Consider the following 68,074-nt stretch of genomic DNA (forward strand, 5'->3'; position numbering starts at 1 on the left):
ACCACTTGCTGAACGTTTTATCCTAGAGCTCTGGGCTAATCTGTTACCTGAGCCTCTCTGAAATTTTCTGGAGAATTCAGTATGTGGCAGTTGGCCTCATAGGGCTTGTCTCCCTTTATTCTGTGTGTATGAGGACCTCCTATTTCCTCAGAGCTCAGAATCCAGGAAGGAGAGAGCCCCCTGCTCAGCCAACCACGTGACGACATGCTGTGGATGGGTAGGTGCTGCCCCCTGGTGGCGCTAGGATGCCATGCTCCAGACCAAAAGGGGCCATCAATTCCAGGACCTCAGGTTCTCTTTCCCATCTGGGACTCAGCTTGCTCTCTCCCTTTTCCATTGCTCCAAGACCTTGATAACCAACAGTTTTCAGCAAGACCACAAAGCAGTCACAGTTGGAAATTCTCAATTCCACAAACTTCTTTCCCTTCATTACCACCTTTTCTCCACTTTCATTCCCGGCATGCTCAGGTTTCTTCTGGCTATCTGGAAATGACATCCATCTGGGAGCCAGTTCATGCTTAAGTGTCAGCCACAGTGTGTTTTCCTCAGTAGGAGTAAAGGTATGGTAAATAAAAAGAAAAGAGAGCAGTGTTTGATCCCAGGGTGGCCTGGATGGGGGGGTGTTGGCTCTGGAATGGCCCCTCAAATAAGGCACTTCCTCTCCTAGGGCTGAGGCTGATCCAGAAGGCTTGAAAGCCTGACATCAAAGCTATTTACACTTCCGGATTTCCTACTTGGTGCAGGACTCAACCACTTTGGGATGACATGAACCACCCAGTCTCCTCTCCATTTTTTTCTTTGGACTCTGCTTGTTTTGAGGGGCTCCAGACCTAGCAACAGGCCCGTGGGTTCCAAGCCAAGGGCCTAACCATTGCTATTCACATATCTCCATTTTGGTATTCCAGCTCCAGCCAAGGACTGACCCCTCTTCCCTCAGATACAGGTCAAGGAGCCAGCATCCTCTCCCAGCCTTCCCTGCTTCCCAGACTGGTTAATTGAATTGCTTTATCAGCCATCGTCACTGAGGCAGAGGGTGATAGAGCTTTTCCCCTTGTGGAGGGAGAGTAGGGCGGACGAGTGGAGGCTGAAACCTCCTCTGTGCTTATCACTTCACTTTATCCTGCCTCCCATCCCCACCCCCAAGCAGCCTGCAGAGACTTTCGGGCTCCAAATCAAATTCTGATAGCCTTCCCAGGAGGGATCTGGGAAGTACCTAGACATTAAGACAGTCCACCAGGCCTTGCAGAGGTCAACTGGAAGGGCTCTGCACAAGGGCTGAAGACAGGGCTGGGTTGCAGTGAAAATCCTAATGAAGGTGTATCTGGGGCCCCAGGGGAATTCCAAAGATGGCCTTTTGGTGGCCCAGCTCTTAAAGGGAAAGGACCAGAAGGGTGTAGACTGCAAGCTCAGGCCTAGCCAGGACTGAGAGTATCATAAACCATGAACTTGGAGTCAGAAGGCTGGAAGGGACCTGGGTGTCAACTCACAGGCATTTTCTCCTTGAGAGATTCCAGGCCTGAGGAGCAGCAGTGATTGCTGGCAGAGAGCGCTGGGTCTGGGGTTGCGCCAAGGGTCAAGAAGGACCTGGGGTCCATGTGGCTTCTGCAGGCAGAACAGTGTCCATGGGAAGCACAGGATCGGGGCAGCTAAGTGGACCCCCAGAGCCCTCCTGGCTCAAGGATGCTGAGGTAGAGACCTAGCCTGGGGGTGGACAGCGAGAGTGCCCGTGCACACACAGGAGCTCAGGGCCCAGCTGGTAAGACTCCTTGGCACTCAGCGCTTCTCCATCTAGAAGAGTACAGATTATTCCCAGTTGGGCCGAATTCCAGCAAAACTGGTTTATTCCATTAGTGTATTCATTAGTCCTGATGGGCCCGATCCCCTCTAGCAGGGTCTTGGGGAAAGTAATGCGGTGTCTGGAGAGGCAGAAAAAACTTTGGCTCCTCTTGGATGCTCATGAAGCCTAGGGGTCCTTCCCTGCTTGGTCAGCTCTGGGAAGAGCAGATAGACCTAGAAGGCAGCCAGCTCTGACCCAGGGAGCCAAGGGCGGAGGGGCACCATGGCTCACATGGAGTAATCCTAATAAAGGCTGGGTGCTTGCTGAGTGACAGACATGGTCTTCTCCCCATTTCACAGGGTTTCTTCCCACTATGTAAGTAAATGCAGGAGAGTCCCTAGCACAGGTGAATATAACAGGGACAGGACATGCCAAGTCAGATTATTATTGCTTCTAAAAAGCAGGGACCCTGCCTGATCCTTCTTTGTATATACTCAGTGCTTAGCACAGTCCCAGGTGCTCATAAACATTTGGTTTATGTTTGAAGGATGGAATTAAAGAGGCAGTGGGATGAGGGTAGGAGAGGCCGGAGCCCTCCCTGTCAGCTTCTTGCTATCCTGGAGGGTGCACTGGATTGGAAGAAACCCAGTTTGGCCTGTTTTGCCCCCACTTGACTGACACTCGGGTCCCTTTCAGCCCTTTGACTCTAACTCCATGGTTCATGAGGCTCTGATTTCCGGGCTCTGAATTCTCTGATTGCTGGGCCTCCATTTCCCTGACTGTTCTATGAGAAAGTTGGGCCAGATCAGCACTAAGGTTCATATTCTGGTTACTATTGCTGTAAAACAAATTACCCAGATTTCATGGTGTAAATCCAACAAGCTTTGTATTTTGCTCATGATTTTATGGGTCAGGAGTTAGGAAAGACTGTTAGACAGCCCTTGCTTAGAGTTCCTCATACAGCCTCAAGCAGATGTGTCAGTCAGGGCTGCAGACATCTGAAGCTCAGCTGGGCTGGATGTTCACCAAGGTGCGTCCATGTGGCTGGCAGTTGATGCTGGCTGTTGGCTGGGAGCTTGGCTGAAGCTGTCAACAGAACACCTGCAAACACATGTCCTCTCTGGCACAGGCTGGTCTCAGGATAGTTGCACTTCTTAGAAGGTGGCTGGGTTTCCCCAGAACTCCCAGTGGGAGTGGCATAACCTATTCTAATCTAGATTCAGAAATCATGTAACATCACTTACACCATATTCTATTGGTCAAAGGAAGCCTTTGCCCACCAGATTCCAGGGGTGGATCATGGACTCCATTCCCTTGAAGTGTTAAAGAATTTGAGGCCTTAAAAAAAAAAAAAGTGCCACCACATGCCTATGGTCTGTAGAAGCCTGCTCCTTCTGTCCAAGGCCCTGGGGGTGGGGCTGGGTGAGGCTCTATGGCTGGTTATGGTTGTTGGGGGGGTAGGAAGGTGTGTGGGACTGGTGAGACCTCCACACTTTGATATTCCCTTTCCTTCAAATGATGCCTTCTCTCCCCTCCTTCCTTGGTTTCTTTGAGTTTTAGGCTGAGATTGACCTTTCTGAATAGCTCTGGGAAAATGACTCACTGCAAGGGTGACGGGGGCCCTGGAAGGAAGCAGGCGCATGAATGTACTCTGGTCGCAAGAAGAAAGGAAGCTAATATTTAATGAACTCCGATTCTATTCCAGTGTAGAAAGAATTCTATACCGGATTCCAGCAGGTTTACTACAAGGACTTCATTTTTCCTTCCCAATGTCTCTGTGAGGAAGGGATTTTGTTCTCCTCCTTTTAGAAAGTGGAGGTTTAGAGGGTTCGGGGACTTGCCTCACGTGGCAGGGTTGACGGTAGAGCCATGACTCAAACCTACCTCATGCCACCGGCCTGGGCAAACATGCGGCGAAAGAAGTTGTCTCCCATGTCCCCTGCCCGCATGCCCTTCTCTTCCTCCCTGTCTGCTCCCAGGGCAGGGCCCAAGCTTAACCATTCACCTCCCTGTGAGGACTCACTTGTTTGTGCCCCACTCAGATGCCAGTGACTGAAGATCTCCGCATCCTGCACTAGGCCACGAATCCTTTGGTTCCCCTCCCATCAACCGGCGAGGTCTGTATGCCCTTCCACTAACTCGGGGCAGATACTGTGGCCACAGAGGACAGCTGAAGCGACCCTGTGCCATTTTCCAGGCCCAGGCCTTCAGAATTGGCAGCTCCCACCTCCTGTCTCTTGAAATGGTCTCTGGGTAACCTGAGCCATCGCAGACAAGTCTGGCCACCCGGGTGTGAACTGTGCTGTGGAGTCTCGTTGTCTGGGGCATGCGTGAGCTTAGCCTGCCAACCGTCCTCACTGAGGCGCCAGTCACTTGAATGAATGTGAGTGAGCCTGCCTTGGGCCCTCTGGACCAGCTCATCTGCTAGTTGAATACCACTGAGCAACCTCAGTTGCCACCAGAAGAGCCACACAGATAAGCCCTGCCTGAATTCCTCACCCAAAAAAACCACACGATATAATAAAATGGTTGTTTCAAGCCACTGAGCTTTGGAGTAAATTGATACATAACAACATGTTATCTCATTCAATCCATTCGTTATTACCTATCTTACAGACTAAAATTAAAGCTCAGAGAGGTTAAATAACTTGCTCTAGTTATTCTCTCAGGAAGCAGAAGGTCTAGTTGGCATTTGAACTTGAACTTGGGAAGTCTGACTGCAACTCCCTAAAACTCAAGTATTTGTGATACTGCTTCTTAGTGAATCAATGTGTCCTTTAGGGTAGGCATTTCAACCCCAAACATTACTTCCAAACAAAGAATTGAATTAATTTTCAAGGAGTGATATTTTTAGCACCAACACATTCCCCTGTTTGAGAGATTTGGAGATGGTGGGTGGGAGAGGAGGGGCTCCCTTCTCCAAACTCAGAACAGTGGGTGCGTATTTATTTATCTTTGTATATTCATAGCTGGCACAGAGTCTGTTCATGGTGGACACTTAATAAATGATTGCTCAAGAACAAATTAGCCCACCAAGGAATGAGAGATGGAGTTGGAGAAACGTTAAGTGGACTAAGAGCTGGAGAGCGATGTTGTTATGCCATCTGGTGGCTGTTCTTGGAACAACACTTTCTTCTCTGTGGCAGGAAAAGGAAATGGAAGGCTCCTTGGGGGACCTAGGCTGTGTCAGGGATCAGGCAGCCTCATTCTAGACTGGAGTGGGGTGCTGTGGGGTGGGGCTTCCCCCAGGAGCCACACTTTTTGCTTCTTCCAATGTCTGTGCTCCTTGAGAGTGAGCAAAATAGTGCTTCCCCTACCCCCTCAGCTCATTCTGTTCTTCAGAGCTGAGCATTCAGTAGATGCTCATAATACTTGAGATTGAACTTTGAGAAAACAAGCAATGTACAGTCTCATATTTCATCTCTACCTTCTAATGAAGTTTGCGAAAGAGCTAGCTACCTTGAAGAGATGAGCCATTCCCTCGGAATTTACACCACGGCCTGCTTCTGGAGAACTCTCCAGTCCCCTGCTGCCCCTACCTGACTCCCAGGCCTCCGGACCTTCCCACCCCAGCCCTCCCCACCTCCGCCCTGGCAGAACTGACCGGCTTTCTTCCCAGCAGTAAAGCAGGGCAAGAATTTCCCCTTTGACACCTTGTACACAGACAAGGAACTCCATCAGATGGAGCCTCATTTCCCTCACTTGGAAAAACCTGGACAACGGTACACCTCTGAGCTGTTACTCTGTGATCACAGGAGGTTAGACGTGTGAACTACTTGGAATCCATAAGGCCTGCTGCCAGGGTATGTGCTGTCAACCATTCTGGATAATTCCTAGGGAAATAAATGCATGCCCTTCCTCATGCCCCTGGCTCCTCAAGTGGACAGCCAGGCAGCTTCCAGACTCCCACAGTGGTCCTCGCCCACCCCCCCAACCCAGGCATTCACCCCAAAGCTGTCCTCAGGATCTGTGACCTCCCCCACCCCCCTCCCTGATCCCGGAGCAGGTCAGAAAGGCGAGGGGTTTGGTAAGAACAGACACTTTATTGTACACCATGTGGGGAGCAGAGAGGAAGGAGGGGCTTCAGGGGTGACAATGCCTCATCCCCTCCCCTGGCTGAGTGTCCTTGACCCAGGGCTCTGACCAGTGTGGGACATGTGGACTGGAATCACTCTGAACTTAAGCCAGACTGAAAGGGCTGCTGGCCGTGTGTGCTTGGGTCTGCACAAAGCAGTGCCTGCGATGAGAAGGGACTCTGGGCCTCCTTCTCTACTCCAGTCACTAGGCTCCAGTGAAGGGGCAGCAGGCCCGTTTCGGGGCCAGGTGGGGGCTCAGGGTGTCAAACGTGTCCCAGCCTGTATTCCGGTGGCAAGGGAGGCGGGTAGTGCAGCTGAGAAGGGCAGAGGGCAGCCCCCTGCCTGTAACACTGCAGGCCTGCTCGGGCCCGGGACCATGCCGGTTCTGACCCCCAGCCTCACATCCTATAGGCTGACTTGAGAGGTCTCTTCCTGGCATTAGGAAAGCAGCAGTCCCCACGGACTTATTGCTCAAGGGCACAAGTCAGTCCGGTGGGCATCAACCTGTGTGCCCACCCATCCACCCCACATGGGTCTCACTCAGGCTTCAGGCTGCCTCAGCGGAGGGGGCTCCCTGAGCAAGAAGCTGGTGACGGGGGCTGGGGGCCAGGCAGAGGTGGGACCAGGGACCAGGGACTCCTTCAGGGACACCCCTGCCCGCCCCACCCCGCCATGCGCAGGAGTCTGCCCGTTCCCTGTGGGCGCTGCATGGACAGCACCGAAGGAGCCTCCTGGGGACTCTGTGCAGGAACCCAGGGGCCCGGCCTCTCTGGCCACCTCCTGCTCCTCCAGAGAATGTAGGGCTGGCTCTTACCTGTCAGATGCCCCACTTACTCCTGACCCCACTGGGCCCGCCCACTCCCAGCTCCCCTGAGAGTGAGCACAGAGGTGTGTGTGTCAGAAACACGGAGGAGGGGCAGGAGTCTTCTCTGAGCACTGTCAGGGATGTCTCAAGGGCAAACGCAGGACAGAGGCGCTCTGAGATGATGCCCCCTTGGGGCCTCAGCATCTTCAGAAACCCAGCACTTTCCCCGGGGATGAAGAGCTTGTGACGCCAGTGGGCACAGCCAGAAGTCTGGCTGGAAAATAAATGTGCAGGCTTCTCCCACCCCTTAAGACCCCTCATTTCCTGTTTCTGGCAAGCCTGATGGTGTGAAGGCAGTAAGTCACCAGCAAGAGACATATGCTTTTCTCACAGGCTTCCCACAAGACTCTACCCTGAGGCCTTGCCTAACGTAGCTGAGAGGAGGAGGCAGCATGGTCTTCAGGAACGTGAACACTAGGAGTCATAGAGCAGCACCCTACGCACACCCACATATGTGCACACACACACATACACACACACACACACACACCAAGCTTCGGGCCTCATGTCTAATGGCAGAGACGCAACAGGATGGGCCCAGCCTACGGCAGCAGCTATAAGCACTACCAAGCCCACAGGACCAAGCAGACGGCCCCAGCTCAGCCACCCTGTCACAGGCTGGCACGATAGGGCCTGGTCCAGCCACACGCTACAAAATTAAAAATATATCAAATATACAATGAAAATAGATCTGTACAGCACTGAGGATGAAAATAGTCCACCAGCCACAGTATAATATTGGGTTTGTCATTTAACAGCATTTACACCCACATGTACAGATTGAATATACAATAGAAATAGAATATATAGAAGAGTATATATAGTAGTGTCTCTCCTGGGGCCTTGCTTTTCCTGTTGCTATTTCTGCTCGGGGTTAGGCACAGGGCCAGGTAGGAGGTGCTGTCAGGTGAGGGGGTGCCTAAGGCGGGATGTTGTGCCCCCAAAGCTCATGTCTTTGTGTAGATGTGGATCCCCCCTCCCCTCATACTCTCAGGAAGGACAGGTGGGGCTGAGAGGGCTAGAAATGGGAGCATGTGTGGGGAAGGGATGAGGAAGAGAGATGGCAAGTGGACCCCAAGTGGGATGGGGGAAGCCGATCTGGGGCTACTGTGCCCCTGCCAGTGCTGAGAGCACTCAGAGGCACAAGAGTGACTCAGGCCAAGCACCATGGCCTGTCCCTGCCGTGCGCACCACAGCTCTCAGAGATGGAGGTCTGCTGTCCCAGCCAGTCCCTCCCTCTGTCCCTTCTCTCCCTCCTTCCATCCATCCATCCTTGCATCCTTTCATCAGTCCATTCATCACTCTGCACACTTCTGACCTCCAATCAGATCCTAATCCTCTTAACCTACACTCTGAGGACAGCCCTATCCTGGGGGAGTGAAGGTAAGCGTGGGTGGGGATGCTTCAAGGCTGGGACCCAGGACAGAGTCCAGGCCCTTGCCCTGGGCAGCTTCCGTGTCCCCAGCGCTGCATGCGGCCCTCCCTGCCACTGACCAGGCAGCCTGGGAAAGGCTTCTGAGGTGTCCACACACGCCGGGTAGCTGTGCTTATCCAAGGAGAGTGGCGGTGGCCCGGAGGGACAGTGAAGTTACCACTTTCTCTGGGTGTGAGCCCCTGAACTCCAGGGACCCCTGTTCCAGGAGAGAAGCTGCCACTAGCAAGAGAGTCAGGCCCTGGGCGAGAGGGGAGGGGTGTGCTTCACAATTGTGCTCCAGATCATCTGAATTGTGCTGTGAACCATCAGGTGTGCCCTGGAAACCTCTCCTCTCCGAGGGCATAGGCAGAGGCACCACTCTGGGCTCCAGGACAGGGGTGGGAGGGCAGGCAGGCTCAGCCCTAAGGGAGGTGGGAATGGTTCTGGGGCCAACCATCGCCCTCTCAGGCAGGATGTGGGAGCACTCCCCACACCCCCCAGGCAAGGCCGAGGACACTGGAGGGTCCATCTTGAGCTGGGTGCTAAGGTGCCAAGGAGCCCCCTCATCTCACCACGTCTGCTGCCATGGTTCATGCTCAAACCAGAGGAAGCTATCTGCCTCACCAAACCAAGCTTGGGGATTTCTGCAGACTCCATCCCCAAGTCAGAGTCCTGAGTCCTGGCACCTCTGTCCCATCACTAACCTTCAGTCGGGCATCTCTGGGACAGGACACCCTGCCTAACCCGTCCCGATGCCTCTCGCCAGAGCCACAACCTGGCAGCACAGACCTAAGGGGCTCCGAGACCTAAGAGCTGCAGGTACCAGGAGGAGCGGGAAGGAGGAACGAACTCCAGAGTAGCCACTTGGAGACTCCCCTGTGCCAGGAATCGGGACTGCTGGGTGGTTCCAGTTACTCAGCTGCAATTTGGTAAGACGATCTCGGAAGGTTAGCTGGGTTGGGGGCTTAGTTCGGGGGACAGAGCTTCTCCCAACCCCCACTCAGATCTACGGAGCAGAAGTCGGCTGGGACAGGGGTGGGGGATGAGGCAGGGCAGAGCCCCACTCCTTGGGCCTTGGGCCTGGCCTGGAAGGAGAGGCCAGATAGGGACACGTGGGCTGGCTGGGCGTGTGTGTGTGTGTGTGGCGGGGAGTGAGGCGGGCAGGGCAGGGCAGTGGTCACAGCTCCGACTCAGGGGTGCCGGCCAGGAGGTAGCCGCTTCCGTAGCGTCCATTGGGGTTGCCGCTGGTCTCTAAGGGTGATGTGCTGCCAGGCCCTAGATAGGAGCGGTGAGTGGGCATGGGGGAGGGCGCCTCACTGGGCACCTTGCTGAGGATGAAGCGGGTCTCGTCGTTCTCCTCCAGGTTGGAGATGTCCTTCATCATGCGGCCCTTCTTGTAGGACACGGAGAGGGTGTTGGAGCCGTCGGAGAGCAGGTGGAAGTGCCGCAGGACGAATACCACGGGGATGGGCAGGACGGCCACGACAATGAGCGTGATCAGGATGGCCATGGCCCAGTTGGGGAAATACAGGTAGCGCTCAGCAGCCTAGGGGCGCACACAGGTGAGCCCTGCTGCCTGCCTCGCTCTGCAGCAGCCTCACCCTCTCAGACTCCTCCTGCCCACTCCCATCCCTCCCCCACTGCCCAGGCACTGGCAGAGCTGGGGTCATCAGGCACTGATCCTCAGGTCCGCTGGTCCCCTTGGCTAAGGGCTGAGGCTCCCCAGATCTCAGTTTCTACACTTGTATAAAGCTGGGCTGGTCACAGAGTCATCCGCAGGGAGGGGAAACATGGCTTAGAAAGACTGGACAAGTGCATTCACCTTTCTGCCTATTTTCCCATTTGTGTGATAGCAATAAAACCACCTCTCTCTTTGGGTTGTTGAAAAGGTTACAGATCAGATGTGCAGAGCCCCGAGTGGGGCCTGACACCAAGTAGTTGCCCTGTAAGGGTTCATCTCTATTACTTGTTGTATTAAAGGCCTGGGAAGATGCCACCCCAGATCCCTGGGGTTTCGGGCCCCCGCTCTCACCTCCTCCCTGATCCAGGCGCTGTAGCCCGGGGGCGTGACCCCAAGCTGGATGATGCTGGCCGTGGTGAGCACAGCCATGCACAGCGGAGACACGAACTTCCACATGTAGAAGTAGAAGCGGTAGGGCTGGAAGCCCAGCATCTCCGTCAGTTCCTGCATGAACCTGCCAGGAGCAGCAGAGAGTGCAGAAGTCGGCACCCCCGCAGCACTTGCCCAATGCCCCGACTCCTCCTCCAAAGCCTTCACTCACCAGTCCCTTCTGTCCAGGCTCTTCCATTCTTCACATTCAGTACATTATTCTGTGGCCCTGCTGGCCTCTGAAAAGCCTCTGCTGACCTCCTCTAGCTTACTCTGACTATGTCACATCACATCTCACGCAGGGAAAGGGTACAGGCCACAGGACACGCCCTGGGCGCGTGGATAGGCTCCAGAGGGCTTTCCTGGGCACCCAACCCCACTCACACTGACCTGGCTCGAGACTCCCCCTGCTGGAAGGGAGGTAGAAGTGCCTGTCCCTGGCGTCCAAAGGCAGAAGGGGTTTCTAACCATTGGGCCTATGGCTGGAATTCGGGAGACTGGCAAACTATGTACATGAATGGCATTTAAAAAATCATCTTTACCTCAGTAACACCTAACTGAAATCTTGTGTTTCTTTCTATTACAAGTGCAAGCAATGACAGCAGTATTATCAAGTACCCATGAGGCTGTAAGGAATTGATTAAATCGCAGATGTTTTATCACATTACAATTGAGATACCTATAAACATCATTTATGCTCATCACTACTTAGAAATTACCATTGTTATTAGACCCGCAGCTAGATCTTGTAACTTAATGCAGTAAGAATAAAGCACACATGTATTACTGTATCACAGATTTAAAATATTATTTTGCTAATATTCAGTATAAATTTTAGGGGTTCTCTGGCGGCTCAGGGGTTAAGAATCCGCCTGCCAATGCAGGAAACACGAGTTCGGTCCCTGGTCCGGGAAGATCCCACATGTCTCAGGGCAACTAAGCCCATGCAACACAACTACTAAGCCTGTGCTCTAGAGCCTGAGAACCACAACCACTGAGCCTGCATGCCTAGGGCCCATGCTCTGCCACAAAAGAAGCCGCTGCAATGAGAAACCCATGCACCACAACTAGAGAGTGGTCCTCACTCCAGCCCAGTGGCCTTGGGCAATCGCGTCCTCTCTCTGAGACTTGGTTTCCCTGAATGATCTGTAGGGGGCACTTTCTGGCTAACATTCTAACTCTGTGACCTCCTGCCTAAATCACAAGCAGCCCTGGAAACACAGCACTCTCCGGGGAGTCATGAGGGGACAGACCTCTCCTCCTGTTCCCTACCTCTCCCCACGCCCCCTCCCCCTTACTTCTTGGTCCCATAGATCCAGGCCACCGCGACATTCTCGAGGATGACGATGACGGTGAGCGGCAGGGTAGCCGAGTAGTCATCAAACATGGTGACGAAATAGTTTCCGGAGCGCTGGACGAACAACAGCCCCACGAAGAATGCAAAGACACAGCAGCCCACTACAGAGAGCCGGGAGGCCAGTGTGGGGGCAAAGGTGCAGGGTGGGTAGGGCCTGGGGTGTCTTCAGGGCTCCCAGGTTCCTCCCATCCCAGCCCTCTCCCAAGCAGGCCTGCAGCTCACCCTCCAGAAGGCCCAGCCCTGCATGGAGTGGGGGAGGGGGTCCAGATGCCCAGGTTCTGAGCTCCCACTCTACTAGGTGGGGAGCACCCTGGAGCTGGGAGCGATCAGGATGAAACAGGATGCAAGGTTGACAAGGAGGGAGGCCATCCTGCCCAGACACCTCAGCAGGCCCTTGGGGAGAGGGGTGAGTGAACCAAGAAAGAGGCCTATCTCCCAGCCCAGGTTTGACACAGATTCCCAAATAGCCTTCTCCTTCTGGCTCTGAAGTGTTCTTCTTGAGGTGGTTCCAGCTGCATCCCGGGTTAAGCTTTCTAAGTATGGAGTCATGAATAACCCAGTGGGAACCCAATCTTTCTAAAGTCAGAGCCGCCACCTGACCGCTTCCCCCGCCCTCCTGGGGCAGCCCACAAGGCCAGTGGGGACCGCTGGGAGGGGTTACCTGTGAACATCTCCTTGGGCACCTTGAAAGTGTCGATGATGGGTGTGGTGATGCCCGCCATGGTGCCGATCATACTGCCCAGGCCCAGGTTGATGAGCATCAGGAAGAACATGACAGACCAGAATGGGGAGGCGGGGAAGTGCGTCATGGCCTCGGTGAACGCAATGAAGGCCAGGCCTGTACCCTGTACAGACTGGGGGGGGGCGGGGGGGCGGAGGGTGGGGTTCAGTGGGGGCCGTGCCCCCCTGGGAGCCTCCTGCTTCCTCCTCTCTGCCCTTGGAGCTTTAGGAGTAACGGTTCCCTCTTTCCCAGTGATCTCTGCCCGCCACCTAAATTCTCTTGTTTCTGGCCAGTGGGTCTCAAACTTGAGTGGGCATCAGAATACACCCCAGGGAGTAAAACACTAATTCAGCACTTCACTGTGAGACCTGGAATCTACGCATTGTCCAAGGACCCCCGGCGATTCACATGAAGATGCTCTCTTTTAGAAACAGCCAGCTCAAGACTCTCCTCTGAGCAGTGCAGCCACCCCCAGCTCTGAATACCAGACCTTACCGTAGTGGTCTCAGCCTTTGCTGCCCAATGGACCCACATTGGAGCCTTTAAAAAACACTGATGCCTGAGTCTCTCCCCAAGGACAATGATCTGCTTGGCTTAGGGGTAAAGCTGGACATTAAGGTTTTATAAAGCCCCCAGGGGACTCTGATGGGCAGCCAAGGTAGAGAACCATTGCTGCAACGCTGGGGCCCCTGCTCGTGGGGAACTGACCACACACTGTCCACTGACATCACTTCTGTGCTCTCCTCGTAATGTCAGGGTTCGGTCAGGGAACACCCACCCCAACTGTGTGAGAGTAGCTCTTGTCATTTGGTTGTTATCAAGATTGTATTATATTAAAAAGAATCCTACTTCTATCCAGAGAACCAGGCCCCATCTGTGAGAATGGGGCAGGGTCTCAAGGAAGGGGACCAGCCTTTATACTGTCTGTTATCTGGGGAAGAAACCAGGGCAGGGGAGCCCAGACAGGGCCTTTTAGCTCTTGGTCACATGGGAAGAGGTCACAGGGGACTCAGTCCCTGAGCATTAGGTTGGTGCCAGTAGAATGCAGCTAACTTTTAAACTGTTCATGGGGTTCTTGATGTTTGAACAAACTCCAGGAGATAGTGAAGGACAGGGAAGCCTGGCGTGCTGCAGGCCTGGTTGCAAAGAGTCAGATGTGACTGAGCAATTGAACAATGACTTTTTAACAAGCAGGGGAAGCTTCACCATCCCTGGCTCCATGGAGATGGGCAGGGTTGGCAGAGGCTGACAGACGGGAGCTGGCGCAGCCCCCAGTGAGCCCTGGCATGAGCTGGATCCCAGAACCCCATGGCATGTCTGTCTCCTGTTACCCCTCCTCACAGAACAGTCACTTTGAAAGTCTCGGCTGTGCAAACGGGGACAGAAGCAGAGTGTCTAAGCTTGGGCCTGCTTGTCAATGAAGGGCAGCATATCCCTGCCCTCCCCAGGGGCTAAAGGTCATTGTGGCCATGGGCGTGGGGCAGGGGCAGAAGCATCAAGACTTGAACCCTGGCTCCCCAACTTCCTAGCTGTGAGATCTCGAGCGGGGTCCCAACGTAAAGGCTGCTCGCCTGTAAAACAGGAGACAGCGTTAACACTCAGCTCACAGCGCTGTCATGAGGGCCCGGAGGGGCAGGCAGCAAAGGGCAGACGCTAACGTAAACACTCACATCCTGTGTGCCACGTCTAAGGCACAGTTCCCAGTGTGTTACACATGGCAGTGATGGGTGCACAGCAAACCATTCAGGACACGGGAGAGCTGTCCCGTTCCCTGTGATTTTGGGGATGTGTGTGTCTGTCTTGTCTTCTTGGTGAAACTCAGCCTGCCTCAGGGCAGGGGTTTTGGCCAGTACCTTTCTCTCTGGGCACATAGTAGATCCTCACTCGTCAAGCAAAAGAAGGAGTCACTGGTGGCTTTCTGCACCCAAGCTCCAGGCACCCATAGCCTATCTCTGGGCTCTGCACTCCCACATCTGCCTTCCTGCCTGTCCTGGAAGGACAGCCTCCCCCATACCTTATCTAGCTCATCCTCCAGAAGGCAAGGATCGAGGCCCAGGGCTGAGAAATGGTCCTCCTTCACGGTCTTGATGACCTTGTACATCTCTGCATAGTCCTTGGTGGTGAGGTGGGAGAAGTTGACGTGGGGAGGGATGAGGGCCCGGCTCAGGACGTCATTGTTGAGGTACCCCAGGATTTTCTCAGCATTCCTGGAGCACAAAAGAGAGAGCAAAGTAAAAACATTTAAAAAAAAAAAAAAAAGTGCAGGTAAAAAGGCAGGACTGGGCTCCAACCAGGGTACCTCGCAGACACCCAGGGAGGTCACTGAAGACCATGGTCCCAGACACCTCTGAAAATGGCCCTGTGGTCCAGGGCTGAGGACAGAGAGCTGCTCTGACCTCCATCCCCCAGCCCGGGTGGAGGGGGGATCTCCCAGGGGAAGGCAGACTGGAGCAGAGAGGACGGGAGGAGAGGTGCCACCTACTCGACCACACACTTCTCGTTCATGATGTTGGCCTTGAAGCCCAGCACAGCGAACACCACGAGGGTGGCCAGCACCGAGGTGAAGAAGTTGATGAAGGACACCAGGGCAGCATCAAAGTGGCAGTTGTTGTCCTGCTTGTTGTAGCTGGAGAAGGCTATGACGCCCCCAAAGCCCAGCCCCAGGGCGAAGAAGACCTGTGTGGCTGCCTCCCGCCACACCTGGGGGTCCAACATCTTGTCCAGCTGCCGCAGGGGAGAGGGAGCCATGGCAGGGCGAAGAAAAGAGACACAGAGATGTCGGCGTTAGCGAATGCCCTGGCAGCCCAGTGATCAGGACTCGGCACTTCCACTGCCGTGGCCTGGCTTCCGTTCCTGACGGGGGAACTAAGATCCCACAAGCAGCGTGGGGCAGCCAGAAAAAAAAAAAAAAAAAAAGAAAGAGCTTTATTCACCTGCAGTAGCATTTCACCACAACCCCTCTCCTCAGCCTCACAGAGGCAGCGTGGCACAGTGGTAAAGAACTGTGGTTGTGTGACCTCGGGCAACTCCCCTGACCCCCTGAGCCTCAGGTTCCCCACAGGTAAAACACAGAAAACAAGAGTATCAGGAATCTAAAAAAATACAATGAACTGGTGAATATTACAAAAAAGAAACAGACTCACAGATACAGAAAACAAAGTAGTGGTTACCACTGGGAAGAAGGAGGTGGGGAGAGGCAACACACGAGTAGGGGATGAAGAGGTACAAACTATTAGGTTTCAAATAAACTGCAAGGATATATTGTACCTCACAGGGAACACAGCCATTGTTTTATAATAACTATAAATGGAGTATAACCTTTAAACATTGTGAATTACTATATTGTACTCTTGTAAATTTAATAATATTATACGAAAACTATGTGTGTGCATGTGTGTGTGTGTGCCCATGTGTGCGTTCAGTCATGTCCAGCTCTTTGTGACCCCATGGACTGTAGCCTGCCAGGCTCCTCTGTCCATGGAATTTTCCAGGCAAGAATACTGGAGCAGGTGACCATTTCCTCCTCCAGGGGATCTTCCTGACCCAGGATTGAACCCACATCTCTTGCATCTTCTGCATTGGCAGGCAGATTCTTAACCACTGCGCCGTCTGGGAAGTCTATGCATCAACTATACTTTTAAAAAAAAATAGTATCAACTTCAGATGATTGCTGGGAGGCCTAGGTAAGATAAAATAAATGCCGTGTGCTTAATAAAGATAAAATAAATGCTGTGTGCTTAAATAGTAAGATCCAAGTTAATTTTAACTGGTATCACTGCTTACCATGGAGCTATCATATCAAGGAACACCTTCAAGGCTATCAGCAATGATGTGTAGGGCAAACTCTAGGGAGTGTCATTCACTTAGAGTACAGTGTGAGTGTTGCCTCCTGGAGCCAGGCAGCATGTAGCCTGCACAATAGGACAAGACAAGTAAGAACACCATCTCCCTGATACCTCCTCCACTTCCAACCATGAAAAAGACACCAACTTCTCCCTCGTGCTCACCCAAACTCCCTTTTCCAAAAAAGAAAAAGACCTAAAGCTCATCTGCACATGCCCTCGATCACAGAAGAACCACTCCCTCAGCTCACCCAACTTGAAGCATAGAACTCAGACACTTCTTAGAGAAGGGACCCCTTGCCGGACCCTCCATGTGTCCTCAGACGTGAGAGGAGCCAGGAACTCCTCAGCATCGAGAGGGCACAGGGTAACTTCCAAACGCTTTTCATGTCTGTTTTCCTTTTACTGTTTGTTCCTCAAGGCATGGACTAGGGCTTGGGCCCAGCGTAGGATTTTAGAGTCAGACAGACCCAGATCTAAGTCTGACTCCCTCTTGAAACTGTTGAGAAGGCTTAGGCAAGTGACAGTGCCTGTTTTATGAGCTTCTGTTTTCTCAGCTGAAAAATGGGAATAATAATAAAGTCTTCCTCCCAAAAGGCCAAAGAATGTTCTACCATACAACTGCACTCATTTCACATGCTACCAAGGTAATGCTCAAAATCCTTCAAGTTAGGCTTTAATAGTACATGAACCAAGAACTTCCAGATGTACAAGCTGGATTTTAAAAAGGCAGAGGAACCAGAGACCAAATTGCCAACATCTGTGGGATCATAGAAAAAGCAAGGGAATTCCACAAAAACATCTACTTCTGCTTCATTACCATGCTACAGCTTTTGACTGTGTTGATCACAACAAACTGTGGAAAGTTCTTAAAAAGATGGGAATACCAGATCACCTTACCTGTCTCCTGAGAAACACATATCCAGGTCACAAAGCAACAGTCAGAATGAGACATGAAACAACAGACTGGCTCAAAGTTGGGAAAGGAGTATGTCAAGGCTATATATTATCACCTGCTATTTAACTTATGCAGAGTACATCATGTGAAATGCCAGGCTGGATGAATCATAAGCTGGAATCAAGACTGCTGGGAGAAATATCAAGAACCTCAGATATGCAGGTGATACCACTCTCCTGGCAGAAAGCAAAGAGGAACTAAAGACCCTCTTGATGAGGGTGAAAGAGGAGAGTGAAAAAGCTGGCTTAAAACTCAACATTCAAAAAACAAAGATCATGGCATCTGGTCTTATCACTTCATTGCAAATAGATGGGGGAAAAGTGGAAACAATGGCAGATTTTATTTTCCTGGGCTCCAAAATCACTGTGGACGATGACTGCAGCCATGAAATTAAAACACACTTGCTCCTTGGAAGAAAAGGTATGACAAACCTAGACAGCATGTTAAAAAGCAGAGACAATCACTTTGCTGACAAAGGTCCATATAGCCAAAGCTATGATTTTTCAATTAAGCATGTACGGACATGAGAGTTAGACCATAAAGAAGGCCAAGTGCCAAAGAACTGATGCTTTTGAACTGTGGTATTGAAGAAGACTCTTGAGAGTCCCTTGGACAGCAAGAAGACCAAACCAGTCAGTCCTAAAGAAAATCAAACCTGAATATTCGTTGGAAGGACTGATGCTGAAGCTGAAGCTCCAATATTTTGGCCACCTGATGTGAAGAGATGACTCAATGGAAAAGACCCTGATGCTGGGAAAGAATGAAGGCAGGAAGAAAAGGGGATGACAGAGGATGAGATGGTTGGATGGCATCACCGACTCAATGGACACGAATTTGAGCAAGCTCCAGGACACAGTGAAGGACAGGGAAGCCTGGCCTGCTGCAGTCCATAGGGTTGCAGAGTTGGGCACGACTTAGTGACTGAACAACAACTCCCTCCCAAAGTGATTGTGAAGATCAAATGTACAGTCTCAAGCAGTGCCTTGTGCAAAGGATCATTTAATCCTGACAAGATGCCTCTGACCAAGTCAGGCCAGGGGTGGGCTTTTGGTTTTTGCGAGTATTTGGGGGATATTTTTTGATGGAGGGGAAGGAATTGTTATTCATATTTGGAAAGAGTAAACTAAGAACAAAGATGAAATAACTCACTCAAAGTACTGGAGCCAGCCCACTGAGACTCAGGAGTAACTAAATACAGATTGTCTGACACTAGGCAGTGCCATCCTCCCAGCTCCATCTTCTGACACAGCTGGCCTGCAGCTATACTCCTCTGACCACTTTCCCCTTGGACCTCTGCTGCTGAGGTTGACCAAAGTGACTTCACTCCAGACAGATGAGGAAGGCAAGGAGCGAACTAGGAAATCTGCCTCTCCTGTGGGGACGGCCCCGCATGGTCCTGAGCCGGCTGCCCCTTTCTGCATGTCTGTGAGGGAGTCTGTTCCTTGTGCACACAGTAAAGTGATGGGCTTGGGTTCTTCCAGCTCTGATATTTCAGCCCTAACACTGAGGGCAGAAGCTCAGCATCGCAGCAGCTTCCCAGGCATGTCTGAGCACCAGGAGTCCCTCCCCAGCTGAGAAGGTGGTGGCATGCTTGGAGGCCAGCAGAATGATGGGCTCAGGGAGGAGGAGGAAGAGGCAGAGGAGGAAGGTGACAGTAGAGCCTTCTGGGTTCGGGTCCTGTACACAGGTGGAGGCCCAGGAGCACTGCCTTACTGGCTAGTATTCAAATTCCAGGGAGATTACAGTCCCCCATCCTGTGCAGAAGAGGTAAAGCCATCTTTGGCCCACCGAGAAAGCCCAGAGTGCAGACCTTAAGTAGCCAAAAGCCCCTCGGCACACGTAAGGAGGTGACATCCTCCCACCCCCTCTCTCTCGCTGTACTCTCAACAGCTATAGCTGGGGGCTCCCTGTGGATACGACAGGCAGCCACTCACTCAGCAAACCCTGTGGACCTGGTCCACAGCAGGTAAGCTCCCAGCTCTCGTGGAGCTGACGTTCTAGTTGGAGAGACGGACATTGGTCAGACAAGCCCATAAACAGATGCTAAGTTCCTAAAGTGACAAGGGCTGAGAAAGCCAAGTACCTAATTCTAGGAAAGCGTGTGATGGGGGATTTGAGTTAAGTCAGGGAAGGCTTCCAGAGGAAGAGACCTTTTAACTAATTTATTCTTGGTTGCACTGGGTCTTCATTGCTGCACTTGGGCTTTCTCGGATTGCAGCGGGGGGGGGGGGGGGGGGGGTTACTCTTTGTGGCAGTGCACAGGCTTTCTCAATGTGTAGCTTCTCTTGGGTGAAGCATGGGCTCTAGGTGCACAGGCCTCAGCAGTTGCAGCATGCAGGCTCAGTAGCTGTGGCACGTGGTGGCATGTGGAATCTACCCAGACCAGGGATTGAACCCGTGTCTCCTGCATTGGCAGACAGATTCTTATCCACTGTGCCACAGGGAGTCCAGGAGGGGATGTTTGAGCTGCCCTCACTACCAGGAGGGAAGAGCACTCAGACAGAGGGTACAGGGTGTGCAGAGGCCCTGGGGGGGAAAGGAAGGACACCCTTTTCACACGGGGTGTGTGAAAGGAGGGAAGTGGGGGAGGCCAGCCTGATTGGAGTGCTGAGGACAAGGCGGGAGTGGAACAGGAGAGGCTGGGAGAGTCAGAGGAGTCTGAGCAAAGGAACGTGAGGATCCTGTCTTGATCCTAAAAAAGCACTTAACAGGGAAAGCAGTAAGGGGTGTGAAAGAGGAGGGAAACAATCAGGTGGGCATTTCTAAAAGAAGCCAGTGAATGCAGCAGACCTGCAAGGACCCAGGCGGGAGATAATGGTGGCATTGTCTGGGGTCAGCGAGGCACAGAAGGAGAGGCTATAGCAGGAAAAATCAAGCCTACTCTAGCGACGGACTGCCGATGAGGGGCGCTGGAGGGAGAGATGCCAGGGTGACGGCCACATCTCTGGCCTGCAGACCCTAGTGGGTGGAGATGGAAACAGTGGAAGAGGGGCAGGACGCGATGGAGTCTGAACAGGGAAGATCCAAACATCCCTTCTAGAAATGTTGAGTTTAACGTGTCCTTAAGATCTCTACAAGGAGATATCAAGCCAGCAGTCAGACAAACCAGTCTGGAGCTTCGAGGGGAGCACAGAGCTGGAGGTATGATGTGTGAGGAGCAGATGGACCAGCAGGGACTGCAGCTGAGGCTGTGGGTAAAGCGAGAAGAGGCAAGAGCCTGGGGCCAAGTCAAGGTTTGCAAGTTTAAAACAGGAAAGAGGGGACGTCCCTGGTCCAGGAGTTAGGAGTTACCCGCCAGTGCAGGGGACACGGGTTCAATCCCTGGTCTGGGAAGATCCCACATGACGCAGGGCAACTAAACCTGTGTGCCACAACTACTGAGCCCGTGTTCCAGAGCCTGTGCTCTGTAACGGGAGAAGCCACCGCTACGAGAAGCCCACGCACCGCAACTAGGGAGTAGCCCCTGCTCACCGCAACTAGTGTAGCCAAAAAAACAAGCAGGGAAGAAGCTCAGACAAGGGAAGGAGAGGAGCAGCAGCAGTGGAGGCAGGAGGAAAAGCAACAGAGGATCGTGGAGGCCGTGGGGAGAAAGCCCAGCAGAGAGCAGGGGGGCCCGTGCCACGAAGTGGAAGATGCCATGGCCACGGGAGCATGGGTGCGGTGGAGATGTTCAGGGAGTCATGAGGCCAGAAGACAAGCAGGAATGAGGAGAGCTGAGAAACAGAGGGGAAGAAAAGGTGGACACTCGGTGGGGAAGCTAGGCTGGGAATGAAAGGGCAGTAGCGGGGGAAGGCTAAGAAATCACTGGAGGATAGCTTTTAGATGTGTTGTTTCGTTTTTGTTTTTAATGCAGGGACTTGACAGCTGATGGGGAGCAGGGGATCTAGAGGAGAGAAGGGGAGCTGTCATCCACAGGAGACGAGGGAAGGAGGACAGCGTGGGGCAGCTGTGGATAAGCTTGTATATCCCGCTTCTGTCTCTGTCATCTAAGGGAGTTACTGTCTTGGTGGCCCCTGTTTTTCCCATAAAGCAGGAGGCCAAATCGTCTGTTGGGGGTGAGGTGTGCTGGGAAGAGAGGTCAGAAGGTTCAGACAGCGGAAGCAGTTTAAAATGTTCACCATGGAACCCGGGAGAGAAAGATGGCCAGAGAAAGGGCACAGGGTCATCCCACACTGTGAGGGCCTGCCCTGCTTGCGGGGTCATCTTCTTCACAAAGGTAATACAGACCTGCATCTTCTCATCTAAAAACCTTAAGGCCACACTGGTTTGGGAAATCAGGCTTTGTTTCTAATTTTATTTTAGAAGGGTAATATGGTGTGTATATCACATAATCGCATGACACCCCCTGTAGGGTCTGGGGCAGCACCCTTAATCAGATACATTTGTATCTCTGAAGCAGAATATGAAAATTCACACCAAGTGAATAAAGACTATAAATAGCCTCGCATCTGTTCAGGTCATTTACTGCCAAATGAGTTATGGGAGAAAGAATAAACATTTTTTCTGTATTTCAGGGCAATTTGGATTTTGGCATTGTGAGTAAAGACACAGGGACCTATACATGCTCCTAACAGAAATTTGGAGATTATTTTTAAAATAAAATAATCATAGTCTCAGTGGGAAAGAGCTTGGGTACCTCCCTTCTCCTGCATGGCTTTTTTTTTTTTAATGATCCTCTCAGTCTGACTCTTTGCAACGCCATGGACTATAGTCTGCCAAGCTTCTCCATCCATGGGATTCTTCAGGCAAGGATACTGGAGTGGGTAGCCACTCCCTTCTCCAGGGGATCCTCCTGACCCAGCGTCTGAACCTGGGTCTCCTGCATCACAGGCAGATTTTTTATCATCTAAGACACCAGGGAAGCCCGGTGGGTGGATTACCTATGCTCAGAAGGCATGCCGTCTAAGTTCATGGGTGTCAGTCATGACTGTCCTATCAAGCTGCTTGAGCCTCAGGCTAGAAACCAAGACGGAATGGGAGGGCTCTGGGTAGTTCAGAAAGTTCCAACCAGGAAAGAGCACACAATTTTGTAAGACAGGACCAGTTGAGACAGACACAGTTCTGGTCATGTCATTTGCATGTTGAAGTATCTTTGACAGTTCCCCGTTATCTGCTGGGGTTTTCCTGGTGGCTCATTGGGTGAAGAATCCACCTGCAATGCAGGAGATGTGGGAGATGAGGGTTCGATCGCTGGATCAGGAAGATCCCCTGGAGGAGGGCAAGGCAACCCGGTCCAGTATTCTAGCCTGAAAAATCCCACAGACAGAGGAGCCTGGCGGGCTACAGTCCATGGAGTCACAAAGAGAGGGACACGACCAAGCAACTGAGCGGCAGCACTGTCTGCTGGAAAACCTGTTTCCATCCTATGTTCTGAAACTGCGAACTACTCTTCAAAAGCATCATGACCTTATAGTCTGGTCTTTGCCCAGGCTGTTTCCTCTGCCTGGAATTCCCTTGCACCTATTCAGTTTCTGGTGAACACCCATTTCTTTCTCAAAACCCAGTACGAATATCACCTGCTCTTTAAGCTTTTCCTGACTGCCTCTGGCAGAGCTAGTTGTGGTCCCCGGGCTCTCACAGCTCGTGTCAACAGCCCCATGACAGGTTTATGTGCCTGTCTTCCTTTCCACACTCTGTGCTTCTTAGGGGTGGAGCCCATCTCCTGTTCATCTTTGTGTGAGCAGTGCCTGGCACACGGGAGAGAAGGGAAAAGTGGATGGAGGGCAAGAAAGAGACAGACAGAGGCTGACCTGTGTCCTGGAGGTAAGCTGAGCAGGAAGGACCAGATCAGGGGCTATGAAGTGCCAGCCCTTTGGTGCTAAGATCCAGTCTTCTAGGACAAGAAGATCCTTAGGATTTAAATTTCTACTTTATAAAATAAGGCTATTTCCAAGCTGGCTTCCTTTCATTCTCTTTTCTCCCTCTCTCTTTCTAAAGTAATTCTTTCCTTTTTGATCTAGGTCAGTCATTACTAGGCTTCCCTGGTGGCCCAGTAGTTAAGAATCTGCCTGCCAACTCAGGAGACTCGGGTTTGATTCCTGGGTTGGGAAGATCCCCTGGAGGAGGAAAGGGCAACCCACTCCAGTATTCTTGCCTGGAGATTCCTATGGACAGAGGAGCCTGAAGGGCTACAGTCCATGGGGTCGCAAAGAGATGGACAAGATTTAGCAACTGAACAACAGTCATTACTAAAGTTTTTACAAAAAGGTCTGGGCCATGTGTGAGACCTAAATACACATCATCATTAGGATTTTCATCATCCCCTAAGCCTAAAACTAAGATGTGGAAAAATTCCTAGGCCACCATCAGGGCCAAATCTCAAAAAGGGAGGCAGCCACCTAGGGGAGGACACCATCATCCCAAACTACCAACAGAGCTGGCTCTATGGTGTGTAGGATTTCTCGGAGGAGGTATAAAGAAACTGTCTGCCAATGCAGGAGACACAAGAGATGTGAGTTTGATCCCTGGGTCGGGAAGATGCCCTGGAGTAGGAAATGGCAACCCACTCCAGTATTCTTGCCTGGAAAACCCAATGGACAGAGGAGCACAGCAGGGTGCAGTCTATCAGGTCGCAAAGAGTCAGACGTGACAGCATGCACACACACGAGGTAGGACTATCTTGCATGCAAGGATTTTGGATAGAAACAAAAACTGGTTTGTGTTTGTTTGTATATTAAGATTGTATCTATTTGCTGTTCTTATTCCATTTTTAAAAACTATGAGACATTGATTATATAATGCACAAAAGTGGAAAGGATAGTGTCATGAACTGCTATGTACCTATCGCCCAGCTTCAGCGATTATCAACACATGTCCACTCTGGCTTCCTCTGTATCCCAACCCTCCCCCCTCCCCCTCCCACCTCTAGATTACTCTGAAGTACAGTAGTGGATCCAAATCTGACATTAATAAGCCCCCCAGGAAAGCAGCCGAGACAGCCAAAGCTTGGCCTCTGTATGAGTGGTCCCTGGGCATCCCTGCTTCCAGCCTGCAGCATGGAGGGGCACTCTTGCCAGTGGAGATGGCCAGATGCCCAGTGCTCATCTGGGGATAAACAGGTACCTTCACCATTGAATGCCTGTGTTCCTTGAATTTAAAGGTGCTCTTTCAGGATTTTAGGGATCATGATGCCTGTTTTCAACAAGGTCCTGATCATACTGTTCGGAAGATGAGCTCACAGCCAGAGCTCAGAAAGCCCAGTGTCCTTTCCAGACGTCAGGACGTGACTGCAAGAGGAGAGGTGGGAAAAGGGCTTTCCTTACTGAAATCAAGGCTCGAACCTGCCTCTGGGGGCCCTCCCTGAAACAGAGCGGCAACTTCCTGCTGTTTACTAGGCACACAGCTGAGTCACCTCCTGGTGCAGGGAGCAAGGTGCTCCATGGCTTTTGACTCAGCGGCATGAAGATGCTTTTTGAATCGACAAGCAGCTGATGAGCCCTCGCCTGGACTGGTGCAAGAGAGAAGTGCGTGCCCTTGCTTCAGCACAGATGGGCCCACAGACACCAGATGGCACTGAGGCACTGGGTTCCCGCTGCCCAAGAACAGTGTCACCTTCACGATGGACGAGAAGAAATACTAGCTAACGCTCACCACACCGTCTCTGCACCCCGGGACAGTCCTACAAGCTCTCCTGGTGCTGCTGTGAGCAAACTGCCATGGATCCCCCTATCTAGCAGCTGAGGAAACTGAGGCCCCAAGGGGACAAGGAACTAGTGATAAGCTGGGCTTGGAACCAGACAGTCCGACTCCAAAGCCTACCCCTGGGAGCAAGGCTGCCTTACCATCCTGCTCAGAAGCCTGACTCTAATTGTGGGGATCACAGAGTTCCTCCATGAACTGCTATGCCTGGGCCTTTGCAGGGGACCCACTTCTCTTTTCTAGGGGTTACCATACACCCTTGACCCTGCAGCCCATCCTCATCAGGCAGAACCGTTCACTCGTCTCGTCCAGAGGCCACAAAGCAGATGCCTGAAGCTCCTGCCTGGCTCAGGTTGAGCTGGGCCACAGCCCTGAAAAACTGGTGTGGCTTCTGTCACGACTGATTAATAGGTAAAGGGGTTACGTGGTTTGAAACTGAAAAGGCACTAAAGGGTATTCATCCCTGTATTCCAGACACCTAATTCCTCTTCCCTAAGTGTAACCACGGTACCAGTCTCTTGCCTACCCTTCCAGTGATATTTCATGTGTATATCAATGACATATATTGAGCTGGCCAAAAAGTTCATTCAGGTTTTTTTGATAAAGATGTTATGGAAAAAGCCAAATGAACTTTTGTCCAACTATTACGGGACTTCCCTGGTGGGTGAGCAGTAAAGAATCCACCTGCAATGCAGGAGACTCAGGTTCAATCCCTGGGTTGGGAAGATCCCCAAGGAAATGGCAACCCACTATAGTATTCTTGCCTGGAAAATCCCATGGACAGAGGAGCCTGGCGGGTTACAGTCCCAAAGAGTCAGACACAACTTAGCAACTACATTACCATCACCATAAATATTATACACACACACCACACACATGTATATTTAATTGTTTTTCTCCCCATATTTTCCCTACTGTCCACTGGAGATGTCACCCCCAATTTCAACACTCTCCCATCCTGCAGAGTTGGGAATCCACAGGGTTCCAGGGCTCCTGACAAGCTGCCCCCTCTACCCCTGCCCGCTCACGCCCTCATCCCCACAGTCAGACTGAGAAACCACCAGGCCTGGTCCTTGGTCCCAGGGCCCAGGTTAGCTCGGCTGCTGCAAGATGCCCATGACTCCTGGGTCATTCTTCACAGAGACTTCAACCCCGGGGTGGCCAGGTCTGAGCCTGCTCTGACCAGAGCCTCCATGCCCACCTCCAACTGCCTGCACCCTACCTGTCATCAGCACAGTCCCCCACTGCGGCAACCCATCTCTGGACGTTCTCTTCACCTTCTTGCTGTGACTCAGCAGCTCACCATCCTGGCTGCACAGCAGAATCATCTGGGGAGCCCTGACAATCTGCTTCCATCTGGACTCCACCCCCAGCAATCCTGAGCAACGAGTCTGCTTGCTGGATTCTGGTTAGCCAGGGTGGGCCTGAGCACTGGTAGCTCTGCCCGGTTCTTACAGCTCCCAGGGGAGCCTGATGGGCAGGGAAGGGCTGAGCACATGACCCTAAGGCCGAGGTGGCCCCGGCAGCCTCTCAGGTGAAGGCTGTTTTCTCGCACCTTTGGGACCCCTGGGCCTGGGTGGACAGGGTGCTGCCCGCTCTCCTGTCCACTCCCCCACATCCCCCTGCACGCTGCCTCTCCTCCCAACACTACCGCAGCCGTCATCTGAGTGAGTTCCGTATCTCCATCAATGTCTCCTCCAACAACCTGCCCCTGGGTCCCTTTCCTTCCTCCCTTCTGAGACAGGAGGGAAGGGGGCAGGCACAACCATTAAGAGAATGACAGAGCTGTGGAGGATACAACAAAAACTGGTTAGAGCCAGTTAGGCCCAAGACGGCCGGAGATTCCACTTTCAGCGGACCTTGAACCTCCTTATATGCTCACTGTAATATATTAGCTACATGACATATACCCACAGACACCAGGACAGTTCCCAGACAGCACGAAAGACCAAAAGTGGGTAATGACCTCATTTCTCAAAATCCCCACCCTCTTCCCCAAAATAGTTGCCTATGAGATTACCCAGCCCATAAAAACTAACCACCCCATATTTGGGGGCCACTTGAACTTTCCATTCCCTGGGACTGCTCTTGCCTCTGACACAGACTGCATTCTACCTTTGTGTAACTTAATAAACCTGCTTTCACTTATTCATTCATGGCTCATTCTTGAATTCTTCCTGAGGGAAGCCAAGAACCCTAACTTGGTAGTCCATCAGAGGGACTCACCTGAGATCTGGAACATAACCATCCTCTGGCATCCCATTTTCCCGCAACTTTCCCCCACTCTTGTCCTTCCCCCCACTTCTATAGTCACACCATGGCCTTTGTCATGACTAGCAGCTGTGCTCCAAGTAAACCTTAATTTTAAGGATCCCATCTTCCAAAGCACCCAGCTTTTTAGCTCACCTCTAGTATCTAAACTCTACAACATTCTTCAGCCTTGCTGGGAACTCCAGCCCTTTGGCCTCCCTCCATTTCATTGCCCGTCACCCTGTTTGGATCCTAACTTCCCTTCATCACTGGCTTAGTCAATGTCCATCCTTTTCGTACTCCTTCCTCACAGTCTCACCTGCCCAGCCATCTCTCCATTGTCACCCTGGTAAGCTCCTGACCCGGGTGATGTCCAGCCTCCCTCTACTCTGGGCTGTCCCCAGGCAGTAGTGCTGGACACAATGTAAACCTTGGGCCCTGACACACGGGACCTTGGACTGACTATTTAACTTCTCTGTGCTTCAGTTTCCCCAGCTGGGAAACAGGGATAACAATAATACTTTGGGTCCAGTGGTTAAAACTCTGCACTGGCAGTGCAGGTAGTGGGGTTGATGCCTGGTCAGGGAACTCAGATCCCACATGCTGTGTGACAAGGCAAAAATAAAACTTCTAGAATCATTATGAATTTAAATGAGTTAATATACATAAGATGCCTCACATAGTAAATACTGTCTGCTGGAAAACATGATTGGTTTAACTACTTCACTGTAGGAGCAGCCTGCCTTCAGAGCTGGTAAAATGTGAATAGCTGTCCACCATGGAACTGGAAGCACACTTGCTATCTTCACCGTGACGCTCGACCCTTAACCTCCATCGTCCCCCACCCACCCTGCGTGAGCACACTGCCCATCTCGTGTGCAATCACGTCACACTCACCCCTCCTTAGGCCTGCAACCCCATGGCCCCCCACCATCTCTACTCTCAGCTGATGACCTTGCTGCCCACTTCACATCGAAAAACGACCCAATGAGAAGAGAGTTCCCACACTGAGAAGCTTCTGGCCAGCGCTTCTCAGCTGACAGCATCGGTGCCTTAGGCTGGCTGGCCGGCCCGTCGCTCCTGCTTCTGGGGGACAATGTCTGCTCTGAGCTAAGACCAACCCCTCCACCTGGGCGCTGGGTCCCATCTCTCCTGCTTATTCAAGGACTTTGTTCCCTCCTCTCCCATAGCATCAATTTCCCTTTTTTAATATTCAAAAAAGTATACAATACAATGGTCTTTAGTATATCACAGGACTGCACAACCATTCCCACAATCAATTTTAGAACATCATCACTCCGAAAAGAACGCCCATATGCATTAACCACTGCTCTCTATTTGCCCTCCAACCTCCCAGAAGCCCAGTCCTAAGCGACCGATTGTCTGTTTTCAGTCTCTACAGAGTCCCCTATTCTGGACATTTTATACAAACAGATTCACATAATAAGTGGTCTTTTGTGACTGGCTTCTTTCCCTCAGCATAATGTCTTCAAGGATGAAATCATCCATGCTGTGGCACGTACTTCACTTCTTTGTATGGCCAGCCAATATTCCATTGTATGAATATACTACCTTTTATTTTTCCATTCATCAGTTGATGGGCATTTGGGTTGTGTCTACTTCTGGCTATTATGAATAATGCTGCTAGGAACACTTGTGCACAAGTTTTTGAACATATGTTTTCAGTTCTCTTGGATATGTGCCTAGGAGTGGAATTGCTTGGGTCACATGCTAACTCTGTCTAACCTTCTGAGGAACTGCCAGACTGTTTTCCAAAGCGGCTACACTATTTTACATTCTCACTAGTAATATATGAGGGGTTATTTTTATCATCAGAATTCATAACATTCTGAAATAACACCTTTGATCTCACAGTTCTCTTCTGGTTACCACCGCATTTTCCATTCCTCTGCTCCCCTTACAGCAAAACTCCTGAAAATAAGTGGTCTTTATTACTTGTCTCCAGTTCCTGCCCTCCTATTTTCCCTTGAACCCACTGCTAGTAGACTTTGCCCCCAACACGCCAACAAAACAGCTCTTAAAGCACCAGTGATCCAGCTGCTGCCAAGTGCCTTGGCCATTTCTCAGTCCTCATCATCTGACCTTTCAGCAGCTTTGCACTTGACCCTCCTTCTTAAAGCACTTTCTCCACTTGGATGGAATTCTCTCCATTTCCCTCTCTCTCTGTGTCTCTATCTCCCTCTCTTCTCCGCCTGCCTCATTGACTATCTCTCCTCCAACCTCTACAAGCTGGGACCCCACTGTTCAGTGTCCAGTCCTTTTCTCTATGCTGGTTCTCCAAGTGACTAAAACCAGTCACAACTTTAAATTCTCTAACTCCCAAATTTATATTTCTGCCAGGTTCCAAAAGTACTCTCAGAGCATCAAACCTGCTCTCCCCACCATCTTCCTGCATATCTATAAATGTCAACCCCCGCCTTCTAGTTGGTCAGGCAAAAGGCTTTGCAGTTTTCCTTGTCGTCCCTCTCTCTCACACCTCACATCCAATCCAGCAGCAAATACTGACGACTCTACTTTCTAAATATATCCTCAATCTGACTACTTCTCATCACTTCCATTGATGTCACCTGGGCTCCCTCCATAGTCACCTCCCATCTGGATGAATTCTGGCACCTGGATGGAGCCTTCTAGCAGGTCTTCCTATTTTACCCTTGCCCCCTCAGACGTCTATGGCAACCAGAGTGACTCTAGGAAGATGGAAGTCAGATCATGTCACTACTCTGCTCAGATCTTTCCAACAGGCCTCATGACACCCTGAGTAAACAGCAGAGTCCTCACCTGGCCTGGATCCTCATTGCCCCCTTGACGGCAGGTCCTATCTCTCTCCCCTCCCACTTCAGCCACAACAGCCTCCTTGAGAATGCCAGACTTGTCCAATCTCAAGGGCTTTTCATTTATTGTTTTATCTTGGAATGGAATGTGCTCCTTCCAAATATCCACATGCTCCACTCCCTCACCTCTAACAGGTCTTCACTCAAATGTCACTTTCTCAGGGAGGCCTTCCTTGAGCTCACTAGCTATGCAGCCCTCTCCCCAGTGCCCCGAATCTTTCTTTCTCTGCTTTTGCTTTTTCTCCTTAGCAACATCACCAAACAACTCTTTTATCTTGTATTAGCTATCTCCCTTCACTAAAATATAAGCTCCTTTAGGACCAGAAAGTTTATCTGCCTTGTTCACTGCTGAATCGCAGGATCCACAACAGTGCCCAGAACATAACAAGATTTCAGAGAACAGTTGTAATTTTGATAAACATTCCCTGGAGGTTTTGGTGGTTAGATAATCTATTCTAATCCATTGTATATTGGGCAACTCACATCATTTAATGTATGGTACCCCATACTGACTTGGGTTTTTAACTGGATGGAGAGAAGCAGCCCAAAGAGTTCAAGAAGTTCATTAGCCACTAACATGAGGGACTGTTCCATCAAAAGTGCTAGTGGCTCATCATGGTATCCTGGCCACGCTGCATTCATCACACCCAGTAACAGCTTGAAAACGTGGACTGAAAGTCCAGGTCCTCTAGCTTGGATTATTTCTGATGTTGGAAGACTGTATAGGAGGGGGCATCCTCCTGATTATTCAGTACACCCATGGAGGGCCTATGCTTTGTTAAGGTTGATTCTGAGATGCCCTGGCCAGAAATCTTGGACTCACCCACCACTGCCAGATGGCATAACCCTTGATGATGTCATTTACACTGTGGTTGATCTGCATGAAGCAGTGCACAGACGGGGCAGCTGTGTGCAGCCACCCTGGCACTCTATAGCACTCTGCTAGAGCAAGGACTTGAAATGCCTTCCAGTTCCCCATATCTCACCAGGCCCATGCTGAAACGGTCCCAGATGTGCAACAGCAGTTTGCCATGTACAGACAGATATTTGTGTCTGAGCATGGGTCCACATTTTTTGCAGATGGTTGGAAAGTTTTGTAATAAATAGGAACTTCACCCCAGCTATCACCATTGAGCCCCACTTGCCTAAAACAATGATGGCACAGACTTTGAAGGAGATCCTTGATCCTTTGACCTCTGAGGCCCTCAAGCCTCCCCTTCCCTGCTCAATTCATCCCTCCAGTGTCAAAGGTAGGAGCTTCCTGCTCAAGGTCTCTAGATGCACCCTCCCCCCCCAGGTTCTGTGCATACTTGAAACTCACAAGAGCTAGATGGACCAGGTCCAACACCTGCTGGTTCTTGACCTGGTTCCTCTAGAGCCTTTCAGATTTTATTTAAGCTTCACCACATGAAGACTCTGGGCCTCTACAAAAGCTAAAGTGGGACCACACTGTTCTCTGAATATCCCAGAAAAGCTGTGGGAAAGGAGCACTCCTAGTATTCAAAGTGCACATCAACTTTTTGCATCCGTCTGATTGGCAAAACTCAGATGTACACTGCAATTGGCCAAAATTGCAGTGTAACAAATGTGGAGCAACTGGGACTCCCATATACAACTGGTGGGAGTGATAATAGATGCAATCACTTTGGACAGCAATTCAGCCAACATCTAGTAAAACTGAAGGCACGCATACCCTCTGAGACATCAATTCTATTGCAAAACATATACACCCTAGAGAAACGTGTACTCATGAACATCTGTGTCATATGTTTAGTAGCATTAGTAGCAATGGTGAGAATTGAAAACAACTTAAATGACCATCAACTGGTCATGTAATGAGTAAATTCATTACAGTGGAATACAATATGAAAATGGATACATGTAATGAAGTTACATGTATCAATATAGCTAAAAATCTCAAAAAAGAGTATTTTGCAAAAATAAAAGCAAGCTGCAGAAGGTTGTATGTAATGCATTTTATATAAAAATTTAAAGTATGCACATATGTTATATTTTGTTTAAGGATACACACATATATATTACAAAATTTTAAAAATGAATTAGTAGACTAAACCCCAAATTCAAGATAGTGGTTATTTTAGGGAGAGGAAAGTGAATGGGAAGAGAGTGGATACTTGCTATTGTGGCTGTGTAGTTGCTAAGTTGTGACTGACACTTTTGCAATCCCATGGACAGCTGCCCACCAGGGGGCTTCCCAGGCAAGAATACTGGAGTGGGCTGCTATTTCCTTCTCCAGGGGCACTGTTATGGCATCTGTAATGTTTCATTTAAGAATGTTTATTATATTATTAAATGTGTGTTTATATGTCTGAGATGTTTCACTTAAAAAGATGTTTTAAAGAGTGCTAAATCAGTGAATCAGAAGGGAAGAGTATTGTATGTATTTGGGCCTGGTAGCTAATCTTATGAATCGGTTCCACTGGCTTTTGGAGTTAAGTCCCAGGCTCTCCTACCACCACCCAGGGGCCCATTAGACCTGTGTGAATCTCCACGTTTATGATCGTCTTCAGAGTATATAATTTTCTCATAAAATTCAACAAAGTATAACGGAAAGTCTCAAGTGAACACAGTAGACTGATCACAATTCTAGAAATATAGTTGAATTCATTCATAAAAACCACTGACTTTCTTCTCATGGCTGTTTTTCCCCCTAAGAACCCAGGTTTGCATTTTTCTCTTCCTTGTCAGACATCACATGTTCACAATAACATACCCCAGCCAGGTGGCTCCAGAGTCACACTCACGCCTCAGGAGATTCACTAAGCGCTTCATAGAGCAGACCTCTGTGCTCGTTCACACAGAAATCTCAGATGTTACATCCAAGAATGCCGAGGGCCAGTCATTCCTGTCTGATGAATATGGAGGGTGTGCGTCCTGCACCTTGTCACCCACCCCCAAACATCAGCGTTTGGAGCTGCAGAGCAGGAGAACTGGGAGGGAATGGGGTTTTCAAACTCCAATAGATCTGAGTTCTTCTCCCTGTCATTTGTACAGACCGCCTGTGTAATCATTAGTGTGTGTGTGTTTACCCAAACACATGTGTGAGACAGGACTATTACGGGACAAAGTCAAGGCACAGGACTGGACTCGGTCCGGTCTGCAGACACAGGGCCAGAGCCCTCCCAGGCCAGACTGAAGCTTCACCAGGCCCCTGATATTGCTACTGATCAGCTGGCATTTGGAACTGAACTTTCTAGCCTGCCTACCAGGGCAACCAATATACTTCATGCCCTTGAAGGGCATGCCAATCTGCATTTGAAATTCTCTTATTCCTCAGTGGACCGGTGCATGCCAGCTGTGCCTAGTGGTCTGAAGAGCAACAGAGAGACAGGGCCACCTGGTGGGCAGAGACCAGGCTTAGGAAACTGGGTGTCCACCTGCAGAACACTTATGCCCCTGAGGCAGCCCTGCGAGCCATGCACCACGATCCTGCTCTTCCCTCACTGGGCTACCGGGAGGAATAAATGAGAGAGACGTGGCTGGCTTCAGTAAGGGTAAAATCATGATTCACGCGGTCTTTTACCTTTAATAAAATAGTAACCCCATTCCCCTGATTTGAGTACAAGCTGGGATTCCCAGGGAGCTTTCTTCTCTTAGGCATCTTCTTGGTTCCTACTGTCACAGGTTCACTCAATGAACCCTCACCCTCACCCCCACAGTCCGGCCAAATCTGACTTTCCCCTCTGGCCTTAAGCATGTCCAGTGTCTTTCCACACTCGTGCATATAGTTCCACTGAAATCCTATCTGCTCCCCGAGGCTGTTTCAGACATCACCTCCTCCCTGAAGCTTCAGATTTCACCCATATTGATGGGCCATCTCTCTCCTTGGAGCCGTGCATGCCGGGCCCATGCTCCCTTCCCTGGTGCCTCCGTGCAGCAACCGACAGAGAGCCCGCCACCCAGCGGGCCCACAGCGAGTGTTACACTGCACGGAACAGAGGAGGCCCAGCAGAGTGGTCCATGTTCCCCAGGAGCCTGCGACCCTTACCTTGGGAGTGAACATGTGTAGGATGCCGTCGATGGCACCCCGCAGCAGCAGGCCCCGGACCAGGAAGCAGGCCAGCACCACGTAGGGGAAGAGGGAGCTGAAGTACATCACCTGCAGAGAGAACAGGGACCCACTGTGGGGCCCAGCCCCTCCTGCAGCTGGCACCCCCCTCCCTGCTCCCAGCTGGGGTGCACGAGCCGCCTCTGATGGCGGTAGAAAGCAGAGCCCCAGGACCCCCCGGGCATGCTGCCAAACCCACTGCATGTCTGGCGCTGAGCCACGGCAGAAGCAGGCACACAGACAGGCTGGAGTCAGCGTGGCTGTGCCTGAGGCTTGTTTTTCCTTTCAAGGGTTGGGGGGGCTGGGCCCGCAGCCTGCCCACCCCCAAGGGCTGCCACTGGGGTGAGGAACCCTTTGCTCTTCCCTCTTCATTTTTTTAATGTCTTCATGCCAGCTTTTCTGTCCCTGACTCCAGGGGACTCCCTAAGGATCTCCCCTGTCCTTGGAGCTCCTCTGACAGAAAGCATCCAGGAGGGGACAGGCACGGCTCCCAAACAAAAGCATCAGAAGAAGGTCCTGCCTCTTGTGATTATAAAGTACATGTTATTTTCTAGCACATGCATTTCTTGAACATTTCTATATCCCCATGTGCCTGGCACAGAGCCACCCACAGAGGAGATGCTTACAAAAAGTTTACTGTGCTGAAACAAACCAAGAGGGCTGTTTGGGGAGGATGGTGTAAAGGTTAAAAGAACGCATCTCCAGAGTTAGACCACCTGAGTTCTGATCCCAGTTCTACCATTTTCCAACCATGTCACCTTGAGTTATTTATTTAACCTTGGGGTGCCTCCATTTCTTCATCTATAAAATGGGTATAATGATTCCTAACTCCAAAGGTTGCTGTGGTCCAAAGGCACTCATAAATGTGGCAGTGTGTGATCAGTGACATGAAGTGCTAGCTACTAGTCTGGCCTTTGGAGAGAAAAGAGGCGGTGGCTGAGATAACATTACCTTTCCAGGGCTTAGCTTCCCTGCTCATCATATCCATCGAAGAACCTGAAGCCTTAGACAAACAAGGTTCTAATTTGAGCCCTGGGGCTGACTAGCTGGCTGTCTGATCATGGGTGAGATTTTTTTCCCTTTTCCAAGCCTTAGTTTCCTCATTTGTAAAATGGGTAGGTTGAGCTATAGGATTTCTAACATCTTTTCCAGCCCTGGAAGTCCATGAATATTGATACATGACAAATAAGAAAGGGTCCTTATTTGAAGGGAAAATGACCTGCTGGGAGAAGGTGTGTGGGGTTATACTGGTCTGCATCCTCAGAGGCTCTCAAAGTCCCCTTCACTCAGGGTACCCACCTATTCACAGAGCCCATTAGTTAGATATACAGTGAACTGTTAGTTTTCACCAAAAATTGTTGAGTAGGCTTTTCTACGATTTTTGCTAGGGAAGCTGAGGGGCAAGGGTCTAGCCAAACATTCTAGTTCAATACTCCTGTTTTTTTTTTTTTTTTCCTTAAAGTTTGCAGAGCAGTCCTGAGTTATCTGAGCATGAAGGCAGCTGGGGTCATGGCAATGATCTTCCACAAACCCACGTGGTGGGCTGGCCACAGGGACCAATACTACAGCAGTGACACTCCCATCTCGGACCTTTCACGGGTGACCCAGAGTTCTCCGCCCCTGCATTCCACACTTTTTGCAGCACCCTCTCCCCGAGTAAGTGTGGGTGCCCTGGCCCCCTGGCCACTCACCTTCCCCGAGGACTGGATGCCCTTGACGACAGCCATGCCCACGATGCTCCAGGCCACGAGGAGGCAGAGAGTCATCTTCCAGTTGAGGCCCCCGCTCTCCGAGATGGAGTTGGAGATGTCCAAGGCCTCTCGGTACCAGAAGTAGGTAGTGGCTGAGCTCTTCTCACACTCTGCCTCCACCACTGAAATGGCAGCAAAGGCCACAAGGGGCCTGTGGGACCACCTCCTCGGCTGGACCCCAATCCAGCGCAGCTGAGCATAGTAGCAGGAAGGGATTGTATTGTTCTGGGCTAGCCAGGATCTGGCAGATCCTGAGGACTCCTGGGCTCCTGAGGGGCCTGGGAGGCTTTAGGACACACTGATCTAACTGAACTCCCACTCATGCCGTCCCCCTGCCCATGTCCATCAATGGAGAGCAGGAAGGATTAGGCAGAACTGGCCTCAAGTTCCTTGGGAAAGGTCCTGACCTAGGAGCCAGACACCTGGGTTCTCATCCTAGATCCTTAGCGAAATCAGTGGTGTGACCATGGGAAAGTTGTTTCTGAGCCTCAGTTTACCCATTTATGAGGTGGCGTAAATCACCCAGCCCTTTATAGGACTGGCATGTAAATATAGATTGTTTCCAGACAGAACAGTGTTAGAGTAACACGGGGTAGTTAATAATAACTAAACAAAACTCACAATTTCCAGAGTTATTCCTACACTCACTATTTCATTCAACCCCTATAAGAACTCTGTGGGACAGGCTGGCAAGAGATCATCATAAGGGGACATGAGGGGACTTCCATGGTGGTCTAATGGTCAAGATTCCATGCTTCCAATGCAGGGGGGAAGGGTTCAATCCCTGGGTGGGGAAACAGATCCCACATGCTGCACGGCCAAAAGAAAAAGAAAGTGGGAAAGATGAGGATCAGAGAGGGTAGGTGGCTTATCCAAGGTGGCACAGCAAGTCAACAAAATCCCAAAATCTGCAGGGAAGGAATGGAGACTCAGATGTAGAAAATGGATTTGTGGACACAGTGGGGGAAGGAGCGAGTGGGATGAATGGAGAAAGTAGCATCAACAGCCTAAGCCTCCCCTCTTAGGCTCTGTGGATTCCTTCCTGGGACAGAGCTAGCTGGCATCCCCAGGTGGGTTCCTCAGAAGAACCATACTTGCCTGCCACGGTCCCATTCCTGGAGACAGGGCACTCACTCCAGGGCAGTGGGTACTGGAAAGACTTGAAGAAGTAGAAGACGCTCCACCCGATGATCACGTTATAGTACAGGCCCACAAAGAGGCAGACCTGCAGACGGGGTCCACGGGCATCACAGAGGCTGCAGGCAGCTCCGCCCCTCCCCTCCCCCACGCACAGCCTCGAAAGAGGAAGAGGAGAGCCAGGCCGGCGGCCACAGAGGGCCCGCTCCCAATCCTCCGCTCATCTGTTATTCGGGGAATCCACAAAGGAATGCTTCAGATATTAAAGTTCTCTCCTTTAAGCAACGAAGTCTTAAAATGTTAATCCTTTCCAGTTTGAAATTCCTCTAAGATGCTTGAAGCACTTCCCCATCATTTCCTGATGACTCAGGATTATAATTGCAGAACTGCCCTATGGGGCTATGGAGGCATGCCCAGTTATCGCTGCCACAGTAAACGGCCCCAGACAGCTGTGCTTATTGAGGTTTTGTAGATGCTTCTTATTGGCTCCCCATGTCCTCCCTTCTCTCAGGATGCTGCTTTCTCTTTGGTACTGTCAGAAGCCTGCTTCTAGAAAGACACGACTTCTCATTTTTTGGAACATGATAACCAACCTTGACAGAACTGTATTTAAAACAGAAGCACATGGATTCTGACTGAGAGTCAAAGGGGTTTCCTTTGAAAGCAATGCTTCTACATGTAGAGATTTTCTGCATCCACTTGGGGTGCAGAGACCCCTGCCTATAGCCAGAGACCCCCTCTCTCTCCAGGGGCCTGGCTATCTGATGTATGTGACACTACTGGGCAGTGTGAGGGCTGAGAGACCCTGGCTTCATCAATTTTGTCTGAGTCCTGGTATGCATGAGCAGACACTCCTATAGCATACCTTACATGTGTGGGAATACAGTAGCAGAGATACCCACTGCCTTTACTGGAATGCTTACAGTCCAAGGAGGAGCCCCACTCACACTTATGCACATACACACGGCCAGCCCCAGCGGACAGTGCTGTATTCGGTCGTGTCAATCTGTGCAGAGGTGATCTCTCCCAGTCTCTTCCTGAGGCAGGTTTGGGCTGCCCCTGTTGCCAGGCCAGACAGATCCTTCCAGAGGCAGATTCCAGTTTTTATCCCTGGTGTGAGCATAGCACCTGCAGGCTTTGCTCTTAAGGGAGGCTCGGTCTCCCCACCTGGAGAGCTAAGCCGGGCCTCATCTGCAGCCCCATGGATCAGCCTGGAGCCCTCATGGAGCGTCCCCATCCAGGCCATTGGGGTCTCCCCATCTCCCACTGTTCCAAAGCCACACTCCTCTTGGGTCAGCCACAGGCCCCTGAGGCCTTCTTCAGCTCTGCTCATGCGCACAGCAAACTGGAAAGGAGACACCATACCCCAAGGCTGCCTTTTCTCACTTACCCAAATCAAATACCCTCTAACCCAGGAGAAAGGACGGGCCTCCCTCACAGAGTACTGATGGGCTGGTAAGCAGAGCAGGTATCTGGGATGGTTCACGTGTCCCCAGAGAACTCTGGCTGAGATGTCCCAGGCCTTTCCTCCTTCGTAATAATCCCAAATATTACATCATTCAGGCAGTGGTGCCCACTTCCAGTTTAGGAAGTATGTGGTCCTGAGACACCAGGTGGATGCAGTACTCAGGATGAGGGTCTCCCTCGCTGCCCTTCACCCCTCCCAGGACTCTGGGCTGTAAGCCCTGTGCCCCAGAGCAGCCCCTCTGCCTCCCGGCCTGTGCCCGCCACCGGCCCCCAACTTACTATGCAGCTGGAGAAGCCGATGCCGCCCAGGCGGGGGCACACGTAGTGCCACACGCCGATGCTGCCGCGGCGGATCCTCTGGCCCACGGCCAGCTCCAGGAAGAAGAGCGGGATCCCAATGATGATCAGCAGCACCAGGTAGGGCACCAGGTAGGCACCTGGGGAGGAGGGAGGGACGTGGGAGGGCGTCTGGAGCACGGCAGCCAGGTCAGGGAGGCGTGGCAGCCAGGTCCTACAGCCTCAGCCACATCTCCAGTCATCCTCAAACTGCCCCAGGCCCTGTGCTCCTCCTCCAGGAACGCTCTGGCTTACACATGCAACCTACCGCACACTGGCTGCCCAGACCTCCTTCTCCCCCTTGGCTCCACTGACGCAAAACACCAAGGGAGGAGCCAGATGGATGTCAACGCCTGATATCTACAAGGCTGGACTCAGAGGCAGACATCCCTACCTCCTTATGCATACTGTGGACACCTGTTCACACCCGCTCCCCCCCACAGAGGAGCAGCCCCCAGTCACTGGCCCCTCAGAGGCACAGACCCTGGGGCACCGTCCTCCCCAAGTCTGGGGGACCAGATGCTGACACAGCAGACTGGACAGCTCCAGGGAAGCAGAGCTTGGAAGCTCTCCAGGGACACAGGGTCTGACAAGCATCGCCATTAATCTACAGCTAATTGGGAGGAACGGAAGAGAAATTTGCAGTTTAGGAAAGCATAGCCAGGAGGATCATAAAGGATAGAATGGATCTCGCTAAAGATTCCAGACAATAAATTTAGCTTGCTGTTCCAGGTCTCACTGCAGACACAATCTCGATTCCAAGTGACAGGGCATTTAGCAGAGGAATTAAAACCATGTCTGGACACAGACAATTGACCCCGGTGGAGAGCTGTGCCAAAAACCCAGTCCTCTAAGCGGTGCTATTGGCACAGCCCTGCCTGTCTGTTAAAGGTGTCTCCAGTGCCCAACATCCCCAGACAATTCCCTGCAAGCTGGGAGCCTCCAGAAGACCCCCCAGCCACACTGCTCTGTTCCCCATAATGCAACATCCCAACATGTGTAATAAACCCAGGAGTCAGGCACCTCTGGGGCCCACGACTCGGCACTTGGCAACAGCTCATCGTTAGCTATTCTGTACCAGGGTGTGCAGTGGGGCCATCTGGGCCTCAGAAGGCACAGACAGTATCCCAGGAGAGCTGGGGGGACCCTGGGGTTCACCTGAGCACTGTCAGCATGTGCACACACATCACACACGATCAACTGAGCACATACATGCTGAGGGAGGGGCGTGGGTCCACCGGAGCTAGTCAGAAAAGGTGCCCCGGGGAGCAACGCCCCGCAACTTATATAAGAGCACCTAATTCATGCAACACACACGTGCACATGGTCACATGAACGCATCAATTTAACTTGTCACTAACGAGCCTCTGCATCCTGTTATAAAAGGAGGGGGGCCTGAAGGACCCCTGGTTCTGTCTTTTAACCCAGCTCTGTCTCGTGGTCTCCAGCTCTGGGAAACGGAAGAGGAGAGGAGTGATCTGAAGGACAGCACAGGGACACAGGCTCCCTGGTTTTGTATTTCACCCATGAGTCCGCCGTTCGGGGAAGATGTGCAGAGAGACAGGTCTCAAGGGTCAGAGAAGCAGGACAGAATCGTCTGTGGATGCTTTTCTCCTCTTCCCAAGGAACTAAGGAGAGTCTCCAGGTAATTGCTGTCCAAAGACAGGTCCTGCTGCAAAGACTTGGCCCCCACGAGCCACCACTCAGGCCCCAGGACTCTGACTGACTGGAAGTTTCTTCAATACACTGAGGTCTAGCTAACAGGGCTCAGGGGACTACAGGCTGGATGAGCAGGATTCTGCCTGGGTTCATCACAGGTGCTTTTTCATATCAACTCTTATTAAAATCATTTGGACATGCACCCTCCTCTACCTTAGAAAATACAACTGGGGACACATCTGCATTCAAAGTAAACTTTGATTATTTAGTGGCTTTCAGGGCCTCAGGTCATCAGTCTAAACAGCTGGAAGCACTGTTCAGGGAGTTATAAAATTTAGCAGAACATGGCTACAGAGAGTTAGATTCAGGGATCTCTGAGGCTTCCTGGATCTCTAGCATGTCTCCCTATTAATAGCAAACCCCAAAGTGGGCTTTGAAAGACCACTTTGATCTCAGCCTGTTGAGATGCATGCTGAGTGGGGGTTGAGATCCAGACCCTGAAGTCAGACCTTCTGGGCCTGAGTCCTGGTTCCACCACTTACTGGCTCTGTGACTTTGGGCAAATTGCTTGATCCCTCTGTGGCACTGTTTTCTTATCTATGTAAAGAGGATGAAAATATTAGGTAGAATCACATGAAACTGCTGATATTTGATCATTTTTTACTTAAGAAAATGCCCAGTTCACACGCTTCAACTGTACATCTATTGCATAGGGCTTCCATGAGGATTAAATGACTTACCCAGAGTAAGTACTTGATGACCATTTGCCTACTTCTCATAAAAATAAAGAGAAAAACAAGCAAACTGCGAGGATGAAGAATAAAGAAACTGTCAACATCTGGTGGAGCTAGGCAGAGTTTTGGAGTTTCCATTCAAAATTAAACAATTCTCACTGGATCACTCAGGGCTCAAAACCAGAGTTTTGACTCTCAGACCAACCATCTCCTGTGACAATCTGCCTCCTTCCAAAACACATTTAAGATGACTAAAATGTTTAAGATGACTATAAAAACCAGTAAAATGTAGGAGCTAAAGGTAGAGATAAAGAGGGATTCCAGGAATTAGAAAGGATGGGAAATGAAGGTAGGAGCATGGAATGGGGAGTATCAGAGTCCTGAGATCTGATAATGCTTTTCTTCTGGGGGTTGTTCGTGATGTCTAGTGCCATGGCAACGGTCTGGTGACACTGGGAACTAAAAGACTTTGGCAAGAATGCTCCCTGGGGGCAGGGGGGTGGTGGAATGTGTGGCAGGGAGAAGGACTCTGTGATTCAGCACTGAATGCTCAGGCAGACTGATTATCTCAGCCATGAAGGATACAGTTGGAGGCTGCCAGCCGGAGCCCCTAATGCAACGCGCCCTCTGAAGTCATTTTGGGTACTCTGAGCTTTTAACATCTCACAGCACTTGAGGGAATCAAACACTTCTTTTTGTATCTTTGCTTTGGGCAGGCCTTATATCAACTCGGTGACTTGGGCCTAGCCATTGCCATAAAGGGGCTTTCCTGGTAGCTCAGTTGGTAAAGAATCTGTGTGCAATGCAGGAGACTCTGGTTTGATTCTTGGATCAGGAAGATCCCCTGGAGAAGGGATAGGCTACCCACTGCAGTACTCTTGGGCTTCCCCTGTGGCTCAGACCGTAAAGAATTCTCCTGCACTGTGGGAGACCTTGGTTCGATCCCTGGGTTGGGAAGATCCCCTGGAGGAGGGCAGGGCAACCCAACTCCAGTGTTCTTGCCTGGAGAATCCCCATGGACAGAGGAGCCTGGTGGGCTACAGTCTATGGGGTCGCAAAGATTTGGACACGACTGAATGACTAAGCACAACACATGGCATGGCACACAGACTGAAAGCTCTGATCGGCAGCTATTTATTGGGTGAGTAAAAATAAAGATCTTCAAAGCAAGGAGCGTACAGAGGGAAGAGATTGTGCCCTGGCGGCAAAGATGGAGGTTTCTGGCCTTAAGTCAGGTGGGCATTCTCACTCCCTGCCCTTCAACAGAACCGGTGAAGGAGGAGAAGTCTCCAGCCAGGCTCTGCCTTCTGGACCAGGGAGAGCATCCCAGAGGGGAGGGAGGGACTCTGAATAGGGCTGCATCTCTGTGGGAGCCCACAGGGCAGATCCATGGGGCAGGGAGGGAAGGGACAGGGCTAAAAAGCCTGTAGAGCTGGGGCCACACCTTCAGGCTGGAGCGTGGCAGTCCCAGGGCACAGGGACCCAGGGACAAGAAAGTTCTTTGCTGGCTCCATCACTTTCCCAGGACCAGAGGTCTGAGCTTGGAATTGTCAAAGTCCCCTGGGTATTTTTTTTTTTTTTTGGCTAATTTTTGGTTCATTTTCCCCTGGTTTCAAAGCAAATTGCCTTTGGAACATTCCAGCCTACCTCAGAGGTGCCAGGGGATAAGGCCTGGGGGCTTCTACCCACCCCAGGAGCTAGAATAGTGAGTACAAATGGTCTGATACCAGGGGCAAGATCCTCTGGGGGGAATGAATCCCCCTCTGGAGGGGCAGCACGAGGGCCCCTCCAACCTACGAGGCAGCAGGTGTAGTGATTAAGGGTTCAGGCTCTGGGGCAAAGCTGTTCAGGTTTGAATCGTGACTTTATCACCAGCTGTGTGACCTTGAACAAGTGATCTAACCTCTCTGTGCCTCAAGTAACAGCCTCTAATATGAGGATGATAATAACTTTTCCTCACATAGGTTTTTGGGGACAATACAATGGTTGAACCATATGAAATCGGTGCTTTGGCTGTTCCAAGATGCAGTTTCATGCATTTCAGCCTAATATCCAGGGAGAGCTTATGATAGAGCCTGGCATGTACAAGCATTTAATAATAATGGTCAACAGCTGCCCATTACTGTGTGTCAGATATGTGCTTAGTCGCTTCAGTTGTGTCCAACTCTGCAATGCTATAGACTGTAGCCCACCAGACTCCTCCTGTCATGGGATTCTCCAGGCAAGAATACTTGAGTGAATTGCCATGCCCTCCTCCAGGGGATGTTTCTGATCCAGGAATTGAACTCACGTCCCTTATGTCTCCTGCACTGGCAGGTGGATTCTTTACCACTAGCACCCCCTGGGAAGCCTCATCAGATATAGTGGTAAGCATTCTATTAATAAATATAAAGCTCATTTAATTCTCCCAACTATCCTGTGAGGCAGGAACTACTATTATTCTCATCTTACAGATGCAGGATAGCGAGGCACAGAGAAATGAAGCAACTTGCACAGGGTCCCAGAGCCAAGTGGCTCCCCTGGGACTTGAATCCAGGCCACATTCTCTCCTCAGGCTTGCAGCCTCTTGAGAGCTGTTAGCCATTCCTGGGGAAGAGTCTCAGTCTCACTCTGGAGTCCTGAGTTCCAGCCTACAAGGGCGCTGGTTCTTCCTCATAGAGGGGTGTTTCTTTTCTCCCCTCAGCCCAGCCCACATGCAGGGCACTCCGGGACAAGCAGGGCTGCCCCTTACCTCCTCCGTTTTTCTGGCACAGGTAAGGGAACCTCCAGATGTTGCCAAGACCCACAGAGAAGCCGATCTGGGCCAGGATGTACTGCAGCTTGCTGTTCCAGGCCGGCCGGTCCTCCGCGTCCAGCTCCTCCTCCGCTGCCTTCTGCTTGCCGCCTGCCTCGCCGGCCACGTTCAGGACACTCTGCTTGTAGTCCACGGGCTCCTCCAGGGCCAGCAGGTCGGCCACCGACTCCGTGACGTGCTCATTGCTCTGCTCGCGCTGGGTCACCTTGCTGTTCTTCGGCATTGGGCCCCCTGGGTGGCGCAGCCCTGCTTCCCGGCACGTGGAGAAGGTGGGACTCGGCTGCCGTCAGCTCCTGCTCATCCAGGGACCTCTGAAACCAGAAGAGCAGGAGAGGGTTTGCTGACCACACCAGAGAGGTGGGGAGCCCGAGTGGACACAACCCAATTGACTCCCTGTCACACACTCAGAAGCTGGTCAGGGGCCTTGAACTTCAAGCTTGCCTTCTTCCCCAGTGAGGGCCACTGAGGACCTCAAGGTCTGCACCTTCAGTTTCCCCATGGCCCTTCTCAGCTGAGCATCATCAGAAAGGCAAGCCTGATGGAAGGGGTAACACCACACACCAAACCCAAATAAAGAGTCATCCATCACAACAGGGCCACCTTTCACCATCACAGATCCTAGAATGTTCAAGAACATTTGGAGGCTCCACTGCCTTCCCCTCCTAGGGCAGCACAAGGTGTAGCCAAGTCCTAGCCCTCTTGTGTTCTATTTAGTCAAACCACCTGGTGGACCCAGAGAAACCGGCACCTTCATTACAAATGCAGTTGAGGGCCAATGGCATCAACATGCTTGTCAGTAACACAGACTCTCGGCCCCAGCCCAGACCTACTGGATAATGTATTTCTACAGAAACTCCAAGTGATTCAGAGGGGCATTCATGTTTGCAAAAACGAAAAAAAAGGCTAATGCTCTTACATGGGGCCCCTGGACACCAGCATTCCCTAGGCAAGAGCACTGACCAGGCTCAGCTAAAGATTCTGGCAGCAGAGACCTAGAGATGCTTGCTCAGTGCCAACAAATCCTGGGTCATCACTCAGCAGTGACATTATCTGAAGGCCACTGCAGCCAAGAGCCAGTTCTCCATCCTTCTGTGACAGTTTTACAGCAGATAATGTCTGCACAACACGGGCGGGGGAGGCAAAACTCTCCCCTGCTCCTGCCATTCCCCATCCATCTCTCCTGCTTTCCCTTAAACAAATAGAGCACCAAGGAAACGAGTCCTTTGAAGGATCCCAACACTCTGCTTGTATCAAAGCACCTCCTCATTAAGGGAAGGTTGGAGGATTTAAAATTAAACCACATACACCCTGGCCGGCAGTTGCCTCACATCTTTCTAGGGATGTAAATCATCCTGTTCTGTCATTACTCCACTAAGCGAAGGAGCTGCCTCTGTTCCCCCTGCACGTGCCATCTCAACACTCGGGCAAGAGCTCTATGTGGCAGAAGGGTACACACCTGCCCCTCCTGCTGGCCTAGACCCAGACCTCCTGGCTGACTCCACCCAACACCTGACCTTAGAGGAGACCTGGCCAGTCAAATTTTATTATACACATAATGAAGCTAGGAGACCTGGCAGGTGGGGACAGCTGTCCTCCCTGGTCTGTGGGGTCAGCCAGCCCTCCCCAGGTCATGTTTTGGATCACACAAGCAAGTGACACTTTCTTGTCCTCTTCACCTAAGGGGGACAGTGATTCTTTAGTGACTGTCCCCTTCTACTCTAGGCATAGTCAGGGTCTTGGGACAGAGCCAGACTGCCTGAAAGACCTCAGAATTCCCTATAAGAAACACAGCTCTCTGTTGGGACTCTGTTTCACAGTGGGTCAGCTGAATACTCCATCATGGCCTGGAGGGTGCCCCAAGGTGGGATTGTATGTCTGTGGACGCTCCAGCCCTCAGCCTCCCCCCAAGCTGCTACGGTGCCTGGCTACAGAAGCGAATGGCACCCCTAGGAGCTGTGCCAGGGGGAGGCCTGTGTTCTTGCTGAGGCTGCCAGGAGAAGCTCCTCCGCCTCCCCAGTCATCAGGTCCTGGTCCCCAGGCCCTCAAATGGAGAACAAAACCTAAGGCACACATGATGGCGGCTTGTCCAACTAGTCTGTCATCCCTCAACTACGTTAGTTTTATAAAAAGCTAGAGCTGGGGAGGAGGGTCAGGTAGGTCCCTCCTGTGAGCAGTCACCAGGGCTCCTGAACTCGGAGCCTCCCTGCAGGTACTCAGGCTGCAGCAGGATTAGATCAGAACAATCTGGAATGCATTAGACATGATGTACTGTTCATCTTGTCACAACTGGAGAAAACAGGGATTCCTGCAAGTCAGCAGAATTTACCTTGAGGCTGGCCAATTCGACAACACATTTCCCCATAAATAGATTAGTGAGTGGCAGCTCTGGTCACCAGCACGAGAAGAGGGGGAGGGAAGAAGTCACCATTCTAAACTGAGAGGGCTCAAGGACAAAACTGGCACATTCTAATAAATCCAGAGAAGGGTACCCACAACAGCATCACAGAAACCACAGGCATCAACTCAATATGAGCTCTTTCCTTCTTCCCAAGACATCACTGATGTGCATGAACATCCTGCACCACAGGATGGGGCCCGGGGTCCTCTGGGCCATCTGTAAAGTGCTGCTGCAAACTTGCAAGCTGAGACACTGGGCCAGGCTGCCATCAGAACTGGAATCTTCTGCACCCATGAATCTGCTCATATTACAGGAGTCCAATGTTCGGAATACTAAAGTTTGAGGGATGCTAGGAACATTCTCATTTTGTATATGAGGAAACTGAGGCCCAGAAAGAGGGAAATAATTGCCCAAAGCCACTGAGTCAGACCCAGCAGGGGGTGGAACACAGGAAGAAGACAGTATCTTCTTTGGGGGCTTTGAAGTCAGAAAGGCCTGGATTTGAGAGCTCATTTCATTAATTCGTTCATTTACTCACTCACTCATTTCACTGAGTTGACAAATATTTACTGAGTGCCTTCTCCTGGTGGCTTAGACAGCGAAGAATCTACCTGCAATGCGGAAGACCTGAGTTCAATCCCTGAGTTGGAAAGATCTCCTGGAGAAGGGAATGTCTACCCACTTCAGTATTCTTGCCTGGAAAATTCCATGGACGGGGAGCCTGGTGGGCTACAGTCTATGGGGTCGCAAAGAGTTGGACACAACTGATCGACTAACACTTTCACTTTCTCTGTAGCAGGTTCTGTTCTAAGTGTGAGGGATACAGCAGCAAACAAAATAATCCAGAGCTTCCTTTTGTGGAGGTTCTGTTTCTGGCAGACAGGCCAGACATTCAAAGAAATAAACATACAAAATAACCAGTGGTGATTTCTACTATAATGACAAATAACATGGGATGGAGATTGAGGTGGCTGGCAAGCTGGAGGGCTGCAATGTTACGATCTGGAAAGGCACCCCTGAGGCGGGTACACTGGAGAAGAGGCACTCAGGAAATGTATATCAAGTGCCTACGTGAGTGAATGAAGCACCTGTTTGACTTCAAAGCCCCTGCCCTCCCCCCCACCTCCCCCATTTCTCACCTCCACCCCTCTACGCCCCCACTCCGCCAACTGTAAAGACATTGGCTGGTGCCCTGAGAGAGGTGGGCAGCCACCTCGCTTGAATTATGCAAGTGTCAGGCCCCTCCTGGGTGAAAAGGTTCTATCTGATGACAGCTCCTGCCTCCCAGGGAGGGCTGCGTGAGGATTCCATGAGCAGATGTACGCAGAGTGCCTGGCATGAGGCTTGGTGCTAGGAAGGACCCCAAGGGTGGAGGCCGCAATCTGGAATTCTGGTTTTGTTTGTCTTTATTCATTTAAAATGAATTCATTTAAAAATATGTAAGTCCCCCTATTTATATTTCGTTACATAAATGCCCTGTTTCTCCTCAGGAAAAGCCAAAATGAGTTTGCGGGTGGAGTGGGGTAGAGGGCGGAGAGCGTTGTGAAACACCAGCAGCGCAGAAATGTCCTCTTTTGCTAGCGAGACGTAGCAGCACCCTGAAGCTGGTGGGGCAGCACCCTGCGAGGTCCAGGCCCACCCATCTGGCCCCAGGGTCAAAGGGAAGCAGGTAAGGGCCATACGGGGCCAGGCCCCAGGCCTGAAGATCAGCAATGTTATTACTGATAAAAAAAAAAAGCATGGCCTCACTGTAAAGCCTGGCAATATTATGAATAGAACTATAGCTCATATTTGGAATAGTTTGAAATCATTTAAAAACATGTTTTACACAGTCCATGGGCACAGTGTGAGATGGTGATTCTGCTCCGAAGCCAAACTGCCTGGGTTCGAATCTCAGCTTCGCTCCTCACCAGCCACCAGCTGGCCGGGTTCTTCCCCTCCCTGAGCTGATTTCCTCAGTGCCAGTGAACAGAGCATGACCACCGGGTAACGTCGAGGGGAGGACAGGTCGTACAGGTCTCAGGAGGGGGCCCGACCCCCAGCAAGTGCTCACAGATGTCACCTCTTCTTATCATCTCACTGGCTTCACAGCCCGGCCCGAGAAGTGCAGTGAACAGTTGTGCCCCCAGGCGGGACAGGGCATGGCCAACATCACACACCTGCCAGCACCCAGGTCTCCTCACTCCTGGGCTCTCTCCATGTCTAAAGGGGAGGCAGCAGCAGTGACTTCAAATAACCTGCCCCCTCCACAGCCCTCCAGTTCCCTGAAGCCTGGAGACCCTGTGCTGGAAAAGGTGAGCTTTCAGCCCAGGGCCGGGAATCCATCGTGTACTTAGCAACCCTGAAGCACGGCCGGGGACAAGCACCAGAATCAGAGAAGATCCAGGCAGGTAGATTCCTCTCTGCCCTGCCTTTGCTGCCCGTGGAGCCAGAGGTGATCCAGGCAATGGGAGGCCCATTCGGTGCTGGTCTTGCTTGACCAACCACCAGCCAACTGTGCAAAGTGGCACCATCAACCCGACCTCTCTGGATCTTGCTTTCCCTGTGTGTGCAATGGGTAGGTCTGGATGGTCTCTGAGGCCCTTTCAGCTCTGCATATATCCAGGGAGTGGCCCTCCTGCACATGCATGTGAGCAAGGTGTGACCTGCCCCAGGCACAGACACTGCAGGTCCTTGGGCTTGTCGGTCAGGCCACCCTCTTCCGGACGAGAGCTCACTGGGGCACTGTGGTGATGCTTTGACCGCCAGCCCTCTGTTCTCGGATTACCCCCCGTAGTAAATGCGGTGGGTTGTAAAGGTGCTTTCCCAAGAGGTACATCAGAGAATGCAGTGCCATGGTACACCCCGGAAGGATGCCTCAACTACTTAAAACACAATGCAGAGAGGCTCGAATGCCGAGAAAGCCCTCGGGTGCCAGATCTGTCACTTAGCAACAGATGCAGCTTACAGCTCAGAATAGCACATGTGAGAGAAGCAGGACGGGAGAGTGAACTGTGAATCTTCTTAAAAAGAGAAAAAAATAGTGTGACTAGGAGGCAGACAGGTAAAAATATCTCAGGGCCAGAGGGCTGATGGCTCCACAACCACCTTTCAAGCACAGCTTTCACGTCACTCACTCATTACCGCCGGGGCAGGGGGCGGGGGGTGGCTGCTCACCCTGCAATCAAGGCCAAGCCGGGGCCTCTCCACCCCCAGGAGCGGGGAGCGGGGGAAGGGGGGCCCTCTGAGCCCCTGCCTCCTGAGGTCGGTAAGGGGTACCTGGTAACTCAAAGGACAAACTAGAAGGAGTCGGTTTCCACGTGAGACCCCCAGGTGAACTGAGTGGACAAGCTGCTATCTCGGGGAAAGAGGAGCCAAGGGGACCACAGACCCCGAGGACTGACTTCACTGAAGGCCTGGGGGTGCTCAGTGTTGCTGCCTTGGGTGGGCGGGTACTCTGGAGAGCGTGACAAGTCCGTAAATGCAAGCCTCTATCACAGGGCTTCCAGGTGGCTCAGCGGCAAAGAATCCGCCTACAATACAGGAGACCTGGGTTAGACCTCTGGGTCGGGAAGATCCCCTGTAGAAGGAAATGTATTCCACTCCAGTATTCTTGCCTGAAAACTCCCATGAACAGAGAAGCCTGGCGGACTGCAGTCCATGGGGTCACAAATAGTTGGACATGACTTAGCTACTAAACCACCACCACACCACAGGGAAGCCGTGGGCCCCCAGAAGAGAGGAGCAGTGGAGAACGCCAGCTCCCTGGGCCATACAGCCAAGTCCAGCTCAGGACCAAGCAGTGCTGAGAAGGAAGTAAGGTCAGATCCCTTCCTCTCAGGGAACTTAACAGCGTCCCGATTTCCAGGTGACAAGCCGTGGTGGCCCACACACTTTTTCTAATTACCTCAGAGCCTCTGGGCTTCCACTGAGCCCAATACAGATCAGACTGTTAGAGACCCAAGTTGTCCGCCGAATTATTTTTAACTATCTTATTGGAACCTCTGGCAGTCAGCTGGTACAAACTGCTCCTGGCAGGCCCTGGCCTGGGGTGGCCGCTCATCTTGGGTTTTCTCGCCCAGGAGGCACAGTCAGGCGCCAGCACATTTCTGGCCTCTCGCTCCTCCAGCCTCCATCCCCACATCGCCAAGTCCTGTCAGTGGGTTCAGCTCTGTCCTCTCCCACCCTCCTGCTCTAAGTCAGGCCTTCTCCCCGTGGAAGGCCAGCACCAGGCACCCAGCTCACGTCTCCTCCAGGCCGTCAGAGGAGATACCATGTGTCCCCACGCCCACAGTCATCGCATCGCCGCGGCAGCTCCTCCTGTGGGCCCCCTTCCACCTCCCTGGCTCTGGCTCCCCCCTCCTCCCCAGCCCACCTACCACTCCTCATCCTCTGCCTCCTCGACCTTCTCAGTCTTTGAAGGTCCAGTTCAAGGCCCAGCAATGGCGGGACGCCTTCCACAATTATCTAGTGAGAAAGAACATCCCCTTCTCTCCCTTCCTCAGCACACTTCTTGTAAGACTATTCACTGCTTTTACCAACTGGCTTTTTAGTATAACTGGTTATTTAAGGCCTGATTTCTTTCTGAACCACAAGGCTCCCTGAGGACAGGACCCAAGATGGATCAGCTCTGTGCTCCTCCCCATTGCCCCACACCCAGCAGGGCCTGGCACACAGGACAAGACATGGTATTCACAGATGCTCCGAGGTCTCTGCCTGCCCACCCTCCAAGAACAAACTGCTTCCCTGCTTCCTATGTTAAAATTGGAACTTCAGCCTTCTCCTTTGAAACAAAGATGTGACTGCGAAAAGCTAACAGCTCTGAGCAGAGACATGGTAAACCTACCAGAAGTCGTCTGCCCAGCCAGGGGCTCTAATCTGGCGCAGCCCTGCAGCACATGTGGGGAGGACCCTAGGCCTTGGAAGACAGATTTCTAGCCCTGACTCATCTGGAAAATAGGGAACAGCTCTTACCTACCAACTGCATCTGGTTATCATATGGATAGAAGGAGAAAGAGAAAGAAAAGCTTCCTGAAACATCGAGTCAACAGAACAGCCACTTCTGACTCCATTTCACAGATTTTCCAGCTTTGTGCTGTGGTCCCCAGTCCTTATCCCAGCTAACTGCATCTTTGCTTCTCCAAGGCCAAATTCTGGTGACCAAGTACTACATGTGCTCAATAAATATGATATGAATGAAGTGAGTGAGTGAATCAATGGATTGATGTATTCTGAACTCCTCAAATTTTCTAGAATCTGATATTACTTCTCAGCTTCAAATTTTCCCATCTTCTGACATGATACTCTGATCCCAGGAGCATGTGACACCCCAAGCATCTGTTTGAAACTAACATAAACTAAGAAGTCTGGCCATCGCTCAAAAGACATTTTGCCTTTCATACAGGAGCTATGATCTGTACCTCCGTGTCTCCACTCTGCAGGCAGGATTCATCCACACCACAGAGAAGTAATCACTGGATGGCTTGGTCTTGGCGTGGAGCCTTCCAGAGGCTGGCAGACCATTCCAAGCAACACACGGGCAAAGAAGCCAGCGGAATTTTCTACATCTCGTCTCACCTTCCTGCTGCATTTACTGAGCGTGCTCGCTGCAGTTGGTGTTTTGTTTTCTTAGTCAAGGAGGAAGGAAAGCAGGAAAAGGGGCAGATGGTCCATGGGGGCGGGGCGGGGGGGACTGGCACTGGAAAATATGGGAGAGGCCAGCGCCAACAAAAGCTTTTGGTTCAGTTCTACCAAGTCAAGTGAGGGGGAATGCACGCCCAGTGAGTAAGCAAGCAAGAGCAGCACTAGGGCTGCCCCACAGACACCTGAGCTCCCACTAGAGTTTAGGTGCTGAGGGCAAAGTGGACTGTGGTGATAATGACAGTTTCAACAGCAGTACATGGACTCTTCTGATGATCCCAGTGGCTGAGACTTCATGCTTCCAATGCAGGGGGCCTAGGCTGGATCCCTGGACAGGGAACTAGATCCCATATGACACAACTAATGATCCTGACCGCCACAACTAAAACCCAGTGCAACCATATAAATAAATAAATAGTTTTTAAAAGAGCAGCAGCACATAGGCTCTCCTTCTTGAGAGCTAACTATCCATAGCAGCCATTGTGTTGAACAGACAGTATTTCCTTTAACCCCGCCAAAAGCTGTATGAGGTCGGTGCCACTCTTATCCCCATTTTACAGATGAAGAAGTAGAGGTTCAGAGGGGATACATTACCTGTATTTCATTGAACTTAAGACTTTTTGGTGCTGGTACTTTCTTGAACTTACCAGAAAGGGTCCATGGAAGGTTTTCACCCAACTAGGTCACCACTCCACTTGACCAACAGCCCATCTGAGACATTGTTGACTGCACATTCTGATTTTAAGATGTGACACTGTGCAAAATTATACATCTTAGGATTGATGAAATATAGCACACAGTCAAAAAAGTGGAGGCCCGGAGTCCCAACCACCAATATAAGGTGACTCCAGAATCTCTCAGCCACCACACTGTTCTGGGAAGATCATGGGATTTGGAGTCAGGGAAACCTGGGCCTGAGTTCTGCAGCCACTTGCAAGTCATGAGTCTTTGGGAAGGTTTACAGCCTCTTTTGGTTTCAGCTTCTGGACCTGAAAAGATGGGGATGAGGCTCTGACCTCGTGGGACTGTCATGAGGATAAAATGAAATGACACAGGGAGCACACCATAAACCCCATCAGCTGCCCCTCCAAATGATAACACAGGGGAAACGGGCTCAACCAGGAACAGAGGCCCTTTCACCCATGTGCCTGCAACGTCCGGGAACCAGCATAGAACAAGCACATGGTTACCTGAGGACTTGTGGGGCTAGTGAGGGATGCAGGTGTTTGGAGCTCCAACTTATTTCCACTTCTCTCTTGAAATGAAGGAGAATGGAGCCCAGAGATTCTCATGAACTAGAGATACTACTGAAATATGGGATTTAAAAACTTCTCTATATTTTCCCTCCCTGTCCTTTATTCCCTTCAACAGATATTTACTGAACAGTAACTGAGCATCAGGCCCTGTCCTAGTACAGCAGAGAACAGAGAAAACAATGTCCCTGCTCTGGGGGATTTAGAGGACAAATAAAAATCATATATAATAATAAATAATATCACATGAAAGTGAAAAGTGAAAGTCGTTCAGTCGTATCCAACTCTTTGCGACCCCATGGACTATATAGTCCATGGAATTCTCCAGGTCAGAAAATTGGAGTGGGTTGCCATGTCCTCCTCCAGGGTATCTTCCCAATCCAGGGACTGAACCCAGGTCTCCCGTATTGCAGGTGGATTCTTTACCAGCCAAGCCACCAGGGAAGCCCAAGAATACTGGAGTGGGTAGTCTATCCCTTCTCCATCAGATCTTCCCAACCCAGGAATCAAACCAGGGTCCCCTGCATTGTAGGCAGATTCTTTACCAGCTGAGTTACCAGGGAATATCATATATATAGGCATAAACAATATCCAGTGATATCAAATAAATATATACAGGGGATAGAGTGAGGCAGGGATGCTATAATGTATAGGGGGTATTGGAAAGCAACTCTGCTAAAGACCTGACCATGTGAGAGCATAAGCCAGGATATCCTGGGGAAGCGATCATGGCAGAGGGAACAGAAAGTGCAAAGGTCCTAAGGCAGGAGCCACACAGGCCCTGTGCTTAGAGCATCCTAAGCCAGGGTAGAGTGGGATATGCTGAGACAGGAGGATAGCTGGCAGCCTGAGTAGGCAGGACCCATCAGCCGTGGAAAGGAGTTTGGGTCTTCCCTCGAACAGAAGACTGTTTTTAAAGGGATGGATAGAGTACAAGTTAGAAAGCATATGGATTAGGAGTTTGGGATTAGCAGATGCAAACTATTACCTATAGAATGCATAAATGACAAGGCTCTACTGTACAGCACAGGGAACTATACTCAGCAACCTGTGATAAACCATAATGGAAAAGAATATGAAAAAGTATGTATATGTATGTATAATTGAATCACATTGCAAACCAGCAGAAATTAATACAGCACTGTACATCAACTAAATAAATTTTAAAAAGAAAAAGCAGGTAGGTTAGAGATGGTGGTGACCTGGGCCAGGCTGTTGGATAAGGTTGAGATTTTAAAGAGAAGAAAACAGAGGACCCAGGGTACTGAAATGTACACAGGAACCAAAGAGAAGACCCATGAAACTGTCCTGATTTAGAAAAAAAAAATTATTTTTTTAATCAGTTTTGAAAAGAAAAAGTCCAGGAGTGACAAGCGAAAGCCAGATTCCCTGCTTTTCTTACCCGTGGGAGGCCCACAGTGGCAGCAGATGGGTCCTTACAACCTCTGCCCTAATCCTCTGACCTGGATTTTCTTACGGCCACTATTTCCTCTCGTTCCAGAGGGAGACAGCAGGAATCACGGGGTCCAATTACCTGTTACCCACTAGACTGCTGAAGAGCACTTGAAAGAATAGTGATCAGAAACCCTTAATTACAGTCCCAACATGATGTCTCTTTCCTGAGGACCAGAAATGTTTGTGTCTCTTTCCCCACCAGCCTTCAGCACGGCTTTGTGGAGGGGTGGGCAGAAAGGCACCCCCATCAGGAGCAAGCCGCCAGCCTCCTGAGATCACAGTGGAAGGAGCACATGTTTGAAGACCTACTGTCCTTCCATATGTTATTTATCCCCAAAACAACTTGGGGTAAGATGGAATACCCATTTTACAGATGAAGGAGCCTAAGCTAAGGGAAGATAACTACCGTATACTAGATTACTACCGTGTACTAGATTACCCAGCCAAGAAACGGAGGAGACAGAATCCCAACTGAGGTCCACCTCACTCAGTAGCCCGTACTCTCCACACTTTGGTGCTTTCCGATCTCCCACACGTGATGACACACAAGAAGAGAATACTGCCACGGCACATTGGGTAAATGGAGGAGGCTGCTCCATCCTAGGCCATTCAAGGCTACTCCAGGGGATGAAGGTGTCATTATCTCTGGGCCACAGGCCACCCATCTGGGGCCCTGGTTAGGAAGTTCTCCAATGCACTGTGCCACATTGCAAAGCACACACGTGAATCTCATTCAGCAAGTCAACAATGGAACAAGTCCATCTACCATCACTCCTCCTGGAGGTCAGGAACTTTCTCACTTGGTCAGGTCCGTTCCCAAAGCTTACTGTCTCTGGCCCCACACTTGCCCCATCCTCACTCCACAAGTGGCCTCAGAGCAAAAGCGCTTTCAGTCTCAGCTCCCAAGTTGGGGACTCAGGCTGCGCAAGCCTCATCTGACACAGGATTGTTCTCTAACAAAACATACCTGGTTTTAAACATGAGAATAATTTGGTACAGTAATGCATCTTGCACCTGAGCTCATGTTCTCACATGTGAATTTTCTGTGCACAATGAATATCTAACTATTTTTTTAATAATTGAATTTATCCAGAGATGGACCGTATCTTAATTTTTAAAATTACTCATGGGGATGGGGGATGGGGGATGGGAGAGAGAATTACCCAAAGACTGTATCTCCTCAAATGGCTGTCTACGGAGCAAGGGCTTCCAAGAAGACCTCTTTGTCCCCTGGGTGTGCTTACCTTTCAACAATCCACCCTAACTTTCAGAAACTTCCCCACCATGAACAAAGGGGGCTTCAAAATGCAAGGCAGGCTAGGAGAGTAGGGACCTATTATTCCAGGTGATTTCTCAGAGAGAAGAGATGGAGAAGCAGAAGCAGAGACCAAGTTTCCCAGAACAGTCAAGGATGCATGGGGTGGAGCCCCAAGGGTGAGGAGCACAGGCTCCAAGGGATGGGACCAGGAAGCAAGCAGCATCCCTCTGGGCAGCCCTTGCCACCACTGCTGCCAATGACCTTGGAGGGTTAGCAGTTTCACTCTGGGGTCTGAGGCCTCACCAGAAACTGCTGCAGGTCCCTGGCACACACTCTCCAGCAGAGAAACCTGATACATCAGAGCCCACCAGTGACTGGCTGTTCTTGGTACTGCAGAAGCAAAAACCCTCAGGTATCCTCACATTTACTCTGACTCTTCCTTCACTGCTCCTAGAACCAACCCCAGACTGGGACAGACTTTACAGGAATGAGGTCGAGGTGGCAGAGATCAGGAAGAGAAAGATGGACAGGACAGTAAAGCATCAAGATGGAGCCTGAGATGGTCTGGATTCCAACCAACCTGGGAACACATACTGTATTCCACCTTAGAAACTGGGGTATGCTCATTCTCTACCAATTTCCCATTAGCGGAGGCTCATGTCCTCTTTCTCAGAGCAACAGCTTAAAGAAATAAAATCACAGGTTTAGACAATCTCATTTGGGTAAATGCCTATGTTGTCAGCAAGAATTTATTAAGAACTTATTATGGATTCACATCACATAGACATCAAGAACATGAAGTCTGGAATCTAACAGACCTGAGTGCAAATTCTCAGGTTGTCACCCACTACTGTGTGACCTTGAGCAAATTATTTAACCTCTCTGAATTCAAGTCCCACATCTGTAAACTGCTGAGAGCAATAATATGCCTCCTGGGACTCTAATGAAGGTTAAATGAGATAGTATATGAATGAAGCATTTAGCACAGTGCAGAAGCCTCAATAAAAACTTAGATATTTTCACTGTGTGCTAAACACCCAGCACCTAGCCCTCCTAAAAACAAGCCAAGCAGGCATTTCCCCACAGATGACCATCCCACCTGCGATCACTACCACAGAGCTACCCGTGGTCCTGTGCTTCTGACCTCTGGAAGTCAGAGGGGATACCAGACTGGGGAAGGCTGATGTAAAAGGAATCTATAATAACAGAATTTTTCCCCATCCTGGTGCTCCAGAAATTTTGTTGTAAGGATTTCTTGCAGCCCAGCCTGAGAGCGAGCAATAACTCAGACCTGATTTAGGAAAAAACCAAAATCCATCTTCCTTTTAAACTGTTCTGCTGCTTATCTTAGCAGCTTTGAAGGGATTAATGATGAATCGTCCTGCTGCAGCAAATCTGGACAGGAAGGAGCACGAGGAAAAGGAAGCTGTACAGACAGAAAGAACTTGCTTCTTAGGATTCCTCTCCTCTCCTCTCTGTATTTATTGTATCATCCTTGGAATTTGCTCCCAGATCCAACTGGGAGGGCAGTGATTCCAGGGTGCATGTACCACTCACTCTCATGAGCATGCGCACACGTGCACACACACATGCACACACACACACACACACACACACTCACATACATGCATTTCCTTCCAGTGGCAGACTAGAGTTCCTTGAGTCAGCATGGCTTCTTTATTGCTGTCCTGGGGGGGGGGTCCCCTTAATTTCTTTGCTCTTGAGGTGCACACACCTTAGCTCAGCACCCAGCGGCCCCAGCACAGCTCTGCCCACCCCCTACCCATCCCCCCCACCCGACTCCACGTTCCATAGCCCTGCTCTTACTCAGGCTTCCCCACTCAAGATCTCCCAGGGGACACTTGAGGGTTGGAAATAGGTCAGTTTGAAGCTGCACTATAGGTCCTTCTCAACCACATGGAAAGCCCTGCCACTTTCATTTGTCTCCACACTCCTTCTCACACCAAGAAACAAGGACAGGAAGAGAAAGATTCAGTTCTGATTAAGATCCATGAGGAAAGGGGTGCGGAACTAACATTTAATGAGCATCTGCTAGGTGTCTAGCCCTGGGGTTAAAAATAAGCCTGCAGAAAAGATACTACTGGCATCCCTGCTCTACAATGGAGGAAATCGAGCCTCAGGACATAAGGGACTTGCCCAAGGTCACCCCACACTGGCACACGGCAGAGCACTGGGCCCAGTTCTCACTGAAATCACAGGGTCTCCTCCCCCCCCACCCCAACCCTCTCCTCCAATCTCCCCTCTCCCAACCCGGCCCTGCTCACCTTTCCCATGGGCTCACAGCTCCAGGACACTTGCCCAGTAGCCAGATCTCTGCTTAGCTCACTCCGGAGACTTGCTCACCTTTGGTCAGTGATGTCAAAACACTGGAAGCTCAGGTCCTTGCCACTCACAAGTCCCAGTAAAGAGCTTCATTCAACTCACAAATAGCTGACACAAACCCTGCATGTGACTCAGGCCAAACACTCACTCCAATCAGGCTGGTGGGCACAATCTGCCTTCTGCACTGAGTCACCATCCAGGCTGAGCTGCAAGGATTTGCTCACCACCTACTTAGCCACAGCTGCTCCATTAGAGGAAAAGCCAGCAGAGAAGCTGAGCCTCTGATGGTCCCCACGGATGGGCCACGGTCAAGGACAAGTGGGTATGACCTCAAAGCTCTTCCTGCCCAGGTCCACCTCAGCCGATCATGCGATAATGCCAGCACAGCGTGAGACACAAGAAGCCCTCTGTTAACCTCCACTCACTCTGACCTTGTTCTTCAGACATCAGTCCAATATAGCATAACTAAAATTTTGGTTGAACTGGGGCAGGGGGAGCATTTCAGGATTTTTTTTGTTCCTGAAAGTTCCCCTTAACAGGGGCAGTGCCCTCAAAACAAACTTCTTTCTCTACACCCCTGACCTATCTCCCCGACCCAACCCCACCTGCCTCGTCTTCACAGTTGAACTGCCCCAAAGGTAGCTCCGGCTAGAAATGTCTTAATCTGAATGGTCCGACAAAAATTTTCTCAAAGAACCAAAGAAGAAAGGGAACAATTTTTTTTTTTTTTAACTCTCCATGACAGCGACTGGATTCCGTAAGGTGAGTGACCCTCGGGATTTCTGAACATTTGCAGCCCTGACGGGGCTGTTTGAGCCTTAAAAGGAAAGAGCAGGAGGCCGCGCCCTCCCTGGAGCACCCCCAGCATCGCGCATCGCGGGAGAGCGCGGTGTGCACAGGTATAAACGTGCAGAGGCCTCGCTCCCGAGGCGGCGCCCCCTCCAGACCTGCACCCCGCGCACCTACGTCCGCATCTCCGCCATTCCGTTCCCGGACGCGCTTCCCTGGAGGGAGCGTGGGTTCTCCGCTATCTAGCTTCGAGTTCAGCCAGGACCAGCCCCAAGACTGGGAATTAAATATTTATCTCAGGCGCGAGTGCTCTGCTTCTCTTGCCAATGTTACTGTCAAGGTCATGGGCCTGAAGCCGAATGGCTGGGGCTGGGGTCCCCAGCCGCGCATGAGACTCGCGGTGAGAACTGCACCCTAGGCGCGCAGCTCTAGGCGGCGGTGCTTGCCGGGCCTCCTCCCCGGTCCTCCGCGCGCGCTTGCCTCTGCAGCTCTGCCCGATTACCTCTGGAGTTCTTCGGCCCTCCTGAGCCCGGGAAGGTGAAGCCGGGTGTCCAACCCGTGAGCAGGGTGTTCAACCCGTGAGCCGGGCGCAGGGCACCCGCGAAGCGCCTGAGGAGCGCGGGCCCCAAGGTTCCGTCGCCAGGCAACGGCAGATCAAGTGGCTGGGGCCCTTGCAGGGCCAGGCGGATACCCGGGCAGCGCCGCCTCGCACCTCAGTCCTTCGGCCTCCCGGGCTGGGGCGGGGCCGGAACAGCTGAAGTTGCGGCGGCTGGTCCCATAAAGCCAGGCGGAGCGCGGCCGGCGACTCACCTGTCCCGCGTGGGTCGTAGCGCGGTCTCGGCTCCTGCACTCCGACAGAGCAGCTTCGGTCCCCGACGGGTGGCGGGCGCACAGCCCCTCCCACGAGCAGTCCGAGTGTGGCGGCAACGGGCCCCGGCCGGGGCTGGGAGGAGACCCGGAGCCGCGCACGGGCGCACGCGACTCTGATCGCTCCTCGCTCCCTCCCTCGCCGCCGGTCCCGGCCGGTCTCCCGCCCGCGGCGTGTTCGGGCCTCGGGGGAGCGGTCCGGAAACCCAGGTACCGCTGCGGAGGGAGCGCGTGAGGCTGCAGGCGCCGGAGCCCAGGGCCACCCTCCCTGCACTCGGGCCGCGCCGGCTCTGCGGAGCGGAACGGAGCGGGGCGGAGCGCAGCGCTGCGCGCACTGTTCCCTCGCTTTGCGAAAGGCCACCCTGACGGCGGGGCGCCGTGACGCAGGCTTGACTCACGCGCGGCCCCGCGTCAATGCGAGGTTCTGGGGCCTCTGATGGCAGACGTAGGCGGAGTGGGCCAGGAGAGGGAGGGGTCTGCCTGGGAGCAGCCTCTTGAAGCCCCCTGCCAAGGAACCCAGACCCTGGAAAAGCAGTACCAGATTCTGCCCTAAAAGAGGAATGCGAGCCCCATGGCCAAGGCCCTCCTGAGCCTGGGCCTCACTTCCTTCATCTTTCCAGGCCCATCTCTTTCGGCTGTCTGGTATGAACTCAGCACCAACCAAACCTGGTTATTCCTCTGCGCCAGCCACTTCCACCTCATGCTTTTGTTCACTCTCTTCTCCTCAATTTCCCACTCCACTAACCTTCCACTTACCACTCCTCAAGATCCTTCCGTGTGTGGTTCAACTCCTCAATACGTCACTCATCTCCTGAGCTCCTGTGTATGGCAGAGACTGCAGGAGGTGCGAAGATCACTGCTCTGGGAGATGAGGGCGTGGAACCTCTGGGAGAGGCAGAGTGGGGCTTACCTAGGAACCCATAATGCAAGACAGAAGGATGGGAGAACCCTACAAGATGAGTAAAGTGAGGACTTATGGAGGAGATGAGACAGGATCCTGGCCACAAGCAGTGACAAGATTTCAGTGGAAAGGGGTAAGGATGACCCTTGTAGAGGGGACAGCATGATAAGGGCAAAGATGCAAGGGAGTGGAGAAGGTATGCAGTTGGGATGACTGCCTGATATGGAGCAGGGGCGGGCTGAGAGCAGGTGCAGTTAGGGAGGTGGGAGCCATCCCTCGGGGACTTGGAAGGCTGTGTGGGCAGCCTGGATGAATTAACTCAGCTCTAGAGCACACTAAGGGGACGTTGACACTAGAGGCAGGTGTCTGGGAGTGATGGGAGGTGGAGGCTGTATCAGTTGTTCTACTGAAAGGCAATAGGACCATTGTCGTGAATTCTGAAAGTTTTGAAATTTTACCCATGTATCTAATGTGAAGACTCCCCAGTCTTTTACAATCAGCTGTGAACCTGCCAACCTTTGCCCTCAAGGGAGACCTTATATTTATTATACTGGAGGGTAAACAAAACTGCCCTCCACTGGGGGAGACACTATCTCTACCTTTAAAGGATGTTTGCTGTGTGAACCTCCTCAAAAAAGATGATCTGGAGCAAAAAACCATCAGTGCCTCTACCTGTGAGACTTGTGGAAACTTGAGTCCCCCATAAATTATCTTCTGAGAGACACTTCAACTCAACCAGTCAACCACTAATTAGTGTTAGCCTATTGTTTGCCTGACTCCATTCTAGGCCCTGAGGATAAGGCAGAAAACAAGACAGATAATGGTCCCTGCCCTCCTGGAGCTTCCACTCTGGTGGATCCAGCCAGCCATGCGTAGCGGGTGGAGGGGTATGGCAGGCAGTAGCAAGCGATACAGGAGGCTTGACCAAGGTAAACCAGCGGACTGTGATGACCGACCTGGTGTTGGAGAGAGAAGGAAAGCGTCTGAGAGGGGTGGTTGTAAGGCAGAGAACTTGAAGGTGGTGTGGTGAGGGGAAAGGAGAAGGACTTTGGAGTCATACAGACCAACATTTTCATCATGACTGCCATTTACTAGAAACCTTGAAGAAGTTAACGTAACCTTTCTGAGCCTCAGTTTCCCCATCTGTAAAATGAGTAACACATATCCCATAAAGTTATTATTGTGATCAGAGAAGATTATTCTTTTAAAGTATCTGGTATCACATCTGATATAACATGTGCTTAATAAATTACAGTTATTAGCGGTGTTATTGGATGATTGTATTGTTACTAACCACAATAAAGAATCTAGAAACAGGAGCAGATTGAGGGAGCATTGGGGAAGAAAGTCATGAGATAATAGATTTAAGTCATATTGGGAATGAAGCAGATTTCCCAGGTGGCACTAGTGGTAAAGAACCTGCCGACCAGTGCAGGTAGATGTAAGAGACACGGTTTCGCTGTTGGGTATCTTTGAGACCTGCCCCGGCTTTCTCACTCCCTCACAAAATCTATCCGCAAATCCTGGAGATTTTATCTCCTAAATACCTCTAGGATCTGGCCGGTTCTCTTTAATTCTGCTGCTATAACCTTAGGCCAGGCAATAATCACTGGCCATATGAACACTCACTCTCACATCCCGACTCTGATTTCAGATCTGTTCCTTTTTCTTCACGCAGCAGCAAGCGTGATCTTTTAGAAGCACAGATATGCTCACCCTCATCTCCAGCCTGCAGACTCTTGCCCACATCTTTAACAGGTCCTTCAAGGCCCCTCATCATCTCCAGCCTCATTTCACACCCTTCTCCCCACGGCCTTCCCTGCAGCCCACTATCTATACAACCTTCTCAGCTCTCCTGCTCACCCACTCCTTCCTGACTTCAGCCTCCAGCCCTTATGCCCTCTCTGCCCAAAGCCACTAAGGCCTCTCCTGTTCCCCCGTTCCCCACCCACTCCCCCACAGAGTTCACTTAAACCCTACTTCCTCATGAGCCTCTTCTGACCTAGAGAAGAGTTCAGTCCATCTCCCAGGTAAACACAGCTTTTTCTTTGTGGCCCTCATCATGATTGTAACTGGGGAGCTAGTGGTGTGACCAGGGCTGAGGGATGGTCTCCTTGGCTGGGGTGTAAGCTCCACGTGGCAGAGACCACCTTAAACACAGAGTAGACACTTCATAAAGATTTTCTTAAAAAGTAAGGTGTTGTTTGAAATATGAGCATAAAATCCAGGAAAGCGGGGATGCAGAAGATATTAAGAAGAGGTGGCAACACCTGGGGAGTCATAACCATAAAAGGGGTCATTAAGTGGAGGAAAAGATGGCAAAGGAAGTACATAAAAGACAGTCAATAAGACAGAATTTGAGGGGTGCAGGGCATTGCCTACTTCTAAGGGGCAGGAGGAGCAAGAGGGTCAAGAAAGAAGACAGAGAGAAGTCAGCAGGTGAGAGGACAATGCCTATAACAGAAGAAATCTGAGCTGAAAAACTTGGCCCCTGCAGCAGAGGTGCCAGTGTTCATAATTCACCCCATTATGACTAACCTAGGAACCCTCTTCCAACAACACAAGAGAAGACTCTACACATGGACATCACCAGATGGTCAAAATCAGATTGATTATATTCTTTTCAGCCAAAGATGGAGAAGCTCTATACAGTCAGCAAAAACAAGACTGGGAGCTGACTGTGACTCAGATCATAAACTCCTTATTGCCAAATTTAGACTTAAATTGAAGAAAGTAGGGAAAACCACCAGACCAGTCAGGTATGACCTAAATCAAATCCCTTACAATTATATAGTGGAAGTGACAGATAAATTCAAGGGATTAGATCTGACAGAGTGCCTGAAGAACTATGGATGGAGATTTGTGTCACTGTACAGGAGGCAGTGATCAAGACCATCCCCAAGAAAAAGAAATGCAAAAAGGCAAAATGGTTATCTGAGGAGGCCTTACAAATAACTGATAAAGAAAAGATGTGAAAGGCAAAGGAGAAAAGGAAAGATATACCCATTTGAATGCAGAGTTCCAAAGAATAGCAAGGAGAGATGAGAAAGCCTTCCTCAGTGATTAATGCGAAGAAATAGAGGAAAACAATAGAATGGGAAAGACTAGAGATCTGTTCAAGAAAATCAGAGATACCAAGGGAACATTTTATGCAAAGATGGGCACAATTAAGGACAGAAATGGTATGGGCCTAACAGAAGCAGAAGATATTAAGAAGATGTGGCAAGAATACACAGAAAGTGAAAGTGAAGTATCTCAGTCATGTCAGACTCTTTGTGGCCCCATGGACTATAGCCTACTAGGCTCCTCTGTCCATGGGATTTTCGAGGCAAGCATACTGGAGTGGGTTGCCATTTCCTTCTCCAGGGGATCTTCCCCATCCAGGGATCGAAGCCGGGCCTCCTACATTGTAGGCAGATGCTTTACCATCTGAGCCACCAGGGAAGTCCAGAATACACAGAAGAACTATACAAAAGAGATCGTCATGACCCAGATAACCATGATGGTGTGATTACTCACCTAGAGCCAGACACCCTGGAATGCGAAGTCAAGTGGGCCTTAGGAAGCGTCACTAAGAACAAAGCTAGTGGGGGTGATGGAATTCTAGTTGAATTATTTCAAATCCTAAAAGATGATGCTGTGAAAGTGCCACACCCAATATGCCAGCAAATTTGGAAAACTCAGCATTGGCCACAGGACTGGAAAAGGTCAGTTTTTATTTCAATCCCAAAGAAAGGCAATGCCAAAGAATGTTCAAACTATCACACAATTGCACTCATCTCACACACTAGTAAAGTAATGCTCAAAATTCTCCAAGCCAGACTTCAACAGTATGTGAACTGTGAACTTCTAGATGCTCAAGCTGGATGTAGAAAAGGCAGAGGAACCAGAGATCAAATTGCCAACATCCGTTGGATCATCAAAAAAGCAAGAAAGTTCCAGAAAAACATCTACTTCTGCTTTATTGACTACGCCAGAGCCTTTGACTGTGTGGATCACAATAAACTGTGAAAAATTCTTCACAAGATGGGAATACCAGACCACTTGACCTGCCTCCTGAGAAATCTGTATGCAGGTCAAGAAGCAACAGTTAGAACTGGACATGGAACAACAGACTGGTTCCAAATCGGGAAAGGAATACGTCAAGGCTGTTTATTGTCACCCTGCTTATTTAACTTATATGCAGATTACATCATGAGAAATGCTGGGCTGGAGGAAGCATAAGCTGGAATCACGATTGCCGGGAGCAACATCAATAACCTCAGATATGCAGATGACACCACCCTTATGGCAGAAAGCGAAGAAGAACTAAAGAGCCTCTTGATGAACGTGAAAGAGGAGAGTGAAAATGTTGGTTTAAAGCTCAATACTCAGAAAACTAAGATCATGGCATCTGGTCCCATCACTTCATGGCAAATAGATGGGGAAACAGTGGCAGACTTTATTTTCTTGGGCTCCAAAATCACTGCAGATGGTGACTGCAGCCATGAAATTAAAAGATGCTTGCTCCTTGGAAGAAAAGTTATGACCAACCTAGACAGCATATTAAAAAGCAGAGACATTACTTTACTGACAAAGGTCTGTCTAGTCAAAGCTATGGTTTTTCCAGTGGTCATGTATGGATGTGAGAGTTGGACTATAAAGAAAACTGAGTTCTGAAGAATTGATGTTTAGAACTGTGGTGTTGGCGAAGACTCTTGAGAGTCCCTTGGACCACAAGGAGATCCAACCAGTCCATCCTAAAGAAAATCAGTACTGAATATTCATTGGAAGAACTGATGCTGAAGCTGAAACTCCAATACTTTGGCCACCTGCTTCTAAGAACTGACTCACTGGAGAGGACCCTGATACCGGGAAAGATAGAAGGCAGGAGGAGAAGGGGACAACAGAGGATGAGATGGTTGGATGGTATCACTGACTCTGTGGACATGAGTTTGAGTAAGTTCTGGGAGTTGGTGATGGACAGGGAAGCCTGGAGTGCTGCAGTCCATGGGGTTGCAAAGAGTCGGACATGACTGAGCGACTGAACTGAACTGAACTGAACTGAGGAACCCTCAGGGCCGATTGTTCTCATCTGCACAGTGGGGAGAATAATTGAGTTTTTCCCCCCAAATATTTTTCTAACAGCAGCCTGGAATACAGTAATGACTCTGTACATGTAACTGTTGCTATGGTGATGATGATGGTGGTGGTGATGATGATACACAGTGAGGAGCTGGGCCAGGGGCTTGGAAGGGGGGCCTCAGGCCAGAGGTCTTTGTCCTGGGGTCCCGTGCAGATGGAACAGCACCTGGAACTCTGCCTTGCAAATCAGGCCATCTAGGAGGTCATCTGTCCAAATGAGTCATGTGTTAAGGAGGGAGAAGCAAGACCTGAATGGGGAAGGGACTTCCCTGGGCAAAGTCAGTACTTGCAGGCAGCTGTCCCTTCTCTCCTGGCTCACCTGGTGCCAACCTTGGAGGACGGCAGCCCTTCATACAGCTCTGAGCACACCTGCTCCTGTCTACAAGCAGTGATCTGGACTTCAAATCCAGCTATGTCGTATTTGGGGAGAGCTAGTCTGTGTCAGGCACTGTGCTAACCTCAGTAGTCTATGGCTGAATTCAGAGGCAGAGTTTATCCAGTAGGTCAAGGACAACTTGGAAGGTGTTAGGAGCTAAATAATGTTCATCTGCCTCAGCCAGAGCCTAACAAAAGCCCCAGAGCAGCCCCAGATAGAAGAAGACAATGCTGAACTTCATCTTATGTCTGTCAGAGGAAGCAAATGCTTCCGGAAGCACTGAAAAGGAGACTTTGCTAGCACTTAGGGATTTGTGTTCAGTTCAGTTTTTGCTCTGAGTGTTCTGTTGCTTGGAAAAGAGAGCAAGATTCTATCTCTTCTCCCCAGTTTTCTCTGTGCGGGCATGTGCCATATATATATATATATGATTCATGTAAGAATTTTTGTAAAAACAGCACAGATGATTTTATTCCCTATTACATTTCTGTTGTATGTTTCTTCTCAAAATCCATCCTTCTAAGTTCTATCAGAGTTCATATGAAAAATAACTGGAATTTTAGTTTAAGTTATAAATATGAAGCGGCAACGTGAAATTCTGCTAAAGGAGCTAACCTAAGTTTGAGTTTCACTAATAGAACTATCATTTTCAAATGAAAGGATGGATGTAACCAGTCTATTGAGCTTCCTCTCTGTTAGAGGTCCACTCTAAAGAAATAGAAAGCAATCAAGGACAAGCTTGTGAAGGAATTTACCATGTCCCCAGTCTCACAGACATAGGTCTGGATACAGCCAGGCAGGCTGTTTAGCAGTTGTGGGTTTAGGGGACAAATGAGAGATACAGCCAGAAAGCAAGTTGGATTTGCTAATGTGGAGGCCTGACATGCTAGACTAAAATGCCTCTAATTATGTCAGAAGGTAATAGGGAGTCATTGAAAGTTTCAGAGTATGATAGTGACATAGTGATGACTTCCTGTTTAGACTTAAATGGGAGGTGGCAACCCCAGAGTCTCTTAGAAGCATCTCTGCTCCCAGAGAGGAGGCAGCCATTTCTGTACCCAGGTTCTACCCTGCAGCAGCTCTGAGAGTCTCTCTGTTCTTGACCTTAACTTCCCAGGCTGCAAAAGGGAAGCCTCACTTCTATGTCTGAGAGAACCCCAGTGGTGAGCATGTTGGGGAAATGCCAGGAGAATGAGAGAGAGACAGCAAGAAGTCAGAGGTTCAGGAGGACCAGAGGGGGCCTCCAGATATTTTCCTATGCCTGCCACCTCATTCGGAGAAGGCAATGGCACCCCACTCCAGTACTCTTGCCTGGAAAATCCCATGGACGGAGGAGCCTGGTAGACTGCAGTCCATGGGGTCACAAAGAGTCAGACATGACTGAGTGACTTCACTTTCACTTTTCACTTTCATGCATTGGAGAAGGAAATGGCAACCCACTTCGGTGTTCTTGCCTGGAGAATCCCAGGGATGGCGGAGCCTGGTGGGCTGCCATCTATGGGGTCGCACAGAGTCGGACACGACTGAAGCGACTCAGCAGCGGTAGCAGCAGCAGCCACCTCCTTGTCCCCAGGTGTGACTCAGGTGAGACCGTGGACCACTTGGTTCCTTCCACCACCCTCACCTGATATCAGCATCTTGAGGTTGTCCTTGCAGTGCTGGAAGAGAGGAATGGACAACTCTTCACAGGAACAAGAGATACCTCCCGAGGGCAGACCAGGCCCCACTGCCCAACTCCAAAGGCAGCCCAACCTTCTGTTTACGGAGACTAAGTGCCCTGAAATGCTGGCCCTGGGGCATCTGACTCCACAGGGCCCTTATCCAGCAAGGTGGGTGCCCCAATAAACACACTTCTGCACAAACATCCAGAACATAAATCAAAACTCA

General features: G+C 50.8%; 1 protein-coding gene across 2 annotated transcripts; it reads right to left on the reverse strand.

Moving 5' to 3' along the window:
- Window positions 1-7,451: 7,451 nt before the first annotated feature.
- On the reverse strand, window positions 7,452-60,076 carry SLC6A17 (solute carrier family 6 member 17). 2 transcript variants are annotated; one of them, XM_065907202.1, is made up of 12 exons: window positions 59,733-60,076; window positions 43,745-44,118; window positions 38,564-38,721; window positions 36,779-36,905; window positions 35,621-35,802; window positions 33,870-33,980; window positions 14,803-15,044; window positions 14,335-14,527; window positions 12,261-12,453; window positions 11,541-11,700; window positions 10,165-10,327; window positions 7,452-9,678 (listed from the first exon to the last, which is right to left on the reverse strand). In XM_065907202.1, the coding sequence occupies exons 2-12, from the start codon at window positions 44,028-44,030 to the stop codon at window positions 9,310-9,312; spliced, it is 2,184 nt and encodes a 727-aa protein (XP_065763274.1). In that variant the 5' UTR covers window positions 44,031-44,118; window positions 59,733-60,076; the 3' UTR covers window positions 7,452-9,309. The 2 variants fall into 2 exon arrangements, with proteins under 2 accessions (XP_065763274.1, XP_065763284.1); XM_065907212.1 differs by lacking the exon at window positions 59,733-60,076 and adding an exon at window positions 59,096-59,211.
- Between the last annotated feature and the right edge of the window lie 7,998 nt (window positions 60,077-68,074).

This window comes from Muntiacus reevesi, chromosome 1 (genome assembly GCF_963930625.1).
Source record: "Muntiacus reevesi chromosome 1, mMunRee1.1, whole genome shotgun sequence".
NCBI classification, from domain to species: Eukaryota; Metazoa; Chordata; class Mammalia; order Artiodactyla; family Cervidae; genus Muntiacus; species Muntiacus reevesi.

What these genes read in the sequence shown, in the direction of transcription:
- SLC6A17 (XM_065907202.1), bottom strand. Translation starts at nt 44,030, where the DNA reads ATGCCGAAGAACAGCAAGGTGACCCAGCGCGAGCAGAGCAATGAGCAC. An exon ending in TACACATGTTCACTCCCAAG is followed by an intron (nt 15,045 to 33,869) that starts GTAAGGGTCGCA and finishes CCCCTGCGGCAG; the next exon opens with CTGGACAAGATGTTGGACCC. An exon ending in TGGATCTATGGGACCAAGAA is followed by an intron (nt 10,328 to 11,540) that starts GTAAGGGGGAGG and finishes TGCTCCTGGCAG; the next exon opens with GTTCATGCAGGAACTGACGG.